Source organism: Nuphar pumila, chromosome 14 (assembly GCF_984573655.1).
Source record: "Nuphar pumila chromosome 14, dmNupPumi1.hap1.1, whole genome shotgun sequence".
Lineage (NCBI taxonomy): Eukaryota > Viridiplantae > Streptophyta > Magnoliopsida > Nymphaeales > Nymphaeaceae > Nuphar > Nuphar pumila.
Genome location: NC_143262.1, coordinates 3381938 through 3454026, shown reverse-complemented (window position 1 = coordinate 3454026; position 72089 = coordinate 3381938). Strand labels below are relative to the sequence as shown.

Here is a 72089-nt window from a genome sequence, read left to right as displayed (position 1 = left end):
ACCATAACTAAAATAAAATGAAGCAAACAACAAGATAGAGAGAAAAAGGAAAACAAGAGAATACACGCGATTTATGTGGTTGGAGGCCTACTTTCATGGGCAAAAAGAACAGAAATTCACTGGCAAGATGTGTAGAAATACATAGGCAATATACACAATTCAAAAACCCTAATCCCTAACACACATTAAACTTTCATACCCATCTCTTAAATTAAGCAGTTATATATGTGACCAACAGCGTAAAACCCTAGCCAATATAAAAGAAAAAATTACAAAACCGCCTCGTACCATGGGAGGCCATTCCCTCCACTGCCACCACAAACCTCATTGAAAATTCTCATTGTACGATCACCATAATATTTTTGAATCGGATCATGCATGGAAGCAGGTCCAAAATTCAAGATGCCCACATTAATACCAAGATCACTTCTTTACCATGTTGAGAAACATAAATTCCAAGCCCTTTTATTCAATATTATAGAGAAATGATTTTACACACAACAATCTTTTTTATTTTAATAAACGCATTCCACAATCCAAGCTGGTCCGATCTGCTATATCCAACTTTCCACAACCAGCACAAGGAGTTCCACAAAACAAACACAAACCAAGCTAGAACAGGGGCACGGTTCCGCTCCAGAAGAAGAGGAAATGTTTTTTTTTCAAGAAATTAATTCAATCAATAGATAGAAAGCAGAACAGAGTTACAAAGAATCAGACAAAGGGGGTAATAAGGTATCACCCCTCATAAGAGACAACCATTTTGAAAACATATCCTTGAAAAAACAGGCAGCAGTATCCTAACCAAGATTTGCAACTGAATGGGGAGCTAACTAATTCTACTACTTCCAATCCAAGATGAATCAGAGTTAGGCCATTTATATTTCACCCTGGACATGAGTTCCCATTTGATTCTAAAAAAAATTATGTCTGCATTGTGTGCTGAGCTCCTGAAGATTCTATTGTTCCTTTCAAACCAAATCAATCTCCACGCTGTTAATAGCCAGCACCTCCAAAGGAACTTCCATTTATTCCCCTTTCTGTCCAAAGGCCTAGCAATCAACAATTCTCTGAATGAAGTAGACCCTTGAAGAAGTCTCCCCATGCACAGTCCTGTAGACCCTTGAAGAAGTCACAAAACCAGAACAGGTGAAATGTGGACTCTTTCTCACGTTGGCATAGAATGCACCTGCTAGCTAACCGAATCCCCATCCTCTTAAGATATGAATCAGTTTTCATCCTGTCCAGCAGAATGAGCCAGCCTAAGAGAGAGCCCCTTAAGGGTAACCCCCTCCCCACAAAGCATGTTGCGGCCGCCATGCCATTGATGGCCTGTAAAGAGTACGATAGGAAGACGCCACTGTGAATTCTCCATCCTTTGTGAATGACCAGAAAATTGAATCGCAACCATCAACTAACCTCAACGAGAGAGTACGATGGAGTTAACCCTAACCTCAGCGAGTGAGTACGAACAGAGGATGATCGGATTGCTTTCTTGCTTGAGGATGATCGGAATGCTTCCTTGCTTGAGGATGATCTCCAGCTGAGGTTGATCCGAGCTGATTGATGATCTTCTGAGGGTGAGAATGGATTAAATCCTCAGAGCGAAAGAGAAGGAGGACAAGAGAATGAGGGTGGGAGAATGAGCGAGAGAGGAGTTTGGCTGAGAGAGCGAGAGAGGAGTTCGGTTTCCGTCATTCGTCTCGTTTATTCCTCTCGTCTAGCCCTTGTATTTATTTAGTTTTTTGCTAAGTGGAGTCTATAGCGACGGAAAGACAGCGCTATACCCAATACCGACGCAATTTTCCCGTCTCTATTTATCCCTTTTGTTGTAGTGCACTGGTGCAAACCAACCAAGCCAAAGGTGTCAAGGATTTTTTTTTTTAATGGATGAGATTTGGGTTGGATATCTGACTGAACCTGAATCTGTTTAGTCGGGTTTGGTGAAGATAGTAGCATCTGACTGCTAATCGGGTTCAGATTTTGTTGAGAGTTTTACAGTCAAATCCAAATTGAATTCGGAATCTGATTAATATTCGAAACCATTTACGTATAAAACTTATTATCTGATTAACTGTGTTAGGTATTCGGATCTGAATTTGGTAACACTTCTTACTACAACTTCAAATCCAACTCTGAACCCAATTAAGGTAGATCCAATTAGGTCGGAATCAGTAATGCCTACATCTGGACTCAATCTGACCCATTCACATCCCTATTTAAAAATTACATAGTCAAGAAGCAAAGTTCCTTCAGGCTTCAACGTGAGACTGGATTAATCTAAGTTTCTTTGGGCCATAGATTTCACTTACAACTTGCTTCAACTCTTAAAAAAAGTGTGCGCAATAATGTGAGAGCATCTCGATCCTGTGCTCCTCTAATTAGCGTGTCAGCTTGTGTCAACTAAGCCTCTCAATGGGCCGGGTATGACACGATTCGGCCGAGATCGGATCTGATAAGATCCAGACATAAAAATAATGATATAGGTTCGATAAGTTATTGGGGTTGAATTCAGGGTTCCAATTAGTATGCGAACTGAGTATGGTTTATGAAATTTCATATCAGACCAGGTCGGACCAGATCAGGATATACTTTCTGATGACAATGAACAGTGAATCCCAAAATTCCCCTACAACGAGTGTGAATTAAGTCCAAGGAATCCTGATGAACGACACTCTAAGCCCACCAAACACTTCGCGCTTAAATAACTTGTACGCATCTATGTCACAGGGACAATGCATTTTTGACTGTGTGTACACAGTGACACGAGCAGACACGCTTGGACACTGACACATACAGCATTATTCTACATTTTAAAATAATATTTTATTCTATTTTAATTTTATTTCAATAAAAGCCATTTTTATGTTAAAAATATTCAAAAAATAGTTTTTATTGTTTAAAAAAAATCCGTGTCTTCGGCAATGGCTCGCGGTCATGAAAAACGAATCATTGTCTCACCATTGAGAGAATGCAATAATTCACACTGGAGGCCAAGAAAATGTGCCATAACCACAAAGCCGTCAGGTTTGGTTGGATATTTGATATGGGGGCCGGTAGCATTTGCTACCATCGTGGGTAAGGAACCCCTTAATTAGAATTCTCCCATAGAGAGAGAGGGAGGTTATTTCGATAAAAATCTGACCTCATAGATGTGTTCAACATGGTCAAAATAAGAGGAATTGACCCTTTTATCATAGGTTGGATTAGGCAGACCTACCAGTTATACAACCATACCATTTCGGGTTCGAACTTGCAACGTCCCAACACAAGGTGACGTGCACTAACTGCTCCTTGTTACATAGGTTTTTGCCCTAACAATGTTTTTTTGATGTTTGAAAGTTTGCTGCATGGCAGGCTGTTGATTTTTCAACCCTCAGAAAACATTATCCAAAGGTCAGTACGGGTCAGATATGAAAAAAAAAAGAAAATAATAAAATATTATATTATTTTCATTATAGGGTTCGTTCCTTACCCACGAGGGTAACAAATTAACATTACTCCTTTGATATGAATCCAACGCATTGTCATCGCTGGATATGGATCCAAACGTACTGAATAAGTTTATGCACTTCTTACTTCTGAGGTTTGTAAGATATGCGGACGTAGAACCGATTAGGCTGATCAGAGAGTTTGCATAAAGCGGGCCCTTACAACCAACAACTTGGCAAGAGGTGATGAACTTTTATTGAGAGAAGGTGATGAATTACTAATCAAGCCTTCTTCCTTAACAAAATGGAATACAATGAGAACAGTACACAAAGATTCTATGTGAAAACCACAATCCAAGTCGGTCCAGTTCCGTCACACGACAAACAAGGAGACGTTCCATAAAGCAAAGACAAAGCCAAAGCTGCGATTACAACCCGAGAATATGGGAAAATGTGGAGGCCAGCGAAGTTCACGTCATCATCTGGGGCGGTGGAGCTCTACGCCCACTTGCTCCTGAAAGAACCAGTTACAGTTAAAGCCTGTGAGCATTTTCATGAGAGAGAGAGAGAGAGAGAGAGTTTTAATTACTGATTGTAGGGTCGATGCCCCTGATCTTGAGCTCCCTGTATTCTTGAGAGAGAGCACAACTCTCGCAGCACAAGTGAGTCAGGCAGTCGGGTGCAGGGTCTTGGGTAAGGTTGAACCTGAGCCTCAGTTTGGTCCTGTAATTGTATGACAGTATACATGCCATCGATGTGAGACAGCCGACTGCTACGTAAATGCAACCGGCCGACTCACACGCTTTGCCATTTTAAAACACAAGTGGGGGAAAAAGAAAAAGAGAGAAGAATTAGAATCCTCAAAGTCATCCAAACAAGTTGATCATTAGCAAAGTATATCATTTAGGAAAAAATGGCCAAGTACTGCCGAAGAAACTCCAGTTAATCAACTGATTCTTTCAAAGAATTTCATCACACACAAATGTTGGCGGAGAGATCACCCATTGGCAGTCTTCATCAAGCTACCATGGATTTTTATATAGTGGGAGGTGGCTTTTCTTTTCATGGGTTATTAAGAGGTATTCATGAACAATTACGAGAACAATTCATTTTTCATAGATGTCCTGTAACCCAAAAGCCTCCAGAAAAGATACGTGGTCACTTTCGGTTGGACCCGCTCCATAAGTCCAACAACACACACAAATATTAAACCATTCCTTACACTGGGTTCCGCCGTCCAGTGCATCTGCAATTTGTCCAAATGTAACACATGGGAATAAGCACGTCATAATAGCTGCAGTAGTAACAGAACAAAGAAATATCAGGTCAGCATGGACATTATCCAAAGTAAAAAAAAAAATGCTTTTCTCTACTTAGAAAAAAGAAAGATGCGCCGTTTTAAAATTGGAAACAATAGGATTTGAAGTCTAAAACCCATTGCTCAGAAGACAAACGCTTGAACTACTGATTCTACACTGCAATATGTAGTGCAAAATTCTTTTGTTGCTACTTGACGAGCCTATATATATATATATGCTGAGTTGACACCCGTTGTTTGTGCTCAGGACACCAAGCCTGTTTTATGACTTTTTTTTCTGATTGGCAAGCTGGGGTTAGTTTACATGCCAACCACCAGTGGCTGGTCTCATTCCCGAGTCCCCTCTAGCTACAGGGGAGTTGATAAGCAACTTAGGCAGATTCTTCTGGACCAAGTTGTAAATTCTGCCCAGGTCACTAACCAACAAACACACACACAGATATTTCATGATTAGACATAAAATCATGTTAAAGTGGAAGCTAAATAGAGGGTCAAGGGTTGAGCCATTTATACCAGAATTGCAGTCCTTGTAGCACTCAAAGATTCCGGTGGACCAGGGATTGGCGCCAGTATATGAACCTGGAAACATTCCTGCGGGTGGTCCTGGCATCATTCCATACGGTTGGGGGCCTTGAGGTTGGTGGTGTTCCATGGCTTGCAGTAGTTTCTAATTAGTTGTTGAGGTCGGCCCTTGTGCATACTGCTTAGGCTTGTAGCTGAGAGAATATATAGGCACAGAACATCATCAGCTTTGACGCATTCTTTGGGTGCCATGCCATTCAGTTGGCACAGGCCAACAGAGTTGTTACCATTATTCAATTTGTTGACTGTCTTAATTTAACTCTTCTATTCAACTGTGAAGAAAAGAACTTTGAATTGCACCTTAGTTACTAGGTGATATAAAAATCACAAGCTTCATCCTCGACAAATATATTTTTAAGGGTAGTTGATACTTTATTTGAACTAAGATTTAGATAAATATACACAAAACCGCCCTTGGTTTGACAATCATTTGTTAAACAATTTATGAGCCGCGTGGATTCCATGATTATCACAAGGCTTTGATTAAGCACACCATACTACAATGATCCAGGCGAGAAGTGGTCCGATCTAGTATATTTGGCATTTTTATTTCCCCTCAACGTGCTTTACATTTTAGCTCCATGATGCCCAACATTCCCCTTGAACGTGCATCACATCTTGGGATTGAGCCCACTGCTGGTGTGGATGATGACAGGGAGAATGTTCCAGCACTGCCAAATTCACAGCACTTTGTGTTCTGCATTGCTGTATAAACAAATGCCACATGGAAACGGGCTTCTCCTTTCCACACCCCATCCAGAGAACGTTTGTTTTATCCAGAAATGAGAAAGGACCTACGAAAGAGGAATTCTTTCGGCCGGTAGGGAAAAGTATTTCTGGTGAGAAAGAAGAGGGCTCACCGTCTTTAAGGATAAACATGGTGTTTCCTATCAAAATTGTGCGCGCCTCCCCCATGGGGAAGCATTTTCCAGCTGGGTTGGGTTGGATTTCACGTCAAAGCGTCTTCCCATCCCCTTCCATGTAACAAACATACACTAAGGGCCTATTTGTTTGACAAGTAGTTCACTTGTGTATGGAAGTTAAATGGAGATTTTCCCATGACAAATGCCACTCTTTGGTAGAGCTCACATTTCTTTAGGAGACCGTCAGTTTCTTCACTCTAATCTAGGGGTGTCAACCTGTCGAATTTGGTTCAGACTCGGGTGAAACCAGACCCGCACCTGATTTTTGATGATGGTACAGGGTCCGGAGTCACTATAAGAGAAACCATACCCGGATCCTATAAGGATTACATGAACCAGACCCACACCTGATTTGAGATGATGGTGCCGAGTCTGGACCCACTATAAGAGAAACCATACCCAGATCCTATAAGGATTACATGAACCCGACCTGAATCATACCTGATAAAATAATATTTTTTTATCTTTTTTACATTGAAACATTGCATCATACTCAAATCCATATATTAATCGGAGCCTTTGGATCTTACTCAAATTCTAATCAGACCTTCTCATTTATCACCAAACCTTGACCCTATAGGGTTCTGTACAGGTCAGGTTCGGCATTGACACCCCTACTCTTATCACACCTCCCCTCCTTCAGAAGTGTTTTCCCACGCGAATCCATGTTGATGGGAGTTTCTAGAGGGCTGAACCCTTTCCTACCTTACGGACTTTCTCGTATAACAAACAGGCCCTTACACTCCTGATATGTATAGGGCCTTTCTCGAATAACAAAACCTGGTTTGATTGACTTTACACATGTGCACAATTTAGTGGGGATCCAGGGATCTCTAAATTGATCCTCTTATGTGCCCTAACCAATAACATGAAAACATTACATGGGCCCACAACATTGCATTTTGCCTTGAGACTGATGGTTGGTCGTCAGTAAAACCTTCTACTTTTAACGGTTATTCTTTATGCTGAAGAGACCTTTGTGTGAAACAAGGTTTCTATTTTATCTTGACAGTGATGGTTGGTTGTCGATAATACCCTCTCATCTTGAATGACTGATCTTTAAGCTAGGGAGTGAGAAACATCTAAAAATGCATTTTTGTCGACAAAAATCATTTTTCATCAAAGACGACAATATCGTCTTCAAACATGCCAAGGTCAAGTATTTTCTATATTGTTTTCTCAAAAAGTTTATCCTTTTTGAGTTAGAAAATGTGTCTTAAAAACTTATTTCATAATCACTTTAATCAAAATGGGTCAAATCAGATCATTTCATCATGTATAACCATGTTATGCCATATGTATTTTTCTGTATGTTACTAACAGGTTTTCTTGCGGCTGACATAGTTCTTAGAAATCTAATTGTCTCATGTCCCATTAGATAAGCCTACTCATTCCTATCTTAGAATCATTTTGTAGGTAGATAGACATTAGGTCTATAGGTTGTCTCACAGATTGATGGAGCAATCTGATACCCATTTGGCAAGCGCGTAAATCAGTCTTATCAACCTTTCTCTATAAAAAACACATGAATTTTCAAAAAATATTTTAAATGGTCGTCTTATCTTGATGTTTTTTACCCAAAAGCTTGTTTATGTCTTTGTCGTTTGCAAACATGTAAGTTGTTTTTTGTGTGATCCCAAGCAACAAGGCACATGTTTTGTCTTTTGTCTGATCTCGCTCAACAAAGACTTCTCGCTCACAATTACTGAGTTCAAGGTAAAGCCCTCATATGAAATATTATACTTAGTTTTTTATCCAACCTTATTTGAAAAGACTACTTTGCCTATATAAACAAGCATCACAGAGAGACCCTCGTGTTGAGCTATATACGTGACTTTAGTTGTCATCTTGCATCATTAGTCATCTAAATCTTTATCTTTTTATATGACTTTTTTTGAAAAGCACAATGTCTAAGCCAAACCTTTGGTCTTTCCAAAACGTGTGTGTTTACTACTTTGTTATCGACTAAGTTTTGCACACTCAATAACAAATAAGAAAATCTGTAGATACCTCAATTTTGACAGAGTCATTTCATATCAGGAGTCACATACCAAAATCGAGTGTTTTCAGTCAATTTCAAAGTTTTGCTAACTTCAACTTCATTTTTTGCCTCCAAAATGATATTCTCAAAATTTTTGTCCAAACGAATTTAGTTTTTCACTTAAAAGATAAAGTAGAAGATATTAGCTTTCCAATGCATCCAAAATTACCTCAAACTAATATCAGAATCAAATGTTATGACCAGAACAAGTTGATAGGAGGTGACGACTAGGGGTGGCAATCGTGTCGGGTTGGCGGGTCGACCCGACGGGTTGGCGGGTCAGCATACCTCAACCCGAACCCGACCCGTTCATTAAACGGGTCGGCTGTGGCAAACACGAACCCGACCCGTTTAATAAACGGGTAACCCGACACGACCCGCCAACCCATTTAATAAATGGGTTTGGGTCGGGTAAACGGGTTCTCAGGTTCGCGGGTCAGGTTCGCGGGTCGGGTTGGTGGGTCGGGTTGACGGGTCAGGTTGGCTGGTCGGGTTGGCGGGTTGGCAGACGGTTGGCGGGTTGGCGTGTTGACCCACCCGCCTAACCCGTTTATTAAACGGGTCAGCCGGGTTGGCGGGTTGGCATACCCCCAACCCGAACCCGACCTGTTTAATAAACGGGTTACGCGGGTCGACCCATTTATTAAACGGGTTGGCTTAAGCCCAACCCGAACCCGCCTAAGAGGCGGGTTGGCGGGTCGTGTCAGGTTTTGCCACCCCTAGTGACGACACATGCAATGTCATCAATATTTTTTTGTCAGTCGTGAGCAATTAGCCTTTTCGTGTTTGTCATCAGAATTCTTCTAACGACAAATATGTTTGTTGTCAATAGTTAAAAAAGCTAGACAAGTCAGTGCAAGAGGTGAGTTTTGGAGCCCACCATGAATGCAAAGATCAGTCACCCACAGTTCCAGATGAGAGCTCTAGCATGAAACGTTAGGGGACTAGGGAGAAAATGGGCAAGGAGGCATCTAGCCTAGACCCTTGTTCAATAGAAGATTGACATATAGTGTTTTTGCTAGAAATCCAAGATTACAGGAGATAAGTATTAGAGATTGTCCTTATCCAACCGTTGGAGCTGGTAAGGATGACCTTATCATATCCAAATGATTTCCCAAAATAGAAATCGTTTATGGATATGATAATGTTACATAATATCAAATGTGTTGATATTGTGCTAACTAGCAACAGCAAATGTGCTAATGTGTTGATATTGCGCTAATTGGAAACCATGTAGACCTTATCATATCCAAACGATGTAAATCATCTCTGGATATGATAACATCAAATATAGAGAAATGTGCTAATGTGATAACCGTGAAGATTGTCTTACACGTTTTGTTTTTTTCTCAATGCATTGTATAAAGTGTATCAACTACGTGAGTGATTAATATCATATATCAAAAACATTTTTTCATCATGGCCTTGGCATTTTCTTTCATGGTATCAAAGCAGAAATTGAATCTATTTTTTTAAGTTCATTATTCATGACTTCTAGCAATCAATTGCAAAAGGATGAAGATGTAGCAGATCTCAATTCCTTCTATATACATCATTCTGATAATTCAAAAGTGTTGCTTGTATAGTAAGTTCTTACGAGAGAAAATTATTTGATGTGGAAGCAGAAGATGTCTATGGCACTCAATGCCAAGAACAAGATGAGCTTCATCAATGAAACCATCACAAAACTTGCAAACCCACCAAAAATGGTAGCCACCTGAGAGAGGTGTAACGATATGGCCCTCTCTTGGATTTTGAATGCCATTCATAATGATTTATTGAAAAGTGTCATATATGCTCAAAGCGCCACCTGGGTATGAAAGAACTTGGAGGATCTATTCTCTCAATCAAACACTCCAAGAATCTATTAGATCCAACATCAAATAATCAATATGAAAAATACAATCTTCAGTGGCAAAATACTTCACAAAACTGAAGGGCCTATGGGACAAACTTAATTCACACGCCTCCCTTCCTGAATGCACTTGCGGTGCTATGAAGACTGTGCACGATCGTCAACAATTGGATCGTCTCATCCAGTTTCTAATGGGATTGAATGACAACTATGGCACGATTTGTAGTCAAGTCCTTCTCATCCAACTGCCCCCAACCATGTTGAAGGCTTATTCTCTAGTCATGTAGGAAGAGCGACAGCATGGCATATGCACTGGTCATAACGCCATGATTGAAACCCCCTTGTTGCGACAGTCGAGACACAAGGAAAATTAGGTCAAGGCCAGTTTTGATCGCACTACGATCAGTGCAAAAAAATTGGTCACATGAAGGCTAAATGCTTTCACTTACACGGCATAATCGGCAAAATGAGAGGAGCATAAATCAGTTAAAAATAAGTGATGGGACATCCAATGCAAAACAAAAATCCTTAGCTCATACAAGCATAGTCAATGAATCCACACCAAACCCGTCATTCATCAAGGATCAGGTTGAACAGTTCTTTACTTTTATCAATCAAGGTAATCGAGAAAGTCCATAAGTGCATTTGGCAGGTAATGTTTCGAATTTCACTGTCGTCGTCCCTCTTTCGCAACAATGGATTCTTGACACTGGTGCAACCGATCATATGATCGAATTTTTCCATAATCTCACCTCACCAATACCACCGTCTTGCTTCCCTGTTAACCAAATGAGATCCTAGCCCATGTCTCCTATACTTGAAATGACACCATATCTTTCAAAATCAGTCTTTCAAAAGTCATGCATATTCCTGATTTTAAGTTCAACCTAATCTTCATAAGCAAACTAACTCAAGATCTGGATTATATAGAGATATTTGACAATGATTGTTGTTTATTGCAGGATCATGCTTCAAAACTAACGATTGAAGCAGGTAGGAGGTGAAATGGTCTTTACATTTTTCAGAATACCAATGAGATAGCCTTGGCTACCCTAACGCCTGCCCATATTTAGCATTCTAGACTGGGTCACATTTCTAATAAATGTTTGCAAACTCTCATTAATTCTAATAAAATATATGTGTGTGCATTCGATGATCATTGTAATATTTGCCACTTTGTCAAACAATCTCATTTACCATTTCTCGTAAGTTCTATTTTAAATAGTGCCCCTTTCCAATTGGTACATTATGATTTGTGGGGCAAATACCAAACTCCCTCTACTTCGAGTCATTGTTGATGATTTTTCTAGAAGTACTTGGGTTTACCTAATGAGATATAAGTCTGAAACCTTGCAGCTTATGCAAAAAAAAAATCTATGATCAAAACCCAATTTGGTACTCAATTACAACATCTTCGAAGTGACAATGGAACTGAATTTTTTTTAATAATACATGGTCTTTTCTTCGTAATCAAGGGGTTGTACATCAACATAGTTGCATCTACACACACCAATAGAATAGAGTAGTAGAACGCAAGCATCGTGATGTCTTGAATATGGCATGTTTCCTTCAATTCCAAGGTAATCTTCCCATAAAATTTTGGGGAGAATGCATTCTCACAACTGTATATTTACTTAACCGAGTTTTCACCCAAGCCCTACTTGGTAAAACTCCTTATGAGGTTCTTTTTGGAAAAAATCCTAGTTACAAGCATTTACGTGTTTTCGGATGTTTATGTTATGCCTACAACATTCATCATTCACATAAGTTTGACACGGGCAAAACGATGTGTGTTCATTGGATATCATCATGGCAAAAATGCTTATAGAGTATATGATCTTGACAATTGAACCATTTTCACTAGTAGGGATGTGATTTTTTATGAAAATATTTTTTCTTTCCAAAAAATAATTCATACACTAGAAGATGATGGGGGTGTGGTTTTACCTATACCAATTTTTGATATATCTCAAGTACTCAATGGTGAATAAATTTCGTCAACTAACACCATGATGTCTCACCATAATCCAATTTGAGATCCCAATAACATTGTGCTATCTGACCAAGCCCTTGCTCAAGACTCATCTCATGATCCAATCTAAGAGCCACATACTGATTCAGATCTAAACCCAAAGCATTCGACCATGCCAAGATCTCAACCTGGGTATCTCAAAGATTAGAGATGCTACACCGTCATACAAGCCCCTTCGTTTGGGATGGACATGTCCAAAGGAACTCGATATCCTCTCACTCATTTATTGTCTTATGATAACTTTTCGGATTCTCACAAAGCCTTCTTAGCAGCCATCACTCAAACCATTGAACCTAGATCTTTCCTTTAAGTAGCTCAAGATCCTAAGAGCTAATAACACTTGAACGCTTGTTCCCTTGCCTATTGATAAAAAATTGATTGGCTACAAATTGGTTTATAAAGTTAAGTATCATTCAGATTGATCCAACGAGCTATATAAGGTCCGCTTAGTTACAAAAGGTTACACTAAGATTGAAGGGCTCGACTACAATGAGACTTTGGCACCAGTTGCTAAGCTTGTTACTATAAGATGTCTTCTTGCCCTTACCTTCATTTTTTAATAGGTTGTCTACCAATTTGATGTCAACAATGCATTCCTGCACAGTGACTTAGAGGAGGAAGTATATATGAGTCTTCCTTCAGAATTTTTGAGTCAGGGGGGAGTCGAAAGTTTGTCGCTTGAACAAGTTCATTTATGAACTCAAGCAATCTTCGCGCAATTAGTTTGCAAAGTTTTCATCATCCCTTAAAAATCTTGGTTTTACACAGTCAAAGGAAAATTACTCATTGTTCTTCAAAAACACTTCAGTTGGCTGCGTGTTTATCCTTATTTATGTCGATGATATCATTATTGATGAGGATGATATTGCATATATTAAGAACCTCAAAGCAACCTTGAACAATTTATTCCGCAGTAGGGTCTTGGGAAGGTAAAATACTTTTTGGGACTTGTAGTATCACAGTCTAAACAATTTTTCTTTCTCAACAAAAATATCTTTTGGATATCCTCATTGATAGTGGTTATCTCAGAGTGAAACCACTAACCATACCAATGGATCCCTATCCTAACCTGGACAATAAGCATGACAACATTTTGCACGATGCCACTACATATCGGTGGCTCGTTGGGCAACTCATTTATTTCACTATCACCATGCCAGACATTATTTATTACGTACATATTCTTAACCAGTTCATGCATAAACCCAGAGTTCCTCATATGCAAGTAGCTCTATATGTGTTAAAATACCTTAAAAGGATGTCTGGCCAAGGTATACTCCTTTCTTCCTCTTTGAAGAGTCATTTGACCAGTTATTGTGATCCAGATTGGGGTTCCTACCCAATGACCTGACGCTCCACATCAGGCTACTTCATCCTCCTTGGCGAAAGTCACATCTCATGGAAAACAAAGAAGCAGACCACAGTCGCTCGGTCATCGGCTAAAGCAGAGTACCGGGCCATAGCCTTGGCATGTTGTGAACTACCCTGGCTAAAATCGCTACTCACTGGTCTTGGCATTCGCAGCCCATGATGTGATATTGTGATAATCAAGTTGCCCTACATATTGTTGTTAATCTAATATTTCATGAGCAGACGAAACACGTTGAGATTGATTGCCATGTTATTCGTGACAAAATCTAGTGCGGTGACTTATGTACCCAATTTGTTTTGTATGTTTCACAATGTGCGAATATCTTTACTAAACCACTGGTGCGTGATCTTTTTCATCGACTCAAGAGCAAGTTGGGGTTGTTGAACCCACACTCCCCACCTTAGGGGGAGTGTTAGAGATCGTCCTTATCCAGCCGTTGGAGTTGATATGGACGACCTTATCATATCAAGATGATTTTCCAAAATGGCACTCATTTCTGGATATGATATTGTTACATGATATCAAATGTGCTGATATTGCGCTAACTGGCAACAACAAATGCACTAATGTGCTGATATTGTGCTAACTGGCAACAACACATGCACTAATGTTGATAACTGTGTAGACCTTATCATATCCAGACGATGGAAATCATCTCTAGATATGATAACATCAAATATAGAGAAATGTGCTATAAGACTTGGCACTTAAAAAAATTGAATCCAGATTGGATCCAAAACCCTCGCTCGTATTTTCTATTTAAACATAGGGGGGTCTCCTTTTTACAAAAAAGGGAAAACAACCCCCCCCCCCCATCGTTTCTCTCTCCCTGACCGTCTATTCTGCTCTCTCCCCCAATATCCTCTCATCTCTCCCTTTTCCTTTTTCTACCACCCAACGTCGGTGATCGCCAATCGCACCACTCGTCGGAGACGCTGCACCCCCCAGGTGCATGTCTCTGTCTCTCTCTCCCTTCTCTCTCTCATTGTCCTCGATTCGCAGGGTGCCACCCCTCCCTGCCCTCTCTCTTTGTTCTTCGCCTCCCTCTCTATCCTCTCTATGAGGGAGCCGACAAGAGGTTGCTGACCTTCTGCCTCGCCCTCCCTCCCTCTTCTCTCGATCTGCGCCCCCCCCCCCCCCCCCTGTGAGGGCACCGATAGGAGGTTATAGACCTCCTACCTCCCTTCTCTCTGTCTCTCTCGATCTTCCCTGTGTGGGTACCGACAGGAGGTCGCTGACCTCCTGCCTCCCACTCTCTCTATTTTCATTTAGCAGTGGAGGGGTGTCGCCCCTCCCTGTTTTTTTTTTTGTGTGTTTTTGGTCGGCAGGCAAGGGCGCAATCCCTGCCCCTTTCCTTTTTGGTGAACGGGCAGGGGCAGCCCCTAACCTTTTTTTTTTGTCAAAGCAGAGGGCGACGCCCACCACAGTTTAAGGACAGGGGCACAACCCCTGCCTTCCCTCCCTTTCTGACTAGCAGGCAGGGGGAGTCTCCCCTTGCCTCCTCTTCCTTCTATGGTTTTCAGCCAATAGGCAGGGGTGAAGACCCCCCCTCTGCCTATCTTTGTTGCGACCAGAGGGCAGGGGCGCTGCCCCCTGCCTTCCCTTGTTTTCGTGAGCAGGCAGAGGCTCCACCTCCCTACCTCTCTCCTTAGTCAGCTAGTAGGGGCGGCACCCCTGCCCTCTTTGTTGCTGGGCTCGACCTAAACCGAGCTAGGGTTGGGTTTCGCCCCTTGAGACCCACGCACAATGCCAATGCGTAATTTTCCTTTCTTCTTTTTCTGCAGTACGATGAACCTTTTACCATACCCCATCAGTGCAACAGACTCTATGTGTGCACTGAGGCACAATCCACTTATCACTTACATTCGAAATTGTCTGCAAGTTCGACCATCTCTGAGGTAGGAGAAAGTTAAACAAAGGACAATGGATGGACAAATCATAAAACTTATGAATTATATATATATATATATATATATATATATATATATTACGTATTTAATTTAAAGATGTGGTTTTACAATCATTATCTTCTTTTCTTTATGTCATTTACTTTGCCACCACACTTTTACGTGTATAGGCTTCTGCTTACGCATTATTTAGCTCGATATGTGGCTTCAAATATCGAGCATTTCTTTATGTCATTTACTTTGCCACCGTATTTTTACGTGCACAGGCTTCTACTTACGCATTTATTTAGCTCGATATGTGGTTTCACATATCGAGTTTTGCTTTATGTCATTTATTTTATCATCGTGCTTTTATGTGCATAGGCTTCTGCTTACACATTTATTTAGCCGGGATACAGTTTTGTACCTTATGCACTACTTACACATTTATTTAGCTCGATGTGTGGGTTCACACTTCGAGCCTTGCTTTATACTTTGCCATTGTGATGAAATGTGCACAAGTCTGCATTATGTAATATATATATATATATATATATATATTATTCATACATCGATGCAACCGCGTAAGACACACAAGCATGTATTCTATTCTACCCTGTATCATGCTTGCGCTTTTATAAAAGACATAGATTTATGCATGAGTGCAAAAACGTTAAAGAAAAAAGGTTTTATTACAAGAATCCAGCATTCCAAAAATACATAGTTTTGAAAAACAAGTTTCAAATACTTGGGGGTTTCCTAATTGCAACTAAGTTTTTTTCAAAGCAGCATGATAGGAGGAAATGCTTTAACTTCGGTTTAAAATATGACATAACCTGGATATCCCAGATTGAAAGCATGTGAATGTAATTGGATGGGGTTTCTTCTAGGAAAACCATACCCTTTTTATCATATGCAATATCGCAAGACATGCACAACATGTTGATACTAAGATAACTGGATGAGAGATTTGTGGTGATCTCGTATCGTGCAAATTGCATAATGATAAAAATAGCTGAAAAGAACAAATCATGTCTAACTAAACTAAAATGGTTACATTGTTTCTTTCATAAAACATTGGTGTTGGGGTTCCTTTTTGAGAAATTGATACCCCTTTCATCGTAGCAGTACTAAAAGACATGCACGACATGTTAGTACTATGATGTATGGATGAGAGGTTTATGGTAACCTCGTAGCATACAAATACAAAATGATAAAAAGGAAATCACATAAATAGTGATAAATGGAATAATGAATTTTTTAAATGATGTTGGGTTTCTTACTAAAAAACTGATACTCCTTTCAGCGTAGTGGTACTATCAGACATGCGCGGCATGCTAGTACTACGTTGACTAGATAAGAGGTTTATGGTAACCTTGAAGCGTGTAAAATGCACATTGTTGTAATCACATGATGGTGATGATCACCTTCATATGCAAGATGCTCGTGCTGGTTTGAAAAACTAGAGCATGTAGAATGGGTCATCGGTTAAAATAGAACCTGACGTACCCATTCACCTTTTGTTTTCTATCAAGAGAGAGGATGAGATGATACAAAAACTCTGATGATTGTATAAAAATTTTGATGGATAGGTTGTTAACAACTACCCATTAAGTAAATGACTTGGTGTCCCCAGTCATCGAAGTTAGGGGACAGGACTACCAAAAATTATTTTAGGTAGTAGATCACATCGACTTTTGCGGAAGTTGAATGCACCTGATGTCTTCTTTTAAATAGTTGTAATTTTGAAAAGATTTTTATATGTAAAACATGTGAAAACCAGACATCAAATAATAAAAATGGTTCTCACTAGTGGATGAGACCGGGTCGAACTCAGGGAATGGAAATATTTTGTATTCAAACACACAAATCTAAACTATTCTTTATTGCCGAATTATTAAAATGTAAAATGTTCGAGAAAAGTAAAAAACAACTATCTATTACAACAAATGAATATCATTCGCAGAGGGCGTAAAAAGCGATATTTACAAACCCAATTAAATGCCTAAATTCTAAAATAAAATAAAAAACATCTTCTATTCTTGCACTTCCATGTCACATAATCGCTTCCGCTCCAATCATGTGCTATCCTGCATAAATCAAATGAACACGAGCAGTACCAGAGATAGAAATAACAAGTATACTAAAAAAAATACTAATTAAATGCTAGAAATATGAAAGATAATAAGAAAGACATATAATGACAATTAAAACTATATTGAACTACTGACAATTAACTAATTAAGTCTAAGAATAAAAAAAACACGACTAAGTAATCAGTTATAACTAATACCTAATTAACAACACAGAAATTGAAAAGTTAAAACACCAAGGAAATGAGTGATTTATAGAAAAACAAGGAAATGATATGTAAAATAAGATGGAAACACGAAATTACTGAATTGAAAAAGACATGAAATCACTGTATTAAAAAAAATAGGAAAAATGAATGTAAAACAGAAAGTAAATGTAATACAAGAAAAACAGTAAATGAATGTATTAAAAAAAACAGAAAAATGAAATGTAAAAACAGGAAAAATAGGAAATCGAAAAACAGAGAGAAAATATACAAGAATTAAAATAGAAATCTACTATTACTCAAAAACACAACAGGAAATCAAAAGATATTGAATTAAAAAAATGAACTCATGCTGAAATGAAAGTAAACAGGAAATTAAAAACTAAGATATGTAAAAACAGGGAATTATATAAAAAATTACAGGACATTCAGGAATTAATCAACAGCAAACTTTGGAATGAAAAAAAATAAAAAATAAAAATGCAAAACAGGAATTTAAAGACTACGATAATACAAATTATACTGAAAACACAAATGCAGATCTAAACTAAAAATTAAAACAAGAAATGAGATGATCTAAACAACTGCGATGAAATCTAAAAGGCATACAAGAAAATCAAGAAATAAAAACAATAAATGAAGAATCAAAGAATGAATAAAACCAGAAAAAAAAACAGGAATTCATGAGGCAAAGGAATCAAACAAGAAATTGCTGAAATGAAAACAGGAAAAAATTGCAGAGAATAAAAAACAATTCACGATAACAACTGAAATGAAAGCAACGAAGAAAATGTAAATTGAACAAAAATAAAAAAAACAACAAAGATGAATTGCATAACAGAAATTGAGATCGATCTAACGTAGACTATAGCAGAAACGCAACATAAACAAACTAAAAAAAACAAAAATTACAGATGAAATGCTAATGTGATACAATAGAATGAAGGAATGCAGGGGAAAGCACATGCAGTGATAATGCATAGAACAAGAACTAAAAAAAACAAAGAATCTGTAAAAATGAAACTCACACAGATTGCATACAGAAAAGCGCAGAAAGGAAAATGCACAATATAAAAAAATTTGTTGCAGAATAAAAAATATGCTGAATTAAGACAAAGCAAAAACTGAAAGATGAGAAAAACACAAAGAAAGAGGAAATCGAATCTGATGCATATATTTTTTCATTTTTTCTTTTCTTTCGTTTTTCAGAAATAACAAAGCACAACAACATCGATTTTTTTCCTTTTCGTTTTTCTATTTTTTTTTTCAGAACTAACACAGCATGATTGAAGAAGAAGAAGAAGAAGTAGTAGAAGTTACAGAAATTACCTTGAATCGGAAGGGTTAGAAGAGAAATGGTGGCCTCCACCGTCCACGTCGTCGCTGGATTGAGAATCCACCACCACCACCGGCTGGAAGAGACAGAGAAATAGGGAGAATGGGAAGGAAGGGCAAGGAAGGGGCCAGCGATGGTGGAAAATGGTGAGAAGAGAGGGAAAGAGGGGAAAGGGGAAAGGGCTTCAGCCGAGAATGGGGGAGACCACGATTTTTTTTTCTTTTGGTTGGTTTTTTAAAAGAAAGCAAACTGGTTCACCGGTTTGTTTTCAGTTTTTTCTTGATTTTAAAAAGCCCAAACCGGCTTGAACCGGTTTGTAACAATTTTTTCAGTTTTTTTTTCAAAAGACCCAAACCGTGTAAACCGGTTTGTTTTATTATTTTCAAAAAATCTAAAAACTGTTTTAAAGAATTTTATTTGCTAAAAAACTCATTTGACTATTTTAATCTAAAGACTACTTCTTAAAAATATTTACACTAAACCTCATTTCAACTTATTTTTTTTAAAACTAACTAACTATATTCTCATTTTTGTTATTTTTATTTTATTTTTAGGAACTCACAATGACAAACATTAAAATATTCATTAAATTGCAAAATAACACTAATTTTCAAGCATTTTCTATTTTTAACTCATTTTAGCTCATTCACTCAAAACCAACATAAAATTGGGTTTTAAATCATTTTTTTATGAAATCATGCATATTTTTTATATGAAATAACCCTAAAATATATGCATGATCAGCACCCCTTAAATGAGTGGCCTCTAGGAATTTTTCTCTCAATTATTGGCTGTCTCCTTGGGAGTAGACTCAGCTAGTTGTCTGGAGTATCCAAAATATATAGTATAATAAACCCTCTGAGAGTCTTAGTTGTTTCTCCTTTGCATACCCTTAGAGCAGCTATTTTCGAAACAAAGTTATCATTTTCACTTTACTTATTTTGACTTGCACACCGAGAAATAAACGATTTATATATATTTGGGTTCTGAATTATGCTTATTTTGCTCACTCTTCGGAGACATCTGATAATATTGGAATGATACAAAAACAAGATTAACATGCTTATTTTTACTTATGTTAAATTGCATATCATGTGTGAAATAAAGCATGTGTTAGTTTTGTTCTAAATTGTTATACTTGTGCACCTACTAGTTTTTCATGAAACTAACTCGTCTTATGGATACAGGTGATTATTAGGTCGATTCGACAAGCGACGGCACGATGACGTGATGATATCAAGATGAGACTCTTTCCTTGACGTTTCATTACTGAAGACATTTTTGCAATTTTGCATAAGGGTTTCCTTGAAAATTTTTCTTTTGTATAAACTTTAAATTATTTAAAAAACTCATTTTTAATCTATTTGGTTTTGAATGTACGAAGTTTCAAATTCATTGTGTAAAGGAAAGGTTTCACAAGTAATGCGCCCAAGGTCTGTTGACTTGTTATTTCAAAAATATCATTTTCTGCTGAATTACTATTTAAAACTCTGATAAAAAAATAATTACAAGGCTTTCAAAAAATTTCTAAAAAGTTACAAGTTCGAGATTTTGGGGGTGTTACATGTGCTAATGTAATAAACCTGAAGATTGTCTTACAAGTTTTATTTTTTTTCTCAATGTATTGTATAAAGTGTATCAGCTACATGAGTGATTAATATCATATATCAAAAACATTTTTTCATTCTTTCAATAAGGTTCTTGAATTGAAGATGAAGGTTTTCAATTTTCAGTTAAGATGGCTCATGGTCTTTTTTCTGACGATCGTGTGCTGCTTTTGATGAAGACTAAGCAAGCTTGTGGGGGTGAAAGTGGCATACTGAAGCAACCCAAGAGCAATGTGAGGTGGTGCTTTGAGAGAAGGCATCTAGGAGCAAAAGCAAAGTGTGGGAGGCAACTATCAAAAGCAATCACGCAAGAGCGGAGTCTCAATCAATGCTCTTGCACTTGGGAGGTCCAACAAAACTAAAAGCTCGTTGGCAAGTAACAACTTGAGAGAGATAGCCACACGAGATGCCACAAAGACAAGCGGTGCGATGGGCAATCACTAAAGAGCATAAACAACATGCAAGCAACACAATCAAGCACACAAGCGGTGAAGTGAGGTATTGAGTAAGGCAACCGAAAAAGGGAAAATACACAATTTCCAAAAAATCAACTTGTATTCATAAGTTGGCCAAGCACACTTACAAACGCGATAGGTAGGTGGCACATAGACTTACCATGGAACAATGTGAGGTGGGACGGTCATGGATAGTGGGCCTTGAGGATAGCTCTAGTGGGGATGATCCAAAGTCTGAAAAAATCGTCGCTCTCCCGTAAGCAACCCAATCTTGATAGTGTACAGTGTCATTGATAATTAGGTCTGAATTTTAATAAACCGGTAAGGTCTGCCAAAACCCAGCTTGCCTTTCAAAAAACAAAACTCTAAATATCTAGAAAAAACAGACAAAAAAAACCAAGATGCGCACGAGGTCATGAAACCGGTCACGTTCTTTGTGGGAACCAAACGCCTCTTTTCAAATAACCACGTTTTACGAGCCGCCTCGGGGCCCCGTCATTCGCGATGAGAGCTGCGCACCTATAAATGGTCTCTGAAGAGTCCTGGCCATAACGACCAAGATGGAAGGGTCGAAGTAGCAGGACGAGAGAGAGCGAAAGAGAAGAAGAAGAAGAATCCCGAGGCTTCCTCCCTCTTCCCCTTGTCTTCTTCTCCGACGATCTCGATCTTCTTCGCCCAACCCAACATATCGTTTTTTCCCGCTTCACGATTTCCACGGCAAGGTCTGCCCTCGATCCTCTTTTGCTTTTTACAATCCTTTCAACAATCTCCGTCTACTCTTGCCATCGACGTTGAATTCTTCGATCGCCTCTGTGGAGATCGAACGGCTACGGCGTCTTTGCGGAGAGTCAACGGTGACGCAGAAGATCATGATCGGTTGGTTTAGATGATGGAATTTTTTAATTTTTTTTATCGCTTTGTTGGAGAACGAATGGTTGCGGTGAATCAGGGGGTCTCGGAATCTTGTTTTTAGGGCAACATGATTCAGATAATGGAATTTGTTTGTTGTTTGTTTAAGGGTATGTAAATATCCTTTGGATTGATATACGCCTCGTCGCTGTGCATTTACAGAGGACTTGTTTTGTTTCTTGTATGATATGTTTGTCACGCTTTTGATGTTTTTGTTTGTTTCCTTCATTTTTTATTGAAGGAAATCCATTCGATCTTACTATTCTGGGAATTTGATTGTTTTTTCTTGAATTGAGTATCATGATTTATCGAGAGCAAGGTTGTTAAATGCGATGAGGCAAAGTGAGGAAGTGAGGCGTTGAAGGGTAAGCTTCATGATCAAAATAATAAAATATATAATATTAATAAAATAATGAAAATTTTAAATAAGAACTACTAATAAACGACAATATAAAATAAATACTACTTTCCTATAATTAACTCGTATTATTTATTTTCTTATATGCATGCACATGTAAACCACAATTAAGTTAGACTCATAGTGCAAGATAAAACAAGTTATATATACAATGATGAAATCATATTGAATACATGTGGGGCCATCTCCAAATTGACCGGTTCTAGAAATACCTTCTATGCACAAAATTTTTGTTGTAATAATAGAGTTTAAATGCACAATTAATATAAAATGAGTTAATTCCTCAACTATTGTACAAAACTAACATTCACAGAATCACAAATGAATAAATAAAATTAAAAATATCACTTCAAATATTTAACAAAATGTAAACAAGATACATCTTCAAGTCAAATAACATCAAATATTTAACAAGTCATAAGTCTTAAATGTCTCCTTAAAGGTAAATAACATAAAGTCGAATCTTTTTCAACGTCACAAGTCTTAAATAATATCAAATATTTAACAAGTCATAAGCCTTAAACAATATCAAATATTTTCAACAAAATTGTCTTCACTAGGACTAGATAGCTCATCTTCATTTGAATCATCCATATATGGGATACTTTCTTCTTCATTTTTAGTTTCTTCATTATCCGCACTCTCATTTTCTGAATCTTCTACTTGTTTTCTTTTACCTTCATTCCAAAATTGTCCAGGCAAATGCATATTCTTCGGTTCACATTTTTCCAAAGTTTTAGCTAATTAAATTGAAACATTAAATTACACTCCTAAATAGCTTTGCAGATAACATCATGAGACCAGTTTACATCTAATCCACAACTAAAAACACTACTAGACATCAACGACAATCAACCATGGTAGCACACAATCTAGAGAGCCTGCATATCAGCTATGCCTATACATAACTAATATGCCACTACATAAGCTATGATGTATTCAGAAATAAAAAAAAATAGATGGTTAAATCATAGAATATGATAATGTCATTTCATTTTCATCCTACATAGGCTGAAGTAATTCTGGACCAACCAAAAGTGCTATCTCAAGACTAATATGCCACAGAAAACCTATGAGGCTATGACACTTTTCAAAACAAGCTCCTCTAGCATGCATATACAAATGTACAGAAAAAATGCAATCTTTTGCATCATCAGAACTGACCACAATTTACATTGAGAAATTCCTTATGGTTTTATAGAATAATATAACAAGCTTTGTGTTCAAAGACTCCAGAACACAAACGTAAAGAGTAACATATTCTTTGTTTAGTGAAGTTGCATATTCAATGGCATATTTTATGATTCACACTTTACGCTGACATTTGATAGTACACAGTGTGATTTACTAACTAAATGTAGGCCAACCATGGAAATAAGCAACAAGTAATAAACTCGTATAAGAATATTAACGCACTGCTACTCATAGTAGTAACACTGATAATATATCTAGCAATAGCTCCATCTGGAGACTAAACACAACTTCATCTAATTAAAAATTAAAATAAAATAAAAGAATGCGAAAGATAGAAAAACCATTACAAAAAATACAAGAGAATAAGATAATGCATCCATAAAGAAAAGACATTATAAAGGACGCAAAAGAGTGAGATTTAGAAGAAATATGCCAATCAGATGACTAACCAAATGGAAATGTAACATATGCCTCAAGCAGAAATCATCAAACATGATGCGTACGCCTTAGAAGCGAAGCGCGCCTCGACGCGAGGCATGCGCTTCACCCATGCGAAGCGTGTGCTTCGAGCCTGCAAATGCCTCCCTAGAGCGCTTCGGTTCCTTGAGCTTGTGCTTCGGTACTGAGGCGTACGCTTCAGGTACTGTGGTGTTCGCCTTTAACAACACTGATCGAGAGGTAAATCTGAGGTGGTGTTGAATCACTAAGGAATTAGTGTGTAGGCGTGACTTTCAAAATTTCGTTGTTGTTTGGATGAAAAATTGTTTTTCCTGTCTTGAAAGGCATGCACCAGCTAACTAGGCATTTCAAAATTATATGGTAGAAATGATAGCATGGCTACCAACACAGTTATACAGTCATAAGCAAGAAACTCTTTTGAATTTGTTTTTATCAAAATCTACTCCACAAACGATTATGATAACTTGTGTACATCAAATTACAGATTTTCTAAGTACTAGTTTGCAAAATTTGGTAGAAGGCAAATTTGCACAAATGGTAACAAAGCATAGGCAAACACATCCATTCAAAAAGTCTGGCTAGCAAAATTGGTTCTGGTGGAATTGAGCTGTTCGTTGAAAGTGTCTGTTTAATTTCTCTATCTGTCGCAACGTATTCAATCTATTAAGAGGGGCACAATAAACATGGTTTTGATCAAAGATATTTGGGAGGAAGAGATGGTTGGTCATCATCATGGGGCCTAGAGTTGTCAGCATGAGCTTAGGATGTTCCTCTGAGCCGTGTCCTTTAAGCCTTATAGGAAAAAAAACATGTTAAGACAGGATGCCTTCAAACTTTTAAATTCAATGGTAACAACTATAGTTCTTGAAGAGATTTGATGTCTTACAAACTCCTATTGTATAGCTGCAATTATCATTCTCAGGTGTTTTTAAAAATTCTTGTCTTCATTGCAGCCATTAATCTTGTGTAATTTTACCACAGCCTTCTGTCATTCAAAATTAAGATCCACATTGTACTTAAGGATGAAACTTACAGACTTTAATTGAACTATTGAGACTTCTTCTCTCAAAGAACCTCAACTAAGAAATTTCTCCCATTTATGTCATTGATTCTGGGTTCTGTAGTTTCACTTTGTTTGGAAACCATATCATCTGGTTCCTGCCTAAACTTGAAAGGTAGAAGTTAAGTTGCCCTTCTTCTGTTTGATTCCTATGTTCTTTTTCGGCAGTGGGAGAAGGAAGCATGCCACAGGAAAACCACAGCCATTTCTATGTTTTGCACTATTGTGCTGATCAATGGTTCCATACTGAGTGCTTGCTGGGGGCTTGTGTCACGTTAGGGCTGAAATTGCCCAAAAAAGAAAAAAAAATCCTTGCAACAAGCCATTTCAATCGTACAGGAGGAATACATTATCTAAAAGCAGCAAGTTACTTTCTCAATGCAAGTTAACCGTACCCGTTTGCCAAGTTCTCCACTACAAGAGCAGCCTAACTTTTGTGGCTCTCACATTAAAAGAGATCAATTGTAGCATGTTTTCAATGAACAGAATGTTAGGATTAAAGATTAATAGGGACAAGATAAAGGATTTGATGCTATATGAAGCATATTCTTTGGCCTGGTCACTTCATTACACAAGCATGGAGAGCCTGATTGTGCTTGACCTTCCTACTTTTGTATTTCACTGCATCCTAAAATCCACACTTGCTACATAATTAAAGCACTTGGTAATGTTAAATTTAGTGGCAGTCAATTGGTATACTTACACTCTTAGTGACTTGAAAAATCAAATGCTTGTGCTAGTCCATGTCAGCTTGGTATTGAAATTTTGAAATGCCATAACTGTTCATCACATATACATCGTGCAATTTTATATGCTAATTCTGTCTTATTCGATGGACAGGGTAAAACTCTACTGAATGCATCTGGGTTCTGGTCCACTTCTAGGTGTCTGTGCACTCTAAAATGTTTCAATTTTCATCACAATTTTGAGTTAGGTTCAGCGGCTGATTTTTGCTGATACACCCAATGTCTTCGAATTCCTCTTCTCCCTGGCAAGAGAAGGCGAGTAGTTTCTTTTCATCCTCAGGTGGGAAATCTCCTCCTGTTACTTATGGATCTGAGCTTTGTGCAGCTTTTGTTCTGTCATTGTAGTTTACTGTTTTTAGAATAGTTAACCTGATTAATGCAGGGGTCAAGTTGAAAAAAACTGGTCAGTCTGTGGGCGAAGTCGCAAAAGATGCTGGTGAAAATGTTGCTGAAGTGGCAGAGCGGTTTGGGTCTTTGGTCAAGAGGCGGTGGTCTCTTATTCAGCAAAACAGGCAGCAGCAAACATCAAATGAATCCATTCAAGAACGTATACGTTCTGCTGCCAATTCAACCAGTAGTATGCTAAAAAGAGGCATATCAGAGACAAAGGAAAAGGTCACTGTTGGCAAGATCAAAGTTGAGGAGGTAATTTCAATATATAAGGTTATGGATTTTCAATTCCTCTACTTAGTCGTACAAGTGATATCAAATCTGAAATGCAATTGCTGTTATTCATGTTTTCCAAGTTTCACTTGATGCGTGTCTTTTCAGTTTCAGATAATTTATGGTTTATGTTGTGTTAAAAATTTATTCGATGGGTTCTCCCAGGTAGCAAAGAAGACTACAAATAAAAGCAAGAGTATCTTGTCAAACATTGAGCGATGGCACAAGGTATTGCCCATTGGTGTATTTTCTCATTCATTGTCTTGATTGGTGCTGCATGTTTTCTGGTCCTTACTTGTTTCTCGTACTGTGCAGGGTGTAGCTAGTAGCGATGGTGAGTCCTCTTTTTCCAGTACAAATAGCTTCTTCAAAGATAAAAATTGAAATGTTGTTGACATGATTTGAGAGGAAAAAGTCTAATGTGCATTTATTGTTGAGTTGTCTTCACATGTTCAGTCTTTAAGCTGATATCTCAAGGCAAAAACTTATCATGCAGGTATCCTTTTTTCCTTTTCCATCTGATCAGAAGCCTTTTATGAACACAGAATAGTGACTCCACTGGAGCTCTAGAGCTTCTTCGATTTGCTCCTAAAGTCAACTTATTCATCCAAATTAATCATAATTTGGTAATCATCATTATATTCTAAGCTGAATTTGTGGTCACTTACAAAGACTTGGTCTTGGTCACCCAACTCTTAACGAAATTAATTAAGTTGCTCAGGGATTTACAAATGAATTTGATACCATGATAAATTCCAAATGAACTATGATTTCTGATTTTGTCAAGTGGCAGAAGTGAAAAAGATTTCCAATAAATACAAATGCTTGCAAGCTAGCTTGGCATTATGATAATTCCACATGGCTCATGTGAATAGTATACTTTAGATATCAGTTCTTGATGGACATATTGAAATGGAGGATACTAATTAATATGAAAAATATGACATCTATCTAGCATAGGAAAGGATAGAAAATCATAGGAGGGAAATGAAGAAGGTGTAAAAGACTGACTTTGTATCACAGTCATAAATATTGTGATATTTCTTGAAGTTTCCTGAAAAGTTTATAAAATTTAAGTAGGCATTAAAAACTCCAATAAAATTGTCATATACGGAAATATAGGAATTTTATTGCTAAAAATAGATCGCAAGGTTTTGTGATATACTCTTGTCAACGATTTATTAGGAATTTAGTGATTTTAGTTTGATTTTGTATCTTATTTATATATATTTTCCGTGACTTTTCTGAAAAAATAGAAAACACATGCTTTGAAGATATCTCAAAAAAAATCATGGCAAAAAAATCACATTTACATATATTAGTTATGGATTTTTACATAGATATCCTCTGTCTCTTTAGTTTCTGTATGGTACACCAGATGAAGTAGACCTAAAATCTCCCACCTTGGATATTTTTAGCAACTCAAGGGCATTTTGTTTTGTGAGCTGGTGAATTGTTCTCTATCAAAACTTCTACTCTAATAAGCCTTTTAACTCTGTCCGCTCTTTCATCTAGAACCTTTTATTGAAAAACATCTTAATGTCCAAATTTCCAACAGATATAAGATTAATAACTATTTTGTGGTTGCCCATACAAACTTATAGTTATATAGTTATTTAAATGTCATAATATTCAATCTCTTTAACTTCTTAGACTTATTTTAACCTGTGTATTGTCTCTTTATTTTCATATCTTGAAAATCTTTACCATGGCCAGATAGATGCTCTATATCTATTTCGTCGTTGAAGTAAAGTTTGTAATGTCTAAAAGATGCATAGATCAACCATGAAGAAGATAGACATTGCATATTATAATTCAAGAATTGGCATGAAGATCATGATGCCCCTATGAAAGAAACAACAAAGAGTATAAAATATGACTCCGGCATGTATGCGGCTTTCCTCCCCTTTTTTTTATTGTGTTGCCTTTGGGGCATCATAATGGTATGAACCCAGTCTCTTTTATAAGTCTTAAACAAATAAAGAATCATAGGATGATTGTGATACCTATTTATGCTGTCAATGTTCCTTCTCTATTCTTTTTTTTCCACTTTTCATGGTGTAGCCTTATATATTTAATAGTGTCACTAACATGGGCTTCACATTTACTCCTACCGCCCATGAATTTCCTGTGGGATTATGCCCATCAAGCAACTAACTAAAGAGTTATTGAGGGCATTTAACGTTCTGAGAACTGGCTGAGGAAGAGGTATAAGATAAAGGAGCATATGTGTCACGGGCCTATTTCTTCAACAGGCCAGTGCGGCGCGACGGTCCTTCCTTACCGCCTGAAGCCTTTCCGATCGCTGGCTTGCCGTTGCAGAAGCTTTGAGTATAGAGAGTACAAGGGAGCGAAAGAGAAGAGAGAGAAATTGCAATCACTTGAAGGTAATCACAACAAGGGTGAACAAAGAAAGCTCAATACATTTGCATTCATTCACTATTTTTACCCACAGGCTCATTACAGTTCAGATCTATAGGCTAACCCTTCAGGGTATTGATCAACCTGAACCAAAGTGCAAGGGTGGCCCGGAGAAAGTTACAAGTGACTCAACACTTACATCATGACTCAACCAAAGCAAAACAGACTCTAGACACAACTGTACAAAGTAGGTCACAAGGGAACATGCTCTCACTTTCAAATCATGTGCCGCCCTCGGCGCCATCTGTTTCATGGTGAGCCCTGACTTCATCTGAATAGTGGCTCTTTATCTGAAATGTTGGCTCCTACATCGGTTCCGCTATCTCCTCCTACTACACAAAATACTTCTTCGCTTCGCCCAAGTAGTTGACCTCGTGACGAAGGATCTTGCTGAGATGCTTCTTGGACCGTTGTATTGCCAGAGCCCTCTACATGATAGGAGCGCGTTGTGGCACACTACGTTTCGGATCCCCCTCGTCCACATAAAACGGTTTTAGGTTGCACATGTAAAACACCGGGTGTACCTTGAAGTTCGAGGGTAGGTCCAGCTTGTACGCCAGCTTGCCCACTCTCTTGGTGATAGTGAATGGTTTCTCGTACTTCCTAATCAGTCTGTGGTGTCGTTCACGGAAGATGCTTGTGCGATCAGGATAAAGCTTCACCAACACTTGGTCCCCAACACGGAACTCAGCAGGCCGACGATGTTTGTCTGCCCACTTCTTCATTCTTTTAGCCGCCTTGTGCAGAAACGCCTTCGTCAGTTCAATCGTGTCAATCTCGAACAAACTAATAGGCAAAGGATGGCCTTCCTTTCTCCTGTGCAGCTAGTATGCAGAGTCAGCGGTTGCTGTGTCGTGGCTATCTCGAATGGGCTGTGGTCAGAAAACTCACTCTTATGAAGATTATAGCAGAATTTGGCCACGTCCTAGAGCTTTACCTAGGTTTTCTGATTGGCACTAACAAAGTGTCTGAGGTACTGCTCCAGCAGTTCGTTAATGTGCTCCGTCTGCTTGTGGAAACTTGTTGAAAACAGAAGATCGAAGCCGAGTAGCCGAAACACTTCACACCAGAATTTGCTCGTGAATCGAGCATCGCGATCACTCACAATGCTTCTTGGTACACCCCAGTGCTTCACAACATGCTTGACGAATAACTCTGCAGTCTTGTCTACCGAGCACTCCTTCGAAGCTAGGATAAAAGTGGCGTACTTAGAGAAACGATTCACCACCGCCAGGATGGAGCTGAAACCATATACTTTTGGCAGACTAACAATGAAGTCCATGAAAATGCTTTTTCAAGGACGTTCTGGAATAAGCAAAAGCTCAAGGAGGTCGGTAGTCTTCTGGTTGGTCCCCTTGTCTTGCTGGCAGACGAGGCATGTTCGCACATACCCCTTCACATCGTCACGTAGCCGTGCTCAAGAAGTGATAAGGTTTGCTCCTGACCTGGATGATTGACCCATAGTGTATCATGACACTCCTTAAGCAGTTTGCGGCGAAGGCTTTCCCACCGCGGCACGAAGACGCATCTCCCTTTAGTCATAAGGAGGTCATCCCGTAGCCAGAATCGCCAAGTCTTTTCCGCTTGTTCCAAAGAGACAATGTTTTACGTCGTTGTGTTCTGCTTCATACCTTCGCGGATGCGGTCCAACAATGCGCCAACCAAGTGAATTTTGGAAGGCTCCGCCCATGCAGCCACCAATTCTGCCTTGCGACTCATGATCGCTAGTTCTGCCTTGCGACTTATGACGTCAACAACAACATTGGTCTTCCCTACCTTATACTCCAACGTGGAATCGAACTCAGCCAAAAATATTTGCCATCGAGCTTGCTTGGGCGTCAGCTTCTTTTGTGTTTGGAAATAGCTCGTGGCGATATTGTCCATTTTGACGATGAACTGGGCACCCAGAAAATAGTGTCGCCATGTCTTGAGGCAGTGCATGATGGCTGTCATCTCACGCTCGTGCACAGTATAGTGTCTCTCCACATTCTTTAGTTTTCGACTCTCGTAAGCAATCAGATGTCCTTCCTGCATGATAACTTCGTCGATGGCGAAGTCTGAATCATCTGTATGGACTTCAAAGGGTCTTGTGTGGTCCGACAATCGCAGCACAAGTTCTTTTACCAAGGCTTTCTTTAAGCCATCGAAGGCATCTTGGCATGCTCCTATCCGAAGTCATACCCGATTTTTCTTCAGCAAATTTGTGAGGGGCGCAACAATGAGGGAGCAACGTTCGATGAACCATCGATAGTAGTTTGCTAAACCAAAGAATGATTACAACTCTGACACTTTGGTTAGCGGACTCCATTCCTGAATGACTCTTATCTTCTGCTCGTCCATGCGTAGCAAACCACGCCCCACAACATGGCCAAAGAAGTTGATCTTCTCCTGTCCGAAGAGACGCTTCCCTCGCTTGACACAGAAGTCATTGTCCTTCAGCACCTGAAACACTGTTTGCAAGTGCCCGACATGTTCTTCCATGTTGTTGTTGTATATCACGATGTCATCTAGATAGACTACCACGAACTTGTCTAAGGGTAGAAAATTTGATTCATCAATGTCGTGAACGTGGCTGGAGAATTAGTCAACCCAAATGACATCACCAGAAATTCATAGGTACCATAGCGAGTGACACAAGTTGTCTTTGGCTCGTTATCATCTGCAATCCTCACCTACCAGTGACTCGATCGCAAATCTTGCTTCGAAAAAACTCGGGCAGTGCTTAACTGATCCAACAAGTCTGCTATCAATAGCAACGGATACTTTTTCTTCATTGTGACTTTGTTCAACGCACGGTAATCCACACATAACCTTTTGGAACCATCATGTTTCACCGGAAAGAGCACAGGGTCGTCAAAGGGTGCTTTTGAGGGACAAACGATACCTGCTTCTAACATCTCGTTCAGTTGCCTGTGTGGCTCCTTTAATTCAGCTGATCTCATGCAATAAGGGACCATGGCAGGCGACTTTGCTCTCAGGGTCAACTCAATCTTGTGGTCGACCTCGCATCTCGGCGGTAGACGCTTTGGCAGTTTCGGGGGCATCACTAATCGAAACTCTGCCAACAGTGGGATAAGGGTTGGCAACACTGTTGCTTTAACCTTCCCTTCTTCAGTGCGCACAACAACTAAGAATGTCTACTCTCTCTGCTTGACACCTTTCTTCAGTTGCATCACAGATATCATTGAAGTCTTGCCTCCGAGAGTGAGGCACTGCACCGTGTGTAAAGATTTTAGTCCCATTATTGTCAATGAATTCACCTTCGACAACATCATTATATTCTGGCTGCAAAGGAACTCCATGCTCAAAATCAGTCAAAAATCGTTCAAGGACACCATTGGGAAGTTGGCTTTGTCGGCCCAAGTCCTAATTTGGATAACTGCATCCCTTGCTTCACCAAGGATGGGCTTGGTCTCAGAGTTCACTGTCTTGATGGTCCTCTGCTTTTGCCCGGGCTTCAAGCCCAGCCGCTTCACCTCTTTCTGTGAGACGAAGTTATGTGTGGCCCCAGAGTCTATTATTGCTATAGTAGACTGTAATGAAATATGCGGAAAAGCAAAGAGTGCACTAAGCACTTACAACATCTACTAATGAACAAACAAAGAGGGGCTAATACCCAAACCCACAAGAGACAACACAACATAAAAATATAAATGCCTCTTATTGAAAGAGAGAGAGCTCTCAAGAGTAAGAAATACAAGAGGGGAGCACCCCTATTTATACACAAGAGAAGGAGAGGGAGAGGGAGAGGGCCAAGAGGCCTTAAAAGGAGAGCCACCTAGGGGGCTCCCCATGTAGTCGTTGGGAGCCCCCAACGGTCACTAATGTGACCGTTGGAGGCCCCATCGACTACATGGTGGGGCCCCTTTTGAGTGAGCAAAAAACAAAAAATAAAAAATACATTTTACAAAAAATAAAGAGAAAAATAAACTAAGAAAAACAAGTACCCCTATCGGGTACTTGTGAAATGATAGAAATACCCCTATCGGGTATTATATATATATATATATAAATATATATATATATATATGAATTACATATATTTTAACACCCTCCCTCAAGCTTTACGGGGATATAACCGAAAGCTTGTTAAGGAGAAACAAAAACCGAGGAGCCGCAAGAGCCTTCGTGAAGAAGTCCGCCAACTGGTACTCTGATGTGACGTAAGGTAGTGCTATAGTTCCTCTTAGGTATTCATCCCGAACGTAATGGCAGTCCATCTCAATATGTTTAGTACGCTCATGGAAGGTGTGATTGCTTGCAATATAGATTGCGCTTTTGTTGTCACAACACATCTTCGAAGGAGTAGAGATGACAATGCCCATATCACTGAGGAGGCTTCTTAGCCACACAAGTTCCATGGTTGTAGTGGCCATAGCACGATATTCTGCTTCTGTCGAGGACAATGATACTTTGTGTTGCTTCTTGCATCTCCACGAAATCATAGAGTCACCTAAGAAAACACAAAAACCGGTAGTTGAGACACGGTCATTGGGATTTCCTCCCCAATCTGCATCAGTATAAGCAATTAAATCAAGTGACGAGGCAGAAGAAAGAAAAACTCCCTTAGTTATGGTATTTTTGATATATCTGACAATCCTTAAGACTGCACTCATGTGCACGGTTGTAGGTGCATGTTGAAACTGACTGACAGAGTGGACGGCATGAGCAATGTCTGGCCGTGTGATGGATAGGTAGGTTAGAGACCCAACAAGTTGCCGGTAGGGAGTAGGATCCTCGAGAGGTGTTCCATCTTCCAACCTTAATTTTGCATTGATGACTTCTGGGGTTTCTGTCTTCTTGTCATCGGAGATACCCGATTTGGAACAGATGTCAGCAGCAAGTTTCATCTGAGAGAGAATGTACCCTCGAGGAGAGTACGCCACTTCAATTCCTAAAAAATATCTTAAGAAACCAAGGTCAGACATATCAAAATTTTCTTTCAAAACCTTTTTAATATCATTAATGCCTTGCTCATCACTTCCTGTGATGATCATATCATCAACATAAAGTAGTAAAATAACTACAGAAGACCCTGCACTTTTCACAAACAAAGCAGTGTCAGTATAACATGAACGAAAATTTAAACTTGTCATTACATTACTAAATCTATCATGCCAAGCCTTTGGAGCTTGTTTTAAACCATATAATGCCTTTTTAAGTTTAAGAATTTTATTTTTACCAATACATACTCCTGGTGGGGGATCCATGTAAACTTCTTCATTTAATTCGCCATTTAGAAATGCATTCTTAACATCAAGTTGATAGATAGGCCATTTCTTTACAGACGCAATAGCAATAAGAGTCCTAACACTAGTCATTCTAGCAACAGGTGCGAAGGTTTCTTCATAATCTATACCATATTCCTGAGCATATCCTTTAGCTACTAATCGTGCTTTATAACGTTCTAATGAACCATCACTCTTGGTTTTAATTTTGAAGACCCATCTACATCCTATTGATTTCTTTCCAGTGGGTAACGAAGTTATTTCCCAAGTTTTTGCTTTTTCAAGGGCACTAAGCTCTAAGTTCATGGCTTCAACCCATTGGGGAATATTTTTGGCCTCATTATAGTGTGAAGGTTCATGAAATGAATGTAATGCAATTAGACATGCTCTATATCTAGGAGTTAGGGACTCATAGGAAACAAACCTATTTGGAGGATTGGAGATCCGACTGGATCTCCTTAAAGATGTTTCTTCAATGTCGGATCCTTGAGAGTATTTTTCTAAGGCACTTATCTGAGTTTGTTGACCACGCCTAACATATGTTTGGATTGGTCTATTATTCTCATCTACAACATTATCAAGAGGGATTTCCTCTAGGTCATTCAAAGACTCATTAGAGATTTCCTCTTCTTGAGGAGTCTCATCTTCTTGAGATAGAAGATCAAATAAAAAAGTATATTCACTTTCGTCAATATCTTTAGTTTTCACAAAACCATTTTCATTTTCCAAAAATGTTACATCTTTGGATACATAGAGTTTGTTATTTTTCAAGTCAAAACATCTAAAACCCTTTTGATTTTCTCCATAACCCAAGAAAACGCATTCAATAGCTTTAGGAGATAATTTGTCCCGTTTATGAGTAAGGACAAAACATTTACATCCAAAAACTCTTAATCTATTGAAGTCGGGTGTTCTTTCAAATAGTTTTTCGTATGGAGATGTATTTTGTAAGGATGAAGATATCATTCTATTTATTAAATAAGTTGAGGTTAAGGCCGCTTCGGCCCAAAAATTCTTTGGAATTTCTTTGGAAATAAGGAGTGTCCTAGTGGTTTCCATGATATGTCTATGCTTTCTTTCGGCCAAGCCGTTTTGTTGAGGAGTCCTAGGACACGATCTTTGATGACAAATCCCATTTACTTCTAAATAGTTTTGAAATTCATTTGATAAATATTCTCCACCCGAATCAGATCTAAGAGTAGAGATATTACTTGAAAATTGATTTTTAACTATCATATGAAATTTTTTAAAAAACTCAAAGACTTCGGATTTTAAATTGAGAAAGTAGATCCATACATACCTAGTATAGTCATCGATGAAAGTGACATAATAGGAGCACCCTCTTTTAGACATGACGGGGGAAGGACCCCAAACGTCCGAATGGACTAACTCAAAAGGTCTTTTGGATACAAAAGTCCGGTTTGGAAAAAGAGTAGATTTCATTTTGCCAAAAATACAATTCTTGCAAACAAAATGTTTCTCATTACAAAATTTCTTTCCAAATGGAAAGGAGTACATTTTTGAGAAACTTGGATGTCCAAGTCTTTGATGCCAAATATCAATATTTTTATCTTGGACATGGTTACAAAAAGAGTTAATGGAAAGTTTCAAGTTGCTCATGTAATAGAGATCTCCCCTTCTATGGCCTTGCCCAATCAGCTTCCCGGACCGGAGATCCTGTATAGAGCAATCCTTAGTTGAGAAGGAGATTTTACATCCATGATCGCATATTTGAGCAACAGAGAGGAGATTTAAATTAAGTTGAGGTACAACTCTCACGTTTGGCACAAAGAAGTCTTTTGAAAAGTTTAAGGTTCCAAGACTTTTAACTTGTAAAGGTGTACCATCGGCAGTTGAAACATAGGAGTTTTTAAAGTTATTACATAAATCGGAAAGCTCATTTTCAAGGGGGGTCATATGAAAGGAAGCTACAGAGTCAAGGATCCAAGACGACATACCTGGAGGAGAGGAGGAAGCTACGGTGGCACCCGAAGTTGATGGAATCTTGAGTAGAGTTTGTAGTGCCTCCGATAGTTGAGCAAGAGAAAAAGAGTCCGTTCCTTTGATTGCTTCCTCTTTCTTTTGAGTAGCTTCTTCAACGGAAGCAACTTTATTTTTTGGTGCTTCATTCAACTTAGGGCAATTAGGTCTTATATGACCCGGTTCTTGACAATGATGGCAAATGGCTTTTCTATAGTTGCCATTATAGTTATTTTGTCTTCCAAAATGTGGAGGTTTGTAGGTTTTCATATGGTTGCCGGGTTTGGATACGGCCAAGACATCATTTCCTCCTTTAATCATGCCAAGACGGGTTTCTTCTTGGCATATTTCGGCTATGGCATCTTCCAAGGGAAGATGCTTTGATCTATGTAGGAGGGAGGATCTAACTTGTTCATATTCGGGCCTAAGCCCATGTAAAAATTGGAAGAAGTGTTCTTTTTCCATTTGTTCTCTCCTTAATTCCACATCTATACTAGAAACCCATTTTGGTTCTAGTAAGGATAGCTCATCCCATAGAGGGCCAAGAGTGCTAAAGTAATCCCTAACACTCATTTCTCCTTGCTTGATAGTCCAGATTTTTTCTTGAAGAAAGAATTGACGAGCAAGGTCTTTTTGTGTAAACATACCTTTCATGAAGAACCATGCTTCATTTGCCATCCTAAATTTGGTAATGTTGGCGCAAATCTTGAGCTCCACATTATTCATAAACCAAGCAAGAATCTTGGCATGCTTACTCTCCCAATCTTCTATTTTAGATTGGTGATCTTCAATGGCCTTTATGCGGGCATCTCCTTCAAGAGCTTTTTCTTGATCGCCTTCCATCTTAGTTAGTTGGAGTTGTGGTTCCGGAATGGTGCCCATAACCTATCCCCAAAGCTTTTTCCCTTTGAGGTTGTTTTCCATGGCGGCGGCCCACATCATGTAGTTGGAACCATTGAGCTTGAAGGAGAGATCAATCTTTTGTTCTCCTTCCATAACAACCACTTACAAGAGAATATCAAGGAGAGAGAAACAAAAAAAAAAAACAAATATAGCTACACCACTAGCTATATTAAAAAGAAGAGCATACACAAGGCTCTGATACCATGTAATGAAATATGCGGAAAAGCAAAGAGTGCACTAAGCACTTACAACATCTACTAATGAACAAACAAAGAGGGGCTAATACCCAAACCCACAAGAGACAACACAACATAAAAATATAAATGCCTCTTATTGAAAGAGAGAGAGCTCTCAAGAGTAAGAAATACAAGAGGGGAGCACCCCTATTTATACACAAGAGAAGGAGAGGGAGAGGGCCAAGAGGCCTTAAAAGGAGAGCCACCTAGGGGGCTCCCCATGTAGTCGTTGGGAGCCCCCAACGGTCACTAATGTGACCGTTGGAGGCCCCATCGACTACATGGTGGGGCCCCTTTTGAGTGAGCAAAAAATAAAAAATACATTTTACAAAAAATAAAGAGAAAAATAAACTAAGAAAAACAAGTACCCCTATCGGGTACATGTGAAATGACAGAAATACCCCTATCGGGTATTATATATATATATATATAAATATATATATATATATATGAATTACATATATTTTAACATAGACTTCCCATTAAAAATGACTTTCAAGTACATCAGTTCTTTGTTGATCGGTATGCTTTCCACTGCACAACTTCTGACCGCATTTATGGTCTGCATGGCCTCCATCTTGGGTTGCACGACTTTGGTATCACTACTCTCTGCTTGTACCGCATTGGCTTGTCTATCGTCCTTCACGAGGTGCTTTCGATATTGCCTTGCGATATACCTATCGTCACAGAACCAACAAGTCACAACCTGCCATTTGTTGTATTTTTTGTAGTTCTGTTTTCTGCCAAAATGGTGTTGGGTCGACGCCTCACCCTTGTTGTGGTGTCGATCCTCTTTCTTGCCTCCGTGGTACAGCTTCTTTCCGGCCTTAGTCGATGGAGTGAAGGTCTTGCGTTGAGTATCCACTAGGCGCTCGGCTGTCACATATACATCTTCCAAAGTCTCGGGATTGTTCATTTCTACTTCGGACTGTACCCACGGTTATAGTCTCACAATAAACCAGTTGAGTCTGTCTTCATCTGGCATATTGGGTACGTCTAACATGAGCTTTTGGAACATCCTGATGTAATCTATCAAGGCTCCAGTGTGCTTCAATTTCGACACCATTCGCTATGCTTGGCGTTGTATATTTCGTGGCATAAAGTAGTTTCGTAGCTCAGTTTTGAAGGTCTCAAAAGTATCAATTACACAATACCTTCTTTTCATGTCGCTACATTTTCGTCTCCACCAGGCTATGGCATCTCCGTTAAGCAGAGCTACTGCAGCCTTCACTCTGAGGTCATCGGCCAGTACATTCTGAATATCTAGATAGTCTTTCATCTAGAACAAGACATTCTCAATGGCATTGTTGTTTTTTGAACCATTGAACTTTGCTGGCCTCGACACATCTATCTTTGATGGCCTATCATCATTTCTACTATTTAGGGTCATTGTCCACTGCAACGTGCAGTTCTTCAACTGAAGCTCCCCTACTTCAGTCTGCAGAGCGGTCATTGTCGTAGTCAATGATGTAACATGTCCTATCAGCAAGTTCATCTGCTCTCGTAAGCTTGTTACCTCGTCGTTCAGTCTTTCGAACGACTCCAATACGCCTGAAATTGCTTCATCATGCGAAGTCACATCATCCACCAGTATATTGACAGTTTCGGCCATCTGCTCATAGCCCCGAGGTGAGCCCATCTCCTCAGTCTCGGCGATTGCCTTATCTTTGGTACTTCGCAAGTTGTATTGGAGCGCCACGATGTCTTGCTCACAAGGCCTGTCAGCGCGTCTCTCGACAGTCAACACCGACTCTGGAGTCCCTTCCCCAGCTCGAGAATGGGCTCTGGTACCACTTGTCACTGACCTATTTCTTCAACAAGCCAGTGCGGCACGACAGTCCTTCCTTACCGCCGCAAGCATTTTCGATCGCTCGCTTGCCGCTACGAAAGCTTTATGTATAGAGAGTGCAAGGGAGTGAAAGAGAAGAGAGGGAGAGAAATTGCAATCACTTGAAGGTAATCACAACAAGTGTGAACAAAGAAAGCTAAACACATTTGCATTCATTCACTATTTTTGTCCGCCGGCTTATTACAGTTCAGATCTACGGGCTAACCTTTTAGGTTATTGATCAACTTGAACCAAACTGCATAAAGTTACTAAGTGACTCGACACTTACATCATGACTCAACCAAAGCAAAACAAACTCTAGACACAACTCTACAAAGTAGATTCCAAGGAAACAATATGAGTACTGCACATAGTTTAGTGACTGAATGCCTCTAAAAGGTGTTGTTATATCATGTCACTAACTTCGCAAAACATCTTCAATGTTTTTAAACGCACATATTTGTTTTAAAATATTCAATGAGAAATTAGGTATATCTTTCTTGTGCATATTTGTTTGACTTTTGGAATGAGTCTCTTGCAAGTTATTCAATCTCTTCCCTGTGCATCATGTTCTATTACTACTCTCTGCCATACATGTAAGTTTTCAGTTTTCATCAGGTCAAGAGACTACTTTCTCTCTCCAGCTTCTTGCAGTGACATGATAGTCTAGTTCAGAGTTACCAGAAGGTTCTTAGATAGGTGGAAAGCCCGTTGTTTGAAAGTGTGATACTCCTTGCTTCCGAAACTTGATGAGAACCTCGATTCCCCCACACTTCTCCTATGTTTTTCATATGGTTCATCTATTCTTCTTATATGTTTTCTTACTCAACTTTTATGTTTTTTATTTGTTTTCTCTCACTCTTCTCACTCACCTTCACATGCTTTCTCTAAATTGGTAGTTATCATTTTTAGATTTTGTTAAAAATTTAATTTTTACCCTAAAAAATCATGAAATTTAAGAAAGTCACATTTATTTTAGTTTTTATTTGTGTTTCATTTGTATTCCCATTCAATTATTATATTTCTTTTTTTATTCCTCGCTTTCCGCTTTCTATACATTTTAAAATGCATTGCTTCTCGCTTTTGCTTCTCGTATTGTTTCCTGCTTTCGCTTTCTAGTCTGGCAACCTTGGTCTAGTTTGAATCTAGTTTTGATGATTTTGATTTGTATGTGTCAGTATTTGGAGTTCCACTTGAGATGACTGTTCAGCGACAGCATTCTAGCAGGCCTATTCCTCAGATACTGGTCAGATGTGCTGATTACCTTATATTATCAGGTGACAGTAGCTTTGCTCTGAATTTTTAAGTGATTCAAAGATACTTGTTGAAAAGAGAAAAAGATATGTTATCTTCTATAGATCATCTGTTACTTGCATATGTTATACAGTTGAGTTCCATTTCAGTACATGTATGCATTTACCATTTAGGTATATCAATATGAACATGCTGCATGGTTGTTTAGGATTACAAATCGAATACCTTTTCAAATTGGATGGAGATAGAAGAGTTGTTCAGCAGTTGATCTCAATGTTCAATGAAGGTCATACCTCGAACCAAATTTCTGCAATGGAAAACTATTGTAGACTACAATGTAAAGTTATAATTTTCTGTTGTCCCGACATGAGCAAGCAGATTGGAATGCTGGATTGCCAGAAGGCGCCAACCCAGTTAATGTTGCAGCTGTCATAAAGTGCTTCCTATTGAGCCTTCCTGAGCCACTCACCACATTTGAACTTTTCCATGAAATTAGAGATGCTAGAAGCAGCATTGACATGAGGAATGTATTGAAGAAGCTACCAAATGCAAACTACTTAACGCTCGAATATGTTACTGCCCTTCTTCTCCGAGTGAGCCAGAAGTCATCTCTAAACAAGGCATGTTCTATTTCTTTTGTTAGTTTAGCCACCAATTCATGCATCAAGGAGCTCAATCTGTGCAAATATGCACGACTGTTGGTGCCTCCATGTGCACACGTTATGTGACTGTATTTCAGTGTGGATAAACTTGTGAGAAAGGACTGCAGGTAATAACGTAATGTGAGATCAATCAAGGGATTATCCTTCATTGACTTGAAGCTTAATTAAGATTACCTGATTTGGCATTGCATGTGTATAAACTGTTACAGACACGCATCTCTGCACCTATATGGAGTTGACTTGATTCTAGCTATAAACTGCACAAAGTCTTGCAAATTGATGTGGTTGATTGACAACAATTGATGCTTGAATGGAGCAAAGCTGATCAGAAACATGGAATCTGCTGTTATGCCCTGCATTTTTTATACTAAAGTTTCACCTTACTGTAAAAATTTAGGTTTTTTTTTTTGACAAAAAAAAATAATGTAATACAACAGCTGGGTTTCTAAATTTAGGCTTTTCATTAATACAATTTATTAGCTTGTACTATGGCATGCTTATTAAAATGTACAACTGTCTGCAGATGGATGCGCGTAGCCTTGCTGTGGAACTTGCATCGGCTATTATGTGGCAGAAGGGAGATCAAAGACCTGATTTTTATGGTCGTGGGGATCAGATGAGGGGAAATACAAGAATGCGCTTTAGGACATATGCATCCTTCATGCATTTTTCAAGAGATTCATCCAAGTCTGAGAACTTGCAATCTCATTATGACACATGGGACGACCTTTCAGGTGAATCACTCTCATCTACATGACGGTTCTTTTTCCTTGGTATTATCTGGTAAAGTTCATTTACCAAATAATGTAATTCCCTGGTTTCTTTTTCCTCAAGAGCTGATTGAGGACAAACAGTTTAGCTTACACACACACAAACACACACAAACGTGCGCAGAAGCAGAGTTTTGACTCGACATGAAGTATGCCGATTTGCAACTGGGACCCTGATTGCTTGTAAAATGTCGTATTTTGTTATTATAAACTGGTCTATATCTATAATTGCTCCAAAAGAAATCAATATATACTGATATTCCTCGTGTTTGTAACTTGCAGAAGATGATGCATCGTCACCTATTCCTTTGGATGATGAGTGGCAAGCTGACTTTGGTGTAATCGAGGTGATTCAGTGCCTAATTGAGCACCATGGTGCCATTTTCACCGAGACAAATGAAACAGTTTGGAAGTGAAAGGGACGGAATTAGTTCTGCACGCATTTCAGTATTTCTAAGAAAACGAGTGGTGATAATCTGAGTATTTTCCCCCCTCTCTCTCTCTCTCTCTAAGCTTAGTGGGCACCAAATCAAATATATATTATATAACACTCTTCATGGCTGAGGCTTATAACAATTCTAACACCTTGAGTGATGCCTTTAGTGGGGTACTAGGCGTACATCTGTCTGGCCATGTGGTCCGTCTCTGGTAAACAAAGTATAGATTATTCGGTAATTAGCATTAAAAATTTTAAGAAGATTAAAAATAAAATGAATGAAGCTATCACAAACAACTAGGCTCTTATACCCAATTAACAAAGCATGTAAGAATGTAAATGGGTCAGATTCATGTTGGATATAAAAGGATGCAGCGTATTCCAATTCGAAGTAGAATGGAGAAAATCAAACCTGGATCAGTTCAATTTTATTTCCTAACCCTATCATAAATTTACATGTATGATGTAATGTAACAGAGGCGGATCCTGTGTTGGATTAAGACTCGTGTAAAATCCTCAAAACTAAATCTGACCCGACTAACTCCTTGGATCTACAGATATTCAATCCAAAACCTGTACTGTTTGCATGCTAGGCTAAGGTCCAAGCTGAGACTCAATCCAACACAGCCAATTTGCCCATAAGCAGAATTTATTTATTCAAGGGCTCGACAACATAGAGATCGATGGTTGGCTCATTAAAGGTGTTTACCTCGCAGGGGTGGCTTCATTAAAGGTGCGTTTGGATTCATGTGAATTCTCTGGAAGAATTCACATTTCTTAAAAGGTAGGATTTTTTTTATTGTTTGGATACCATAAATTTTTTAAGAGAATTTTAACATTTTAGAATTCCCTGTCTAGAGTTCCGGGACTCTAATTCTCTCCTTCATCTCTCCTTCTCCTTCCCTCCCGATCGACCCTTCTTTTCTCACTCTTTGTCACTCACGCATTCTGATCTCACTGATCGGGTTTACCCTTCACTCAGCCGATCAACCTTACATTTCAATGATCGCTTAACTAGAGCACTACCGGCAGTTATTGAGCAAAATCCAGCCATTCCTTGGTGAGATCTTTCACAATTCTGGTGCAGCTTGGTGAATTCCAGCTTGGACCAGGTTCTGAGCATCCTCTGGTGTCCCTGGAAGCAATCAGCTCATCTTTTTGTAAATCGGACCACAAGATTGTCCGAGCTAGCTAAATCTGAGCACAAATTCACCGTTGCCTAGTTGTTCCAATTTTCAGGTTTCCGTTGACCTTTCTGGTAACTTCACTGACCTGAAATCATCTCAAACTGCCTGAGAGTAGACTCCGACCATCACAGCCAGAATCTAAGCCAATCATCCAAGACCAACCTTTACTCAGGCCTGAGGCATCCTAATCCATACAAATGATAAAAAATAAGCTTTTTACATATAAAGATGAAAATGAATCAGATTTGATTTGAAACCAAACATAGATCCAATAAAAATAAGATTTTGATTCAATTTGAATCCAAAAGGAATGATTTAGTGATCTGAATCTGATCCAGGATGGGATCCATTCACACAATATCTAACTTTGGATCAAACATGAGATTTGACCCAATCTATTTTCACCCCCATATATATGACCTGGATTTGCTATTATATATCTTTCTTTTGACTACTAATTCAAATCTAATTAGATTGGATCAAATCAAATTTAATAATGTTTAAATCCAAATTGACTGAGTATGATCCGTTTATGCTAGTGTATCTTCCTTTTTTGGCGACCTTAATCCAAAAGAATAATAACTCTCGCATCAATTCCATGATTAAAAAAAAGAATATGAATTCTCAAAGAAAAGGAATGAGCGTGTTAGTTATCCAAACCCTAGAAATCTAGAGATTGATAATTCTCTTTCTTCATGATTCTTTAGATTGAGAATTCACTTTTACATGAGAATTCCCTTCCAAAGTATATAAAAGCACCCTAAATGACCTGGTTCTTGAGGGTTTATCATTATTGAAAAATAAACAAGAAAAAAAGACATCCAAACACCCAAAGCTTAGCCGTCGGAATCCCACTGACATGGATGTGTCCGAACAAGGTTTTGACTGCCATTCACTGTTTAGAGGAGTCCAAACATGAACGGTTAAAGTGGTGTGTAAATTACGAGTGTAGTTCGTGTTGAGGATGAACGGTGATAAGGAGGCTCCTCGCTCCAACACAAAGCAACACGATAGATCATAAAAGAGAATGAGCATGAAAGTATTTCAAAGTTTCTAACACAAAAAAAAGTAAAATAAAGACAATGGGCAGGAAAGATCCTCTAAGCCTCTGTAGACTCCTCTTCGTTGCGTTATAAATGAGGGAGGAGGAGAGGACACCCGTTAGAGAGACACTTGAATTTGATCATTAAGTATCCGGCAAAGCAGCAGCAGCAGCAGCAGCAGATGAGTGAAGGAGGGCCGTATCCATACCAGTTTAAGGAGATACCCGTGGGCTCGGGCCCTTCTTCTTCCATGTATGTCCAGTCTCAGTTTCCGGTGCCTCAGCTGCCAGCGGTCGGTAAAGCACCGGGACCATGGACCACCGGCCTTTGCGATTGCTTCGACGACTGTGCCAACTGTGAACCTTTTTCCCATCTCTCTCTTCTTCTTTTTTTTGGAAGGCAAGATGAGGTTAGGCAGACCCCTACCAGTTATACAACCTATACCATTCGGTTTTGAACCTGCAACGTCCCAACACAAGGTGACGTCTCTCTCTCTCTCTCTGTTTTTTTATTATGATGATGATGTCAAATAATGATAGGTTGTGTCACTTGTTGGTTCCCGTGCATCACCTTAGGACAGATCACTGAGATTGTGGATCGTGGCTCGAGTCGTGAGTCTCTCTCGTTAGCACCCATGCTTGTTTGGTGGTGGTTGCTTTCATCATCTGGATTTTGATTGATTGTTATGATGTGCAGCGTGCGCGATGAACGGGGCGTTAATACTTTCTGATCCAGTACTTGACGGGCTGCACGTGCTTCTACCGCACCAAGCTGCGGTCGCAATACGCCTTACACGAGCACCCCTGCACCGACTGCTGCTGCCAGTCCCATGCCCTCTGCCAAGAATACAGGGACTCTCTCTCTCTTTCTCTCTCTCTCTCTTAGGTTTGTCGCTCAGTAGTATCTGAGATATGGCGTGATGCAGTTTCTTTCTTCAAGCCATCGTTGCTATTTGCAGGCGGTATTCTTGTCCTTGGGAGGCCGTCCCTTGGAGTCTACCGGCTTGATGAAGGCATGTTTTTCTCTATCTGTCGACATTCCCCTTCCAGCTAAGCCGATGCCAGCAGGGGGCACCATGGTGTACGGTCCGCACCGCCCGAGCCGTCGAGAGGAGTTTTGGGAGGACCTGAATAGGATCCTTCTGTCTTTCGAGGACCAGCACCTCATCATGGGTGATTTCAACTGTCTGTTGTCCTCCTCCGACTCGAGTAATCCTATCTCCTGCTCGGCTTCTATGCTTGGGTTCCAAAATTTCATTCAATCGAACCAACTGTATTATGTTCCGCATCATGGTGAAGCTTTCTCTTGGTCCAATCGTCGCGCTCGCCCATGCTACTACTTGCTTGACCGTGTTCTCATCTCTCCTGTTCTGCTGGCCTCGCTACATGACCTCTCATGTTGTCTTCTCCCTCCATCTGTCTCTGACCATAGTCAGTTGGTCATCCGATGGGGGCATGGTTTTTCCCGCCACATCAAATTCAGATTTGAGCAATGGTGGATCACGGAGCCAGATTTTGAGTCTGTAGTCCGTCTATCTTGGTGTGGCTCGTGCACCGCGGCTAGGGCGGCTACTCGTTGTGTGGTTAAGTGTCGCCGCTTGGCTCGAGCAATTAAATCATGGCTTATCTCAAGGCATATCAGTAAATTTCAGCATATAGAGGATTGGGAGCGTGAGATGTCGTCGGTCCACCAGTCTCTCTCAGACTCAGCCTCCATGTTGAACTCAGGTATTGTCTGCCTGAATGCTAGATCTGCAGAGCTGACTCTGCTTTTACGGTCGTGGCGCATGAAAGAGGAGATCCGGTGGAGGCAGCGGTCTTGTGCTATTTGGCTTAAAGCGGGTGACGGAAATACTCGCTTTTTTCACTCTGTTGCCTCTCATAGGCATCGTAGGCATGTCATTCCTTCCATATGCATTGAAGGTGTTTACCACTATGGGGATCAGATTCTACCAGCGGTAACTGATTTCTCCATCAAGCTTTATGCCAGAAACCCCTCGGCCGGTGGGTCGATGGGTACAGACTTCATTCGTTGCATCGACCATGCGTTATCCAAGTCTTTGCAAGTGCCCTTTTCGAAAGAGAAAATATTTGCGGCAGTTACAGCTTTGTCAGGGTGGAAAGCCTCTGGTTTTGATGGTTATCCTGTGGACTTCTATTGCACCTTTTGGACGTGTGTTAAGGGTGATATTCTGAGTATGTTCGCTGAGTTCCACCGCAACAGTCGGTTACCATCTATCTATCATCTGGCCATTGTATCTCTTATTCCGAAAGACGCTACGTCGATGGACATAGCGCGGTACCGTCCTATCTCGGTCTTAGGGGGAATCTATCGGATCATCGCCAAGGTATTGGCTACTAGGATGTGATCTGTCGCTAATCAGATCTTTTCAGATGCTCAATTTGCCTTCATTCCCCATAGACGGCTGCAACATTCATTTATTTTGGCCACAGAGGTGGTTCACTCTATGAAGTCCAGTGGGAGGCCATTTTTTACTCTTAAACTTGACTTCCACAAAGCGTATGACTCGGTGCACTGGCCTTTCCTCTTTCACATGTTGGAGAACTTTGGATTTGGTCGGCGCTTCTCTAGCTGGGTGCGTGAGTTGGTCACTAATGCACAATCCCAAATTCAGATTAACGGGGCCTGTGGTAAGCAGTTCAAGGTTGGGCGTGGTATTCGGCGAGGATGTCCCTTGTCCCCTCTGCTTTTTAACGTCGTTTCTGAAGGCATTGTAGTCTTGCTCAAGAGGGCAGTGGGGTGTGGTTTTATTAAGCCACTAGGAGTTCAGGAGTTCCAGAGCAATATTCTTACTTACGCAGATGATATGATTGTGTTCGGCGTTGAATCCATCGAACAGATGTTAAGAGTCAGGCTCATCATCCTCTTCTTCCTATCGATGTCGGGCCTCTCGCTAAGTGTTGCATGTCCATGATCAATGTTCCTCTGCATATGTAGGCCACTGGGCAGAAGATCTTTCAGTGTGCCACTTCGGATAAGTTTTTCTCCTACCTTGGTCTGCCGCTTCAGCTCTCATGGATTCCATCAGTTGCTTGGAACGCCACTTTCCAAAAGGTTCAGACTAAAATTTTGACTTGGCAAGCCTCCTACCTTTCGATTGTCGGCAGACTTACTCTCATCAAACATGTTTTAAATGTGATGCCAGAATTTATTATGTTTATGTTCCTTATGCATGTGGGGATCAATAAGAAGCTCTCTAGAGTATTGACCAGGTTTCTTTGGTCTGGGCAAGGTAACAATAAAAAACGTCACCTTGTGGGTTGGGAAACGATAAGGCTACCGCAGAATAGAGGGGGTTTGGGGATTTCGGACTCTAGGTTAAGAAGTATTGTTCTGGTTGTTAAGCAAAGTTGGCTTGCACATCAATCGGGGTCCCCTTGTGCGAATTTCCTTTAGGCTAAATATGGATCAGTGGAGTCTTTGTTTGGGGGTCAGCACGCAATTAGGTCGCCCATTTCGCATCTGCGGAGATCGTGGATTCAAGCTTGGTCTGCTGTGTGGGGTGGTGAGGGCGACGATGTCGCTCAGAGCCAGTTCCTTTGTAGAGCGATCACCTCGAATGGCTCCGTCCGCACTAAAGACACCTACCTTTCTCTCCTTCTGGTAGGTGTGAATCGGTTCCATATGAGAAATATCTGGGGCAAAGGTCGTTTTCCGAGAGCGCGCTTCCTTGCTTGGCTTATTTTGCATGATCGTGTGCAGACGGATAGCTTCCTCAAGTCTATAGGTTTCTGTATTGTGAGTAAATGTGTTCTCTGCGAGAGGGCCGAGGAATCTGCGTTGCACCTATTCTGGGAATGTCAGGTCTTTCAAGATATCTTTAAGGTTACCTGGAATAAACCGGTCGTGTCCGTGCGCCAGAAGTCTTTCGCTGTAGACCTCTTGTGGGGACCCCAGCCAGTTCGTAGATGTAAAAGTTGGCGGATCATTTGGAGAACTTGGGTGCTCTCTTCCTGGTGGGTCGTTTGGATGTCGCGCAACAATGCTATTTTCAGGCAGACCCCGGTTAATTTCAACAAGTTAGTAAATTATATTTTGGCGGATGTATACGCATCGTTACGCATATGCCTTCCGGATCTTCAACGCCACTTTCCGCTAAGGCTTCCCCCGGATCCGGACTGATCGCCTCGGTTTTTATCTGTATTTTGTGTCTATTTTTGGCTTATGTGTTCTTTGTCTTGTTTGTCGGTTTCAACGGCTGTTGAACATGTCGTAATGTTGATATCTTTGATTCGGCTCTCTCTCTCTCTCTCTCTCTGGATCCTACAGCAAATCCTGAAATTTTCATAGTTCATAATTACCAGTGGGAAAGCCTAAAATCTCAGAAATTTATCTCAAGTTCGACTCATCACAAGAATGCAGCTAAGCTTTAAACACACCTCATGTTCCATTCGTTTGGTCTAGTGTCGAGTGGTGTTTGGCTTGTGGGTATCCACCCCGGAAACCATCGAAAAACAGGATTTCTGGCTAAAACCCAACATGTTCTCTAAACAAAGATCGAATCTTTGCCAGCACGAGTCAAGTCAAGTGACTTTTATCTTTTTTCACTAGTGGGCCCCACTCTTTACTTCAAAGTTTAATTTAAGATGAACGGAGATCACACGTCACAGACGACAAGTGTCGTCTAAGTCTAAACGGGTCCACTTGAGTTCGGATTTGGGCATTACTGAATTCAAACTAGCTAATCGGTCATTAACTAACTTGTATTCATATTTTGATTTTGAAATCAGTTGGAAAAGGCTCATACCAAATCCAGATGGGAATTACCAAAAAGGAAATCCGTCAGATTGGGCTTTGGTTTGGTTTGGTTTGGAATCTGACTCAAATCCGATCTGTGGACATCCCCACGAGCCGTGAGCCTGTGACCATTGTTGTCAATATCGTTGGGAACCGGCCCAATCCATACAAAACGAGCTGATTCGGGTTATTTTTTAAAATATTTTTAAAGAAATGTTTAAAATATTTTTCATTAATATTTTACTCACATGTCATCTACTGGTTAAAAGTTCGCAACTCAGCTCGATTGGGTTCAAAATCTGAATCGGACGATTCTCTGAATTCTTTTAAAAATCGATTCAATGCCAGCCAATGACTGATTCGTTGCAGCCGTCCATGCAGCAAGTGGGCCCATGTACCCCTGCACGCCACCACAAATGAAAGACGCATGGACAGGCAGGTCCATTTTTGAAAAAGCGTTCCACTGGGACACTTTTTCATATCCGGGGGAGTTCAGCCCTCCCCCCTGGAACAGAGGAGGATAGAACACCCTGGACACTTTAAAAAAATACATTTGAGTGGTGTCTGCCATCAGGACAGGACAGGGTATAGCTTGACTAGGCCTGTCTGCAAATCAAACATATTACTGATAGACCAGGAACATTGAAAAGCCACTGAATTGAGGATCTCCAGTATCATGTGAGAGACCATAGGATTCCTGGTTATTGGCCATTCATGCTACTAAGAAGCTCCAAAACCAAGAAATCAAGAATTTCATTAGCAGATAGGTAATTTTCTTTATCAGAGGAGCACAAACTCGTAGTGGACTCGAGACCTATCGAACACCAGCATTTTGGACGGCTTAGGCCAAGCTGGAAAAGCAAGGAAAAAAGATCAAGTGGCTGTCCAAAGTCCATGATAGGAAACTTTCTTGTGGGTGCATTGATGTCACATGGAAGAGGGAGTCTGTGTTTCTTCAATTTATTGGTTTTGATATTTGGGCTTGTCTCACTTTAGCTAGAAGGGCTAAAAGTCATCCTTGTTTGGCCCATATTTTGGATTCAGAAGAAACAGGGTAATATTGAATCCGGATCCCACTAGTTGATTCACCGATGCATTTACAGCCTTTATATGGATCATGAGGTACGAGAAAACCTTTGGATGTAACAGTCGTTGATCAGTGTGAATGGTATTTCAAAGACTTGTGGGGCCCATTACATAAGGGGCATTCATCCAGGCTGATATTTGTTACGTTCATTTTAATGATGAACGGCATCCAAGGTTCTTTGGAAGGTAACTTGTCCAAGTTTCCTTGTACCTGATTTGCATGTGAATACCAAATGACCAACTGCGCTGCCAATCTAAAACCACCTTATCGAATAAAGAATCAGCTACCAACAGAACAATGGAACTTTCTTATACACCATTGTACAAAGACGTCTGTGGCTCAACCAACCTTGCATCTCTTATGATGGAGTTGCAGGAACTGTAGTTGGAGAACTAAGAAGTTGTTGCAGCAAACGTGCAGCTAGACGTTGAGTTACACCGCCAACAACACGACTACCAAGGTCACGAGCTTCAGGTTCTTGGAGAATCTGTTCACCCCATAGTTCATGGTTAAGTTTGCCTAAAGAGCAAGTGCACATGCATGCATGCACACACACAATATAACACATGCACTCATGCATGCACGATGTAAATCTACCTATCATACATTTAGAAAGAAACAGAAAACAGTGAACATGAAAATCACTTTTCACCTGTAAAATTGGCTGCAGAAGAGAAGGATCAAAATCATCTGAAGACCTCAGAAGGCTCCATATTCTGAACACTCGATTTCGAAGTTCCAGCATTACTTCTAGCTCATTCTCACTCATCCGGAAAGGGCTGGTTGTACTACCATTAGTAATTAGAGCCCTCATAACTTCAGGAATAGAGTTGTATGTGTCAAATGCTGCCCCAACGGCAATAGATTCAGCAACTCGTGTTGCTTCTTTAGTGACTAAAATTCTAAGCTCTTCACCATCAGGACCCAACAAAAGCTTCAACACTGGTTGCAAAGCATCTTTTGCAGTAAAATCTCTGTCCTTGCGCCCCTGCACAAGTAGATTCTCAAGCCTATTCCACCTGCAATAAAAAGTCTAAAACCAATTTAAACAATTTTTGCACCAGCTATACCCACATGTGGACTTACTAAAAGGCATTGTTTAATGGTTTATAGACCTCATGCAACATAAGGAATCAAACTGTCATAAATAAAAGAGCAAACACTTGCCTGAATCTACCATCCTTGAATAGCAACTCAATTAATGCATCTCTCAAGTACGGATTTGGATCAGTGAGAAGCCTCTTAGCAAAATAAGGATATGACGCAGCCAGCACCTTAAAATTTGGATCAGCATAAAGGGCTAATCCTTCCAGAACTGTAAATGACCTCAATATCAATGCATAATATGCTGGAACTGTGAATGATCACACAAAACAAACAACAATAAACTTAACATCAGAAAAAAAATTCAGTTACAAAGGATATTAATAAGGAAACCAGTAAATAATTTTATCTATGCTAAATTAAAATTGAATCATATCCCAAGGAGGTTTAATGATTAAAAATATTAATCTAAGTAGTGTCAAATGAAATATTGCAAAGATGAATGTGAGGCACTGAATGACAAAAGGCTACTCGAATATTGCAAATTTTTGTTCAAAATTATTGGCTCTTAACTAGCTTTCAGCCATTCGACATATCACTATCAGCTTTCCCTCAATTGACAAACCTTTCCTTCATGTGGGGCTTTGTATACCTCTTCTTCTAGGTCATAAAGATAAGATGAACCTAGATGTAACCTTTTAGCTATTCAATTAGCCTAATATTCAAAAATTTTGCAAGCTTGTTCTTAAGGTATAGATAATAGCTTGGTCAGTTGACCATCAACTAGTTATTGATGTTGCAGCTAAACCGGTCCGTGAATATAGAATACACATGCTTAAGATGAAAGCCAGTTTATAGATGAAAAAAATGGGAAAACTAAAAACTAATGTTGAAAAACTGATTTGTAGTTGCTTCTATAAAAAAAGATAGGCATCTTTTTTCTTGCAGACATTATTCTCCAAATTACATGGAGTATGGGAAGAAACAGTCATCATGGTCTTTATATGTTATCTTGCCTTTTAGAGTTTTGGATGCAAACAATCATCAACAAGAACATCTTCACTGAGAGGCCACTAAATCATGCTGTATCCACCTCAAAGCCTAAAAGCAAAGGAATTAAAGACGGCATTGCTCCCCTTTTTCCTGGGTTAGATAACAGGTTACTGATAAAATATTTGCTAAAAAGGAACAAATCAAAAACAAAAAAGGCATCATATATGCACTTTGAATGCCTCTCAGCTAAAGCAGGAGATAGCTAAAAATGGATTGGAGAACCATCATATGTGAATAAAGAAAATTTTCAAATTTAGTATAGGTAAATGGAAGATATTCCTATTATATACAACTATAGTTCTTGCAGGCTATTTTCTTTGTCTTTTCTTTTTTCATCTTCTGTTCAGAAAGCATGGCTTCTGATTTCTGAACCAAGATCGCTTGACATCTGCAACTGTCCATCCAGCCATCACAGTTGCCTCCTTGTTGGATGCTCAAGAAAAACACCAGGATAGAAGTTAACAGCATGAGATCACCAAATTACAAAGCTGGACCAAGAAAAGTTACAATGTTCAACTGAGGGACCTTGGGTTCAAGCTCTGCTGCGAGTATTAGATAAATAAATAACAGCATGAGAATAACAACTAAAACTATGAGTCATTCCTATAGATAAAAGGAATCAACAATCACCGATTGCAACCATGATTTCTGATTTCCAAGTATCTGTAAAGGGGCATTAAGACTTACCATCAAAAGGGTATTGGTAAAGAACAGCTCCTAAGCCATCAACAATTGTTTTAAAATTCAGCTCACTCACGGTTGAATTCAGAGCATCATCAAAGAAGTTCTTCAACGCAGGCACAATTGGTGAAACATCTACATCAGGGGACAAGAAATCCAAAGCATAATAATCACGAGCCATAGCTTCATAGTCCCGATTGACCATATGGACAACATGGCCAATGATAGCAAACCTCGCTTCTTCTGGGGTCTCACTCATCATCCCAAAATCGAGAAAAGCAAGTTTTCCCTCAGGTGTTGCCAAAAGGTTACCAGGATGAGGATCTGCATGAAAATATCCATATTCAAGCAGCTGCCTGAGACTGCATTGTAAGCCTGTGTTCACTAGATCTAAGAGGTTCAGTCCTTGCCTTTCAATTGCTTCTTGCTCATTTAGCTTCACACCATCCACCCAATCCATCGTCAGCACCTTTGCACTGGTGTAATCCCAGAAAATATCTGGGACAAGTATACCCGCCTTATCTGCATATAGCTTTTTGAATCTACGTGCATTCTGTCCTTCCTGCGCAACAGAGATGCTTTCATCTTAGATGATGGTATTTGTTAATAAAACAAAGTACCTATTTTTCACAGATATGACTATCAGACTATGCAATAGCATCCCCAGGCCATAGAACAAATCTGGAGCCACATATGAAGTGCCGCATCATATAGGAGAATTTGAACTATAAAGCATGATCAAGAATTATGAAACACTGAAATTCTGAAGATGGTAGTCGAGTTTATTGCCTGATGATCACATCTACCTGCACATAGTTGAGCTCCTGATAAACTCTTCTTGCAAACTCATCAATAAGTGCAACAACATCACTACTGATAATGTCCACGTATTTGTTTATAAGAAAACCCAAGTTCCTCAGCAGGTGAAAGTCCAGTCCCACTGCTTCCTCGATATTGGGCCTTTGCACCTTAACAGCAACAGTCTGTCCCGAGTATCTAAGTTGAGCTTTGTAAACTTGTCCCAAACTGGCTGCGGCTATTGGGGACGGCGAGATGGATGAGAAAATGGACTCGAGCGGGAGTCCCAACTCTCTCTCGATACAAGCAAACGCATCAGCATCTGGAAAAGTCGGCAAAGCGTCCTGCTCAATCATCAAAAGAAATTTTAGGCATATGCAAAGCTCTTATAACTCCAAAGAACATGGTTCAGTGCTTTCACCATGATACCACCAGTGTCTCCAAAGAAATCATTGCTATTACTAGTGCAAGAAAGATGCATCAGGCCAAAAGAATCAACTAGGATCCTCTGTTTTTTCAACTCAAAGCGCAATGCACCAGAATCATCAAAAAGAACATCACGAATTGCATGGAAGAAAATGGCGAAACAATGTTAACCTCCACCCTTGTGAAGTTCATGGGTGATTTATGTGAGAAAACTTAACACCATTAAGATATATTTGATTTTCCATCGCCCAACTTTCAGTTCAGAACAAGTGATCAATCTTCATGGATAAAGCTAGAGTTCGCAGGTAAAAGCTCCCAATTTTTTACAGTGGCGGGACGATGAAAACGACAATAAGGATAGAAAAAACTAGTCGATGTGTTTGGTAATCTAACAATCGAAGCTGAACCATTCGGGAATCAGCGAGAAGAAGGGCAATTAAACAAGCACGAGTTTTCTGATCCTGAATATGGCAAAAATGGATGTTTGGAGACACGCACGGACCTGCAGTTGCGAAAGCTCCTCAAGGTACTCAGGGGGACACAAATCCGGCCTGGTGGACAGGCCCTGCCCCACTTTGACAAAGGTTGGGCCCAACCCAGTGAAGATTTCCCTCAGCTCTGCCGCCCTCAACCGGTTGTTCTTGCCGATCCGGCCGCTCCTCTGGTCCAGCACAAGCTTAAGCGCAAAAGAACCCAGTGTTACCAAGATCTGTAACGTCCTCTGCACGACCTACCAATGGAAGAACCCAACCATTCCTTATCGTCTATAAGTAAAACAGAAAAAAAAAAAAACGAGTTACAACGCTGATACCATGATAGGACGACTTCCGTACTTCTGAGCTAAGAGCTCGGAGCTGTAAACTGTGGCATTCGCGGCACGAGCCATCGCCCTGGCCTCCGCCTGAAGATCTTCTTCATTAGGGCCCTTGCCCTTGCCTTTGGCCTTGACCAAGCGACCTTCCCCTCTTTCTGCAAACTTAATTCCATCCTCCCTTTTTCCTGAAGAAGAAGCTCCTCCTCCTCTGGGGACGATCGGTGCGGGCCTAGCTTCCACCAGAGCAGCAGCAGCAGCCTGCCTCTTATGTCTACGTCGCCCGGAACCACGGAAACGGACCGATTTAACAAGCCTGTTATCGTGGGAAAGCAAGGGGCAGGGAGAACAGAAAGGTGTACAAAGAGACGCAGCGGCTGCGGCCATCAGCGCTTCCTACTCCAACAGTGCCTAACAACTTCCAGCCGTTAGTCAAAGCATATCAAGAATCCGATTATTTGCTCATCTGATTTAATTCATGGTCCAACTGCGTTGCGTATGAGAGATTGAAGAAAATCATTGTCGCTGAGTGCTCAAAACAAACGGACACCACATCTCCTCATACCCATCCATACACGACCCACTCAACCGCAGGCGCAAAAAATCTCCAACGCGCCTTCTACATCGTCACCCGCGCAAGGTTGCTTCACCTAAAAAGCCTTGTGGTAGTGGTTGCCGCCACGCCACGGCCCACGGGCGCGTCTGGGCGAATAAGGGAATCGGGTACCCTCTGGAGGGCTGGTTCGCCTGAAATGATTGCGCCCTCCCGGTAGGGGGTGGCAAAACCTGACACGACCCGCCAACCCGACTCTTAGGCGGGTTCGGGTTGGGCAAAAATGAACCCGTTTAATAAACGGGGCGACCTGTCTAAACCGTTTATTAAACGGGTCGGGTTTGTGTTAGGGGTATGCCAACCCGGATGACCCGTTTAATAAACGGGTTAGGCGGGCGGGCCAACCTGACCCGCAAACCCGCCAACCTGACCCGCTAACCCGCCAACCCGTTTACCCGACCCAACCAGTTTATTAAGCGGGTCGTGTCGGGTTACCCGTTTAATAAACAGGTCGGGTTCGTGTTTGCCACAGCCGACCCGTTTAATAAACGGGTCGGGTTCGGGTTGAGGTATGCTGACCCGCCAACCCGACCCGATTGCCACCCCTACCTCCCGGATTCGCCACGTCTTTGTTATCACATTTTTATCGTAATTTACATACAAGGACCTAACATGGGGGTGAATTTCAATTTTGAGATATGGTTTTAAGTTTTGAGTCTCTCTCTCTTTTCCGGTGTAAAAGATGAGGCACGTTTGAAAGCAAGCACAAGAAAAGAAAATTTTGCCTATCAGAAGTTTTGATATGATAACTTTTCTAAATGTTCTCTTGGATCACATGAGATTCACTTTCTCTTTTGAATGAGAAAGTAAATCTCATTTGTATAATCAGACGAACATATAAAAGGTAAGTTGTGCTCGTTTGCCTTTGCAAATGGAAGTTACTTTCTAATTTGTTTGTGATTGAGACCCATGCGATTCTGAATCATGTTTTCAAAGGAGAGGCTGAACATATCTTAAATGAAAAATTTTCACACTTGTTTGTACTGCATGAGAAAAATAAAATAGAAAATGTGAGAAAGATGAGAGATAGAGATAAAGGAGAGTTGATCAGCTGCCTCTCAGACAAAGAGAGAGAGAGAGGGGGGGGGTGTTGTTGAGCCCTCTCTTAGAGAGACCTGAAAATGGTAGTGGGTGGAAGGAAGATGAGATGAAGTGATAAGAATACGGTTATGACTGTCACAAGAAATCGTGGACTCTCTCTGGTTAACAGAAATGAGACCTTAAGAAGTCGCGGACTCTCTCTCGATAACCCAAATGAGACTTCACGTATTCGGACCAAATAAGGTCACTTATGAATCCACTGAATACTTGTTAATTATCATTTTTGATAAGAACTATAAAAAATGATAATCCGATATTATCATTTTTTATAGTTCTACCAAAAACGATAATTGATGTTTATCTTTGCTTTCAGTTATCTTAAGTTGTTTGTAACCGTGTATCATCAACAACTGTACATATGTGATTATAAATTGAATACTCGACCTCTCGGTGTACAATAGAGCAAAATCTTGAGTTTATTATTATGTTAGCTATCAACAAGTTTGCAATAGCTTTCTCATAGTCTCTTTCCTCCTCTATAATTCAGTGGAATGCTATTGTCAACCTTGTCTCGATAAAACTAAATCGGAACAACTAGTTGTTATGGAGATCTCAACTTGAATCGGTCATGATCTTTTCAAGTTTGTCGATGGCTCATCTCCTTAACCAGATTTTTTCATTACCACGATAAATGGAGGTAAGATAGAGAATCCAAATTATCCTATTTAGATTCACTTTGATCAGCTGGATCAAAGCCACTGTATCTAAAAGTGTTCTCAATCAAATCATAAGAACAAAAACAACCTGTGAAGCCTGGTTTGTTCTAGAAAAATCATATGGGTCTCAATCTCCTTTGAGACTCATGATTTTGAAGAAAGACTTGACTTTTATCAAGAGAAAAAGTATGAATATGTTGTCTTATCTTGACCGCATAAAATTCTTAGCCAACTTACTTGCAACCTCCAATCACCCAGTAGAAGATAAAGAATTAGTTCAAATTACCTTGAACAATCTTCCTCTCGAATACGAAAGCTTTGTGACCTCTGTCACCATTAATTTGGTACCATATAACTGCACAAATCTATATGATCTGCTTCTTAATCAAGAAAAATGTGTGCTTTTAACTCTTGCCAAGCTTCTTGAAATATCAGAACCCTAGCAAACTGCCTTCAGGGGTCAAGGTCGTGGCCACAGTTTTAATCGAAGTCGTGGTAGGGGACAAGGAAGAAATTCCTCTCCAAACACAACTAATAGTAATCCTGTATACCAACCTCAAGGTGGTCGTGGGGCAGTTACTTGTCAATAATACAGAAAATGTGAACATACTACTAAAACATGCTGAGATATCCTTAAAGCCTTCTCTGCCATGTCTCTTCAGCAATCCACTGATGACTATTGATATCCTGACACTGGTGCTACGAATTATCTTACCATGGATGACCAACAGTTCTCCCAAAAATTATAATATCATGGGGGTGAACAAGTCATGGTGGGTAATGGTACTTCATATCTCCCACACTGGTAATCTTATTCTGAATTCTCAAGGCTCTGCCTTTGATTTAAATAATGTTCTTGCTATTACGAAGAACCTTTTATCTATAGGCAAATTTACTGAAAATAATGATTGTATTTTTTAATTCACTCCTTTTGAATTTCTTGTCAAGGGCCGTCAGACATGCAAGATTCATTTATAGGGATCAAAATCCAGTGCAAGACTCTACCCAAATAAATCAGATGCCCATATGCAAGTGGCGGCATATGCAAACAAAATGGCTTCTTTTGATACTTAGCACAAACGTCTTGGACATGCAAATAAGAAAATTGCATCTTACTTAAACTCTAGTCATGCTATTTCTGTTAATAAAAATAACAAAATAAAGGTGTGTGAAAGTTGTCTTATTGGCAAAGCCTACAAGCTTCCTTTTGGATACTCATTTTCCTCTACAACATCTTCACTTGAACTTTTTCATGCCGAAGTCTGGGGGACTGCTCTAGTCTCTTCACATGAATGATTTCGCTTTCATCTTCTCATAGTGGATGATTTTTCTCGTTTCATATGGCTCTTTTCATTGCATACTAAGTCTCAAGCGTTTGAGTGTTTTAAAGTTTTCAAGCATGTCACTGAAAAACAACTGCAACTCTCTATCCCCACTTTTAAATCTGATAATGGAGGCAAATTTATCAGTCATGAATTTGAAATTTTTTTACGAGGCCATGGAATACTTCACAGTTTTCATGCCTGCATACTCGGAACATAACGGGCTTATTGAGCGCAAACATCAGCATGTCGTTCAAACAAAGTTTAGTCTGTTACACACTTCCTCTTTGTCATATTATTTCTGGGTAGATGCCTTTCGTATTGCAATTTACATCATTAATTGCCTTCCAACCCTAGTCCTTAACAGTAAGTCTCCCTACGAGCTTCTTTTTCACAATCTGGTCGACCATCAATATCTACGTGTCTTTGGTGCCCGCTGCTACCCACTTTTAACACCCTATCATACCTCTAAATTTCAACCCAAGACTACTCTTTGTACCTTTCTTAGCTATGCCTCTCGCCACAAGGGTTATCTTTGCTTTGACTCATCTCACAACCATACATATATTTCTCGTCATGTTTACTTTGATAAATCTATTCTCGAAACCATCTCTATGTCTGCTTGTACTCCCTCACCCAATCTTTCTGAATGGGGTTTCTCTCCAACTGTCATCTTACCCCCTGGATCCACCTTAACTGCCTCCTTCCAATCTGCCAGCTCCACCTAATATTCTCATTTCTCCTGCTTTGCATGCACCTTCCCTAAGTCTCATCCCCGATGTTGTCCCACCAAACTCTTCTTCACCACCGCCCTATTCCTCTGCTCTTCCTGATTCCATCATAAATCACTTGTCTGATCATACCCACCCCATGATCACTCTCTTTATGACCCACTCTCTTAAACTTTGTGCATTCACCACTAGCTGTTATCCTCTCTCCCTTGCCTGTTTTAGCTCTGTTTTACTCATACCTGAACCTATGTTGTTTAAACAAGCTAATATAGACCGCAAGTGATGCACAACCATGCAAGATGAGTTTAATCCCCTCCAACTTCATCACACTTGGCACCTTGTTCCTCCTCTTCCTCACTACAATATCATTGGCTTCAAATGTGTGTTTTAGATTAAATGACATATTGATGACTCTGTAGCTTGCTACAAAACTTGCATTATTGCTAAGGGCTTTCACCAATAAGAAGACATCGATTTTTTCGAGAAATTTAGTCCAGTTGTGAAACCTACTACCATCCGCATGGTTTTTGCTCTTGCGGTTTCATCTGATTGGCTGATACATCAATTGGATTTTAATAATGCCTTTCTAAATTGTCTCCTTTCTGAAGATGTATATATGGCACAACCTCTAGGTTTTGAAGACCGTTCTCATTCCAATCATGTATGCAAGCTGAATCGAGCCTTGTATGGTCTCAAACAGGCTCTGTGTGCCTGGTACCAGCGTCTCAGCTCTTATCTTCAATTCTGCAGATTTCAAATCTCTCTTTTTTATGTATTGTTATTTATTTTTTTGGATCGTGAATTGGTTATTTATCTACTAGTTTATGTTGATGATATCATCATCACAGACAGCTCCAAACTTGCCATCAAGCAGTTGATTCAGTATCTCAGTCTTGCATTTTCCATTAGAGATCTCAGGCACCTACATTATTTTTTGGGTATTGAAGTTCATTGTGCCTCCTCAGGTCTTTTCCTATGTTAGCACACTTACGCACTCAATCTACTCCATCGTGTGTCTATGGCTGATACGAAGCTGATCTCCACTCCTCTGAGCTCCACCACTCGGCTATCTAAGGATGATGCTTTTTCTTTTTATGACTCTACTCTATATCAGAGTATCGTGGGCGGTTTTCAATACCTCACCATCACAAGGCCTGACATTGCCTTTGTAGTCAACAAGGTTTGTCAGTTCATGCATCAACCCACGGTTACCTATTGGTCTGCTGTCAAACACATCCTTCAAATTCTCAAGGACACCATTCAGCATGGACGATTTTTCTCGCGATCTTCCTCTCTCCAGCTCAGCGCCTTCTCTGATGCTGATTGGGTCGGTAACCTTGATGACCGCAAGTCTACAAGTGGCTTTACTGTTTTCCTGGGCTCTAATTTGGGTTTTGGTCTTCTCCCAAGCAACAGACTGTAGCTCGATCCAACACTGAAGCTGAGTACAAGTCTCTCATCTGCACCGCGTCTGATCTTCTTTGGCTCAAGTCTCTTCTAACTAAACTTGGCTTTGTTCCTTCTTCGCCACCTACTCTTTGATGAGACAATATTGGTGCTTTATATCTCATAGCAAATCCGTTTTTTCATGCTCGCATAAAAAATTTTGAAATTGTAACACCCCAAAATTTCAAACTTATAAACCTTTCTTAAAAGTTTGTAAGGCTGGAAAATTCTTTTCTTATCAGAGCTTTTTTTTAAAGAGTTTTGTTTAACATATCAATGAAAACGGTTTTCTTTGAATAAGAAAGATAAAAGGCAAGTTGACAACCTTGGGCACGTTAGCGTAAAAATCCACATTTTCACATAGAAGTAAATTGCAAACATTTTAATTAGCCATTGCATTCAAATAAGATTTGATTGTATATAATTTAGTTTTTTTTGAGGAAAACCCTTGCCAAAAACCTAAAAGTACAGGATGCAAGCTGACAACAAAATAGTGGGATCTCAAACCATCTCGCAATCATGCTATCGCCTATCTCACAACCTAATCGTCACCTATGCCCATGAAATGGGTCGGTCTCACGAAAAACTGGTAGGTGCATAAATAGGACAATAGAGAACAAAATTAAGTGTATGCATTTAATTCTATCATGTTCAACAGTTTATATAAGTGAGAAACTCTATAAGCAGTTTATCAACACAAGTAAATGCTACAACTAGCATAAGCAACAATTAACAAATAGTGCAAAGTAAACAAGAGGTGAAGATGATAACTTCATTTTGATACTTAGCTAGCGTGCGGCTACGTGCAAGGCACGAATCATAGACTAGTTCGAGGGTCTATTATGCCATATATTTTCAAATACGCCCCTTATAGCTAGTTGAGTCTGCTTCTAAGGGGACGGTCGGTAACCAAAAGAGGATTCTCCAAAGGCATACGTAGACAACGGATGCATCCTACTTCTGCAGAAGTCAGTGGGATCTACATTCTAGGATAATCTCTAGTAGTCCCATCTCCTAACTCCGATGACTGAGGATGTCGAGTCATTGCCCGAGGGGTGGTTGTTAACAACCTGTCCATCGGAGTTTATGTATTGTCTCATCCTCTCTCTTGAGAGGAAACAACATGTCGAATAAGCGCTTCAGGTTTTATCTAGCTGAAGACTCATTCTGCATGCTCTGGTTTGTTTGAGTCAACTCAAGTGTCTTGCCGGTGAAGGCGAGTTATAACTATTTATGTGATTACAGCATTGTGCCATTAGCATAATTCGAGGTTACATGATTGTCTCATCTAATTATCATGGTACTGACATGGCCCGCATTCTTATGAGTACGCTACAATGAAAGGGGTATAAGTTTCACAAAAAGGAAACCCCAACATAAAGTTTCGCAAAGATGCAATGTAATACAAAAACTCCTTTGACAAGTTTTATTTTTCGAAACTGATGTACAACACTTGTGCTATTTGCATGCTATGAGATTGTCACTCATGTTTTGTCCATTTATCATAGTATATGTATGCAGCGCATAACTTGATACTAGTTCAATAAACAGGACATGGGTTTCTCAAAAGAATCCCACATAAACACATGTTTGTATCAATAAACTGGGAGTTATGCAAGTCGTATCGGATACGCAAATAGAGGTAGTAAAAAAACTCTCTCCCAAATATGTTGATTTGGGAGTCTGGGTTGCAAACTCGCAATGACAGAGACTTCCAAAATCCAACTCATCAAGGCTACACATTTGGCAACACGAATTTGCTTTAGGAATCCCTTTTTAAAAACCGGAATACATAAGTATCGCTTGTGTTATTTTGAAACAAATAAATAAAATAGATTTCGCTCTAGTCTTAAACTTACACATGTGTAAGTTAGCATGAAAATGTGAGCTCGTGTACAAGGCAATGTGACAGCAAGGTGCCGACAATCCTTAAACTGCGAAGACACGCATTGGACGCAAGAATGCGTAAGCGGTGTGTGAGGTACGAAATCGTACCTCGGCCACATAAATGTGCCAATAATAGAGGCATAAATAAGTAAATGCACAAAGCAATGCACGAGGTATGAAACTGTACTTTGGCTCAACAAATACATAAGCAGGTAAATACATAAAAGCAAATAGCCTATCCTCTAAAGCGCGACGACAAAGGTAAATGACAGAAAGCTATGCTTGATACATGAAATCACATATCAAGCCAAATAAATGTGTAAAGGAAATCAACCTGTGCACTAAAGCGTGGCTGCAAAAGTAAATGACAGAAAGTGATGCTTGATACGTGAAACCACATATCAAGCCAAATAAATGCGTAAAGAAAATCAGCCCTTGCACTAAAGCGTGATGGCAAAAGTAAATGACAGAAAGCGATGCTTGATACATGAAACCGCGTATCAAGCCAAATAAATGCGTAAAGGAAATCAGTTTGTGCACTAAAGCGCGGTGGCAAATGTAAATGACAAAAAGTAATGAGGACAAGGATCACAAAAGTGCATCCTTGATTTTAAATATATATACATATATATTTAATTGTTTAATTTGCATTTTTAGTGTTTTAACTTAGTTCAGTTCGTCCAAAGTCCATTACGCAACTTTTTCCTACCTTAGGCAGTCTCGAGGTTGCGCTTGCCTTTGTGTGTAAGTAACGAAGGGATCGGGCCATTTTGCGCAAGCGGGATCTATCGTGCAAGCTACAAAATAGCAAAGCATGAATATGTATAACAAGCTTGAAAGGTAAAACATGAGAGGCAGGTGGGCTCGACAATCGAATCGGGCCCAGCCCTGCCTACAGTGGCCAAAGGTGAAGGGATGGCTCGATTGATGAGCTGAATCTGACCCTAGATCCAAACAAGAGTAGGGAGAGGCTTAGCCCCTCCCTTTGCATAAAAAGGGAAGTAGAGAGACAGGGAGAAGGCTCAACCCCTCCCTTGCGAAAAAGGAGAAACATGGAGGAGATCGAGCCCCTTCCTCATAACCCATATAAGGATACAGAGAGGGGGCTCGACAGCTCCTTAGTGAAAGAGGGAAACAAGGAGACAGGGGGAGGTCTCAGCCCCCTTTCTCTGCGAAAAAGCAAAATGGGGAGGGGACCGAGCCCCCTTCCCCGTAACCTGAGAAAACAGGTGGGGGCAGTGGCTTGCCCCTGTCGATAAAAAGCCAGGCGACAGGGGTAAGCCCATGCCGACCTGTCGGATAAAATGAGGCAGCAGGGAGGGTCGAGCCCTCCCTTACGTACAAGGGAAAACAGGGAGGGCTCATCCCCTCCCTGCGTACAGCAAAGGCAGGGAGGGCCGAGCCCTCCGCTGCAAAATGGGGAAAATAGGGAGGGGCTTGTCCCCTTCCCTGTGTATAGAGAAGGCAGGGAGGGTTGAGCCCTCCCCTGCAGATAATGAGGACAGGGAGGGTCGAGCCCTCCCCTGCGTGAGTATAGAAGAAACAAGAAGAAAATGAAGAAGTAAAAGAAAAAGAAGAAGAAGAGGGGTGTTAGGGGTTACCTGAAGGGGACCGACGAGAGGGACTGAGGTCACCGGTGTTGGCGTTGACAGACGAGAGAGAGAGTTGCGGGTGAGGGGGTTCGTCAGACAGGAGCTCACCAAAGGTCTGCCCGTCGGAAAGAGGGTGAGAGCGGGAGAGAGGATCGAGCGAGGGTGAGAGCACAAGGAGAGAGAAGAGGCGGGGGACTGAGAGAGAAACAATGAGAGAGTGAGGGAGCTGCGGGAGAGAGGGAAGGTTTTTGAATGAAAACCCCTTCCCTCTTCATGCTCTAAATAAGCACAAGGGGGAGGCGTGTACCCGGTTCGGATCCGAGTCGAGTCTGGACCCATCCTGGGTCTGACCCAAAAGAATTTTTTTTCAATGGTTTTTACAGAAAATGATTTTCATTTTGTCCGGAACTATGTGCAAAAAGGTCATCTTCAAGTTCAATTCATTGCCTTCTCTGGCCAACTAGCTGATGGGCTCACTAAGCTTCTTTCATTTTCGCAGTTTATTTTTATTCGTGACAAGCTCAACATCGTTGACCTCACGTTGAGCTCGCAGAGTCATGATAAGAATACGATTATGACTACCACAAGAAATCGTGGACTCTCTCTCGATAACCCAAATGAGACCTCAAGAAGTCATAGACTCTCTTTGGATAACCCAAATGACACTTCACGTATTCAAACCAAATCAGGACACTTATGAATCCACCCAATACTTGTTAATTATTGTGTTTGATAAGAACTATCAAAAATGATAATCCGATATTATCATTTTTTATAGTTTTACTAAAAATGATAATTGATGCTTATCTTTGTTTTAGGTTATCTTAAGTTGTTTGTAATCGTGTATCATCGACAACTATATGATGTGATTATAAATTGAATACTTGACCTCTCAGTGTACAAGAGAGCAAAATCTCGAGTTTATTATTCTGTTAACCATTCTTTTAGTAGGTTCTTCTTATGGCAGCCTATGGGATGAGATGTGTTGCGGGTGAAAGGTTACCTTAATAAAAAAGAATTTTCAATCTGAAAAATTCTTCCACTCTCCAAGTGGACTAATTTTTGCTATCAAAAATCACATTTTTTAGAAAAACTTTTTTTCAAAAATTTTCTCTCATTTAAAATGGTTGAAAAAGTTAACATTTTTCTTTCCTACTTTTTTTTTTCTTACCATTTTCTCGCTTTTGAACGTCCTTATAATAGTAAAATACAATGTGGTTCATTAGTTTCATGGTCTGTCTACCAACTTTTGGGATGACCAAGAAAAACCACCATCTTAGTTCTCCCAAGTCACTAAGAGTGTGTTTGATTGCTGGAAATAAATTCTCCTTTCATGATTTTTAAAAACTTTATGTAGTTTTTATCACGAAAAGAATTTATCTTGTGTTTCATAGAAGACTTGGAAATGGCATGTGGAAGAATTTATCTTGTTTGATTTCAAAAAATGAAAAAGTTAGAATTTACTCTAACCCTTCACTTTATGGATTGGATTCGAATATGTCTAATTCCAAACAATGACTATTTCACTAAAAAAAGCTTAAATTGTGTTGGGACCTAAGTAATGGATTTGGAATTTGGATCTAAATCTAAATGGTCCAAATAAAAAATTCATATAATTATTCCTTAATCTCTTGTACAACACAAAACAAAGGAAGGTAAAAGAAAAAAATGTGGGGAAATGAATAGGAGAACTGCCATTGCAAAGAGAGAAATTGATGATCTAAAAAAAAACCTAACAAAGAAACCTCCCTAAATGGGATCTTTCCCAGCGATTCAACTTTCATTCTTCTCTACAATCGATCCTCTACCATCTCCATCCACTGACGCTAGCCCCAAAGCCCTTCCTCCAACATTGTCCCTCTGCCTCCACCTCCTTCTTCTTCCTCCCTCTTATGCTCCAATGTCATTTCCTACTCTCCCTTTCTCTTCTTTGATTCTGCCTCCTCTATCTTCTTCTCATCTCTTGCCATTTGCCTCCTTCCCCGTCTTCTTCTCTTTAGTTGTTATTTCCCACTCTCGCTTCCTCTTCTTCACTTATAAGGAAAAAACCCAAAGTCGATGTTAGAGACCGATGCGAAGGAGAGTCAATATTTGCCTATGGGAAAACTTTATGTCTTGTTTGATGGGAGCATGGGCCCTACCTCAAAAGTGGGAAAGTTTCCCCACTATCAAACACACCCTAAGAGTTTGTTTGATGGTTGTCCAAAATTGGACGGAATGAACGAACAAATCAGACATAATACTCGTTCTATAATAATTGTATCAAGTCTAATATTTGTTTTGACTATGCAAGAAATTGTGCTCTTTGTGTCCAACGTTTGTTTTAGGTTGTATGTGGACAACATGAATACACACGGATAACTTCATTTTGGATCATACAACTCGATTCGCCCCACCATATAAGTGTTTTAACATGTTTATTATAAATTTTAGCCCCAAATATAGATCTCAAATTAGATCTAAAGACTAAAAAATGTTTACAATTTTAGTAATTTGAGAAAAAATAAGAATTGATATTTTTATATGAATGATTTAATCAATGTCATATTACATCTAATTATGAAAGTTTATCATAAAAATATCAAACCATAAAAGAAAATTAACTATAAAAAATCAAATTATCAAACTCTATTAAATCATAAAATCTGAAAATATAATATAATAAATAATAAATCAATCAAAAAACTCTAAACTATAAGAAAAAACCGTAAAATGAAATAACAAGCCCTAATTTAAACCCTAACCAAATCAAATACAAGAAAATCTCTAATCAAATTAACAATAAAAAGTCTTAATTAAAAATTTTTTTAACCCTAATCAATAAAAAACAAAGAAAAAACCTTAATCAAATTAACTACAAAAGGCCCTAATTTTAGAAATTTAATTCAAAGCCTCAATCAATGAGAATCAAAGAAAAAACCCTAATCAAATTAACTATAAAAAGCATTAATTGAAGAAGTTTGATTCAAAGCTTTAATTAAAAAAAACTTAATAAATGAGAAAAAAACCTAAATAATAGAAATCAAAGAAACAAAGAAGAAGAAGAACGAGGAAGAAAAAAATTAAGTAGGGGAAGAGAGAGAGAAAGAGAAACGAAGAAGAGGAAGAAAGAAGAAAAGGGGGGAGAGAGAGAACTGTGGTCGGTCATCGGTGGCCTCGTCGGCCACACCTGGCCAACAGGAGAGAGAGAGAGAGAGCAGGTCGGAGGTATACCCCCTACCCAGTGTTTTTTTTTTTACACAGACCCCCACGTCCCCATTCTCACCATAACAGGGAATGGAGAAAAAATCAAGCTCAAAATAGGACGCCTCTTCTGCATCCAAGGTTTCATCGCAACAACGTCCTGGACAGTCGCGGCGTCCTACACAACGTGCCATCAAACGTACCCTAGGGCTCTAATTGGGAAGACATATTTGGTGTTGAGATGCCAAATCCCAAGGTTGTTTGGAATACATTTCAGGATCCTGGCAACAATTGGCATCTCCTTGCAACTGCCAGCTCACAAACAATCATATAACAGGTGAAGTATTTGTTAGTTTGAGCCTTGTTACGATATCCAAGATTGGGCCTTGTTTGTTTGCTTTCTTGTGCCACATGAACCAAGTGAAATAATCAGTTTTCTCCTCCCCGAGATCACAATATGCTACCAATGAAAGGTGAAAACTCATCATCATTGTGCTATTTCTAACCCTTGCTCGAATTTTAATTCATTTGTTTTTAGGTTTCCATGTTTCATTATCTCAATAGCAGGAAGAAAGAAATATAGCAAAGCAAGGAAAAACCACCCCTGAGGTGGTATCCCATGTGGGAAGCAGGATTCTGTTGTTGGATGTAGGAAGAGGAGAGGAGGGAATTCAAATAAAGAAAACTTTGGGGACCACTCCTTTATGGAGTGTGTTTGGACTTTGATGATGTAGAATAGTCCCATATTGAAGAATCTCAAGAAAGTTGTGGGCTTTATAACCTACATGGAGATTCTAACACTTGTTTCAAATAACAAGGGAGTGGGATGACTACCACACACACACGCATGCGCCCGCCCACCGCGTCGTGTCGTGCCGAGCTGATTCGGATTCGGGTAATTAGCCCTTTAGGGCCATATCCTTTATAGGTCCAATGATCTTTTTGTCTTGCATTATTTATTTTTTTATTTTTTTATTTGGATTAAAATAAAGAGAAAAAGCAGAATGGATAACGGATCGATCTGTTGGATCGTCACATCCATTGGATCGGATGGTAACGCTTCTCTTCCACGTCTTTTGTAACTGTTCAGGGGTTATAAAAGGGCGTGGTTAGAGGGTTACCACATATATTCACAGAACATGAAAGGTTTCTCCTCTCTCTCTCTCTCATGCGTTTCCCAGAAAGGGGTTTTCTGCAACAGCGGTTTCGAGAGGTTGTCTTCGAAGGGCGATCTACCGTCGGAGTGTACCGATCCGGATCGCTGAGGCTATTGTATCCTTGGGGAAGGACGCCAGACTCTTTTTGCACTGTATGTGAGGACGAATCTTCTCTAAGGGAAGTATTTTCATACGTCTTAGCATGTTACATAGTATTAACATGTTACTGTTGTTCTTATTATGTTCTATGCATCTGTTTGGTCCTTTGTATTTGTTTGGATTTTGGTATAATATGAAAATCGACATGTCTGTTCTCTGTTTTCGTTTCGATCGACTGTTAATCATGTTTATTATGATAATGCCTATTCGGATTTATAGCATGATGTTAATTGTGAAACTATTTGATCTGAAAAATGATCTAACACCTGTGTCAAGCTGAAGGCCCAGGATTGAATCCCTCTGCCATATGGGGCGGCTGTTGTTTTATTGTTCTAGTAAGGGTATGACTAACCCCAGTTTGACTTTCAAAAAAAAAAAAGCAAGAAAGAACCCCAACCAGAAAGGCGGGAGCAGGTAGATGAGGAATTCCTTTGGATTTATTGGATCCCTAGCAAGAACGTGCTCATCTAGTTCATAGTTGCAAGGGCTAGGACCAACAAGCTATTCTAGTGATCAAATGAAACAAAAAGCAAAGTCTACTTTTTTAAGCAAACCTTCTCTTTCTCCCTTCTCGATTAGTGCAAAAGGTTAGGCTTGGCTTGGCGGTATATCCTTCTCGAGTTGGACAAAGTTCCTCATTCCATGGGTGGCAAAGGAAACAAACACTATGGAACTGCCCGACACAGCCTTCTTCGTTGCCAACTTAACTTTGCCATTGACTCAAGCAAACCATCACCAACCAGATCAAATCCCTTTACGTCTTTTTTTTGGCCAAGTAATGGAGGATTTGGTCTGCCCGCTTCTTATCTTTGTGCTAAAGCACCATTTGAAGAGGAAATAAATTCATTCACGTTGATGTTTATTTGCTAGACTACCACCTAAACCGAAGGAAATTATAGACGCTATAACAGATCTTGTTGGTAATTAGGTATCTCGAGAAACCTATGAAGATATATAACGGGTCCCATGTAAACCCCAACATTGTTTAAGTTCATGTTATTGGTTCCTTCAACAGCTCGGCCACTTGCATGGCCAAATGAAGACCTTAAATGCTTGTTTTATTTGTTTTTAAATAGGGGTTTGGATCACAGTTGTGCCTTTTGGATGACCATACTCTTTTCTTCTTCTGTTACATAAAAATACTTAAAAGAATGTCTCAAAATGCACTACTAATTTCTTTCCAAAAAAGAAAAGAAAATAAACTACTAATTATTTTTCTATTTAAATTTTTTCCCATTTTTTTTTCTCTTCTAACTACACAGGCGTGCACGCGCACACACACCATACATACATTCTAAGCATTGCTGGCATTAGTCTACAAATTCTGTAACGAAATTACCTGTAATTGAATGTGTATACATGATGCAAATAAAGTTAATGACATTTAGAAACCAAACCATAGCATGACTGCTTTGCCTATAGACCAAGGGAAATGGTTCTATGAGGCTATGCCCACCAAGAATCCAGAAGATGTCCATCATGGGCTTCAACAAAGGACGGTTAAGATGCATGAAGCAAGAGGTACAGACATTGGCCAGGTTAGTGTCTACACATTGAATAATTTCAGACTTTATCCAGATGTTAGATCCTTGCATAATCATCTACAGTTACTCCAACTCTGTCATAACCTTCACTGTCACCTCCTTGCTCTCGGAATTTGACATAATCCGAGCAGAAGAATGGCGCATAAACCCTAGGATGCCCTTCTCCTATCATTTCGTCAGGTGCCCAAACCACCTTCTCATCCTCAAAGCACCAGAAGAAGGCCAAAGACAGCCTGCTCTTGGAACCTTTCAAGACCACCTTGTGTTCTGATGCCCTAAACCTCCTATTGCTCCAAGCTTGGAACATGTCTCCAATGTTCACCACAAGGGTACCTTTGCATGGCTTTATGTCAATCCAATTACCACACTTTGTTCTTGCTTTCAGGCCACCAATTTCATCTTGGCAAAGAATGGTGATGCAACTCATGTCAGTATGCATCCCCAGCCCTTCAATCCCCTCAGACTCACTGTTAGGTGGAATGTAATTGTTGATCCTGAGATACCCGCAGCATCTGCTAAATTCAGACTCATAGCGCCTCTTAATTCCATCACCCAGACTTCTCAGCAACATCAAGATTGTCTTGTTAGCTAACTCCATGATCTTGATCCCATACTCCTTCAACGTTTCACTGCTTGGTCAAAAATAATAATGACAATGAGTGAAAATAATGAAATGCATACCATTGTTAGAAAAATGGTGACCATTGTCAAGATGTTCATAAAGTTGCTATTACCATAATTCTGGTTGGGATTCACCAAAGAGTACAGTGGACCAGGTCGCAGCTGAGATGCCGAAATCTGGGCCATCAACGCGAATGCTTTCGAAGAATGGGGAGACAATGAAAGGAGGTGTGTAGGATTTGAGAGTGGAGGAAGGTCCAATCTTTTTCTTGGTCTGGGAAGGGAGGTTAAATGGATGCTTGCAAATGGAGTGAACTTTGTCAAGGAGATGTATTGGTATGCCATGGTTGGTTATCTGGAAGAAACCCAGCTCTTGGCAAGCGTGAGAGAGGGCAGCTAGGTTTGAGGGATCTAGGGGTTTTGACATGTCCAAGAGGAAGAGTTGCGGATGAGTTTGAGATTCAGGCATTTGCAAATCTGAAGTAAAAAAGATGGTTATCTCAGAGAGAGAGAGAGAGAGAGAGAGAGATATGGGATCTCTCAAACTCAAACTCAAGTACGTATCCATGCATAATTATAATCCTAAAAGTCAACTCTGGGGAAGTCTAAATCCAATAAAAAAAGTGAGTAACGATTGCTTACTTAGATTTACATGTCAAAATTACATAAAATCTTTGTGGCTACTCAATTCAAATGGCAAACATTTCTTTGTTTATTTGCATAATGACCTTTATGTCCATGTTTCTCGAAGGAAGGCGCTGCCCGCTAAATTACTTTACCAGAGGCGATTTCCGCTATAGTTCATAGGGATAGCCGATAATCAATTTAGTCCGTGCACCAAAGGATGCAGTCAACTGCAACTGTGTAATCCACAGGCACATCAAT

The 72089-nt window shown here is 39.8% G+C and overlaps 4 protein-coding genes and 1 pseudogene across 5 annotated transcripts; 2 read left to right on the top strand and 3 right to left on the bottom strand.

Moving 5' to 3' along the window:
* Positions 1 to 3901: 3901 nt before the first annotated feature.
* Positions 3902 to 5401, bottom strand: LOC149816095 (protein PLANT CADMIUM RESISTANCE 6-like). Its single transcript, XM_089988038.1, has 4 exons — positions 5263 to 5401; positions 4644 to 4725; positions 4021 to 4154; positions 3902 to 3945 (listed from the first exon to the last, which is right to left on the bottom strand). Exons 1-4 carry the CDS (start codon positions 5399 to 5401, stop codon positions 3902 to 3904), a joined length of 399 nt encoding a protein of 132 aa, XP_089844164.1.
* A 16292-nt stretch (positions 5402 to 21693) lies between these two features.
* LOC149816094 (small G protein family protein / RhoGAP family protein) lies at positions 21694 to 42438 on the top strand. 2 transcript variants are annotated; one of them, XM_089988156.1, is made up of 10 exons: positions 21694 to 21859; positions 26018 to 26203; positions 26288 to 26568; positions 26752 to 26814; positions 26902 to 26920; positions 40361 to 40459; positions 40645 to 40722; positions 40815 to 41056; positions 41622 to 41832; positions 42151 to 42438. In XM_089988156.1, the coding sequence occupies exons 2-10, from the start codon at positions 26143 to 26145 to the stop codon at positions 42282 to 42284; spliced, it is 1188 nt and encodes a 395-aa protein (XP_089844282.1). In that variant the 5' UTR covers positions 21694 to 21859; positions 26018 to 26142; the 3' UTR covers positions 42285 to 42438. The 2 variants fall into 2 exon arrangements, with proteins under 2 accessions (XP_089844282.1, XP_089844283.1); XM_089988157.1 differs by having other exon boundaries at positions 21696 to 21859; positions 26306 to 26568.
* Positions 42439 to 47001: 4563 nt separating this feature from the next.
* On the top strand, positions 47002 to 47469 carry LOC149816093 (secreted RxLR effector protein 78-like). The gene has a single exon (XM_089988037.1). It carries the CDS (start codon positions 47002 to 47004, stop codon positions 47467 to 47469), a length of 468 nt encoding a protein of 155 aa, XP_089844163.1.
* A 2881-nt stretch (positions 47470 to 50350) lies between these two features.
* On the bottom strand, positions 50351 to 55957 carry LOC149816092 (protein ACTIVITY OF BC1 COMPLEX KINASE 3, chloroplastic-like). Its single transcript, XM_089987597.1, has 7 exons — positions 55193 to 55957; positions 54884 to 55111; positions 53964 to 54299; positions 53164 to 53719; positions 51547 to 51733; positions 51032 to 51398; positions 50351 to 50866 (listed from the first exon to the last, which is right to left on the bottom strand). The coding sequence occupies exons 1-7, from the start codon at positions 55577 to 55579 to the stop codon at positions 50738 to 50740; spliced, it is 2190 nt and encodes a 729-aa protein (XP_089843723.1). The 5' UTR covers positions 55580 to 55957; the 3' UTR covers positions 50351 to 50737.
* Positions 55958 to 70620: 14663 nt separating this feature from the next.
* On the bottom strand, positions 70621 to 71390 carry LOC149816091 (gibberellin 20-oxidase-like protein pseudogene; annotated as a pseudogene).
* Between the last annotated feature and the right edge of the window lie 699 nt (positions 71391 to 72089).

Excerpts from the sequence above, each read along its gene's own strand:
- LOC149816095 (XM_089988038.1), bottom strand. The coding sequence starts at position 5,401 with ATGGAACACCACCAACCTCAAGGCCCCCAACCGTATGGAATGATGCCA. Across the intron at positions 4,155-4,643 it reads GGAACCCAGTGTAAGGAATG|GACCAAACTGAGGCTCAGGT; the intron begins GTTTAATATTTG and ends ATACAATTACAG. Across the intron at positions 3,946-4,020 it reads GGGCATCGACCCTACAATCA|GAGCAAGTGGGCGTAGAGCT; the intron begins GTAATTAAAACT and ends TGGTTCTTTCAG.
- LOC149816094 (XM_089988156.1), top strand. The coding sequence starts at position 26,143 with ATGTCTTCGAATTCCTCTTCTCCCTGGCAAGAGAAGGCGAGTAGTTTC. Across the intron at positions 26,204-26,287 it reads TAGTTTCTTTTCATCCTCAG|TTAACCTGATTAATGCAGGG; the intron begins GTGGGAAATCTC and ends TTTTTAGAATAG. Across the intron at positions 41,833-42,150 it reads CACATGGGACGACCTTTCAG|AAGATGATGCATCGTCACCT; the intron begins GTGAATCACTCT and ends TGTAACTTGCAG.
- LOC149816093 (XM_089988037.1), top strand. The coding sequence starts at position 47,002 with ATGAAGTCCAGTGGGAGGCCATTTTTTACTCTTAAACTTGACTTCCAC.
- LOC149816092 (XM_089987597.1), bottom strand. The coding sequence starts at position 55,579 with ATGGCCGCAGCCGCTGCGTCTCTTTGTACACCTTTCTGTTCTCCCTGC. Across the intron at positions 55,112-55,192 it reads ACGGAAGTCGTCCTATCATG|GTCGTGCAGAGGACGTTACA; the intron begins GTATCAGCGTTG and ends TTCCATTGGTAG. Across the intron at positions 51,399-51,546 it reads TTCAAGGATGGTAGATTCAG|GTGGAATAGGCTTGAGAATC; the intron begins GCAAGTGTTTGC and ends TTTTTATTGCAG.